This window comes from Carcharodon carcharias, chromosome 20 (assembly GCF_017639515.1).
Source record: "Carcharodon carcharias isolate sCarCar2 chromosome 20, sCarCar2.pri, whole genome shotgun sequence".
Lineage (NCBI taxonomy): Eukaryota > Metazoa > Chordata > Chondrichthyes > Lamniformes > Lamnidae > Carcharodon > Carcharodon carcharias.
The window spans coordinates 27719189-27791277 of record NC_054486.1 but is presented as its reverse complement, the minus strand read 5'-3'; the positions used below and the strand labels follow the sequence as shown (position 1 = coordinate 27791277).

The 72089-nt window shown below is 45.0% G+C and overlaps 1 protein-coding gene across 3 annotated transcripts; it reads right to left on the bottom strand.

The window, feature by feature from the left end:
• Positions 1–29992: 29992 nt before the first annotated feature.
• Positions 29993–37074, bottom strand: LOC121292678 (mRNA decay activator protein ZFP36L1-like). Of its 3 annotated transcripts, none has more exons than XM_041214952.1 (2): positions 36923–37074; positions 29993–33205 (listed from the first exon to the last, which is right to left on the bottom strand). In XM_041214952.1, the coding sequence occupies exon 2, from the start codon at positions 33197–33199 to the stop codon at positions 32225–32227; it is 975 nt and encodes a 324-aa protein (XP_041070886.1). In that variant the 5' UTR covers positions 33200–33205; positions 36923–37074; the 3' UTR covers positions 29993–32224. The 3 variants fall into 3 exon arrangements, with proteins under 3 accessions (XP_041070886.1, XP_041070887.1, XP_041070885.1); XM_041214953.1 differs by lacking the exon at positions 36923–37074 and adding an exon at positions 35041–35331; XM_041214951.1 differs by lacking the exon at positions 36923–37074 and adding an exon at positions 35036–35327.
• Between the last annotated feature and the right edge of the window lie 35015 nt (positions 37075–72089).

Sequence of the window (72089 nt, the reverse complement as noted above, 5' to 3'; positions counted from 1 at the left end):
GTGTCAATCAAGTGGGCTGTTTTGTCCTGGATGGTGTCGAGCTTCTTGAGTGTTGTTGGAGCTGCACTCATCCAGGCAAGTGGGGAGTATTCCATCACACTCCTGACTTGTGCCTTGTAGATGGTGGACAGGCTTTGGGGAGTCAGGAGGTGAGTTACTGAATGCCTGACCTGCTCTTATACTCACAGTATTTATGTGGCTGGTCATTGGTAACCCCAGCATGTTGATGGAGGGAGAATTCAGTGATGCTAATGCCATTGAACATCGAAGGGAGATGGTTAGATTCTCTGTTACTGGAGTGGTCATGGCCAAGCACTTGGTGTAGCACAAATATTACTTGCCACTTATCAGTCCAAGACTCAACTAATTCAGCTATGGTAGTTCAAGGCTAATAGTTCAGGTATTGTAGTTCAGATATTTCAGTACAGGTATTTGAATTCAGTTATTTCAGTGAAGCTGTCTTATTTTACAAGCAAAATATAGTGCATAACCAGTGAGAGAGAGAAGCCAGAGAAGGAGAAATCTAACATCACACTCACACCCACGTAAGAGGAAACTGTGCCCATCCTAGGGAGAGTGACCACAGAGAAAACTGGAATTGGACAAATAGGACGAAAGCCAGCTTAGAGTTCATGCTCACAACTTCCTCCTTCATTTTTCCTCTCATCCTCTTCTTCCATACAATTGCTGGTGACACATCACATACAGGACGTACCATTCCTGTTGGAAACTTGATTTGCAGGCTTCACATTGGGACACCATTATATCATCTCTTTCCCTTCCGAGGTACCAGAGGGAGCAGCACAAAAACACTTCCACTAGAAATGTCACATCACTCGAGCCTGCCCAATCATCACTGTAGAACTTAGGTACTGAAATAGAATGATGAAGTATTGCAAACAGGTAGAGGCCTGCTGATTCTAAGAGTTCTATCAGAGGCACCACATTTGCAAGTGTAGAAGTCTCTTGTCAGACAGGCTGGTGGCATCCAGCAATGGGTTTTGTTCTGAGTGCTGTCTCTCCCTGGTCTCCGGTCTCCACACTGAATCTGGAGAACATCAGCATCCTCCAGAGCTAGGGGAGTGGAGACTAACTCAGTGAAGGTAACAACAGAGAAACAGCCAGAACAAGGTTCACTTTGGCCTTTAAATGCTCTGAGCAATAATCAGACAGGGCTAAAGAAATCCACTCTCATATCCACCTGTGTGACCAGCAAACTGACATCCAGTTTTAACACGTGGGGACTTGGATCAAAGATTACTGGGGGCAATTTTAACTCTCAGGTGCTTCTAAAGCAGACTTGAATGCCCAGCCCAGACCAGCACTGAGAAGTAAAATTACCTCCTCTGAGTGGGAACATAATCAGCATTATGTACTTGGGAACAAGGATCAGTGTTATGTACACAGGAACTCAGAGCAATGGACTTTGGATGCACTGTTCACACATCGGTCCCTGTAGGTGGCAGCCAGACACCATCTTTGGTGCTTGATCAGCCTGGTCTCCGTGACTACTTACTCTGGATCCCCTGCTTCCACTTCAAAGCTGGGGAATTCCCAAGGGAAATCCCAACATTTCCTGAGGTCAAAATGCCATCATATAGAAACAAATTAAAAAGAGTGAAAAAAGTAAGGCTTGTAAGTAAGACTTTCATAACCTCTGGAGCTATTTACAGCCGTTGAATTACTTTTGAAGTATAGTCACTTGCAGGAAATATGGCAGCCAATTTCAGCACAGCAAGATCCCATAAACAGCATTGTGATAATAACCAGATAATCTTTTGTGATGCTGGTTGGGGAATAAATATTGACCAGAAGACCAGGGATAACTCCCCTCCTCTTCTTCAGTAGAGTGCCATGGGATCTTTTACATTCACCTGAGAGGGCAGACTGGGCCTCAACTTAGATGATTTGAAAGACGGCACATCCGACAATGCAGCACTTCTTCAGTGCTGCACTGGAGTGTCAGCCTTGATTTTTGTGCTCAAGTCCTGGGAAGTGAACACACAACTTTCTAACTTAGAGTCGAGAACACTACCTTTTAAACCACAGTCATGAGAGACACTGGACCCTTTAAGAATGATGAGACTGAAAGAAATAAATGAACCTTCATTGGGAGAACCTTCTGATTGCAGCCGTTTATTCCAGGGCCATTTGCAGGCAGAGGCCTGTTAACCCCAAGGGCCCCTTTTATAGGAGTGTTGATTAGAGATGTAGGCCTGGTGTGACATATTGGTGACCCACAATGTAGATTCAGTTTGCAGTGTTTTATGGCCATGGGGATGGGAGAAGACCATGCTGGGGTTCGGCACAAAGCTTACTGTTCCATCTTGGATCCCCAGGGCCCTGCAGGAGCAGTCTGAGCATCCGTTTGAGAAATGCAGGCTGTTTTATTCTGACAGAATGGCTTCCCTCCAGCTCATCAAAGAAGACCCATCCCTCTTCTGGTAAAACATCCAGCACTTCCTTGTGGGACTGGGTCCTGACCCTCACAGAGATTCCACCTTCCCTCCGGCAGTCAGGCAGAACAGTGAGCAAAGTCTTCAAAGGCTGTTTCCCTGACAACCACAGCTGCGGGCCCTAGATTAAACTAAAGTTCCCTGTACTTCCAGCACGGGAGCTGGGATTGTAGAATTGCGCTCTCTTATGTTTCGTATTGCTTGTCTCCAGCTGTAGATTTTTTCCTGTTTTAAATAGTTTCTTTGTTCCCACTTCTCGTTGCCCTTTCCCACCCCAGTCAAACAAACTATGAAACATCAGACTGCAACATGGAGGCATCATTCATACAGACAAACAACGTCTTGCCTTGTCCATTTTAAGTAATGTATGGATAATGAGGATGGGTGTGTGGAAGAACTCCTGATTAGGCCCCTCTGCCCTTCACAATTCATTATCTTTTAATTTGCTGTCAGCCTCTGGGCCCAGCTAAAGATTTGTAATTGATTCTTTCCACAGAGAGCCTATTGAAGCCTTGATTCAAAGACAGCCAGTAATAAACAGCTCTGCAGTGCACACAGAGCCAGCCAGAGACAGAAGCATGTGAGATACTGGCTGTTGGAATGAAGTGGTATTTTCCAGGCTTCCAGTTGAGAACTGTTTCCTGTCCCGATGCACTGGAATCCTGTGCATATCTCTGAGAAATAAAACAGGACGATAGGGCCCGATAAGAGCAGAGAAATGCTCAGTGTGTCAGAGGCCATTGTCTGATCATCTGTGGGCGCCAGCTGGGCACCCCAAGTCAGCGGACTGGTTGAAGTCAGTGTTGTGGTAGGGGGTGGTGTGTGTGTGCAAGGGTAGGCCACAAAAAAAGAGAACATTTCTTAAAGTTTTCGGGCCTTTTTGTTCCCCAACCTCCAGCGGTCCCTTGAAGATCAGTCAGTTAGGCTAGTCGGACATGACAACGGATGTGCCAGGCGGAGGTCGAGCAAGACCAGCATTGAATAACCCCACCAAGTTTAGAAATATGGCTCTCCATGAGGGTACTGAATTGAGGATTGCACTCATTTCAGGCAACCATAAAAGGCTTCCCACCATTTTATCTGTGACAGATCAGGGTGGAGGATGGGGACCTCCACCCTGCTAAGTTGGTTATCATTCTGCCTGTTTTATGACCATAAAACTGGTGCATGATGTACGCTTTATGCCCCAAAATCTCTGACCTAGAATCTTCTTCTGTACAGCCCATTGATATTACTGGGGTACAACTGAAAGGATGAGACCACCATTATATATATTACCAGAAGCCCAGCAGTGAATGACAGGCTGGAATCTAATTGAGGGGTTCAAATATTTTATAAATAGAATACTGGATACCCGAGAGTGAGTTACAGGCTGGAATCTATTCGAGGGGTTCAGATGGTTTATATATAGAATAATGGATACCCGGGAGTGAGTTACAGACTGGAATCTAATCGAGGGGTTCAGACGGTTTATATGTAGAATAGTGGATACTCTGGAGTGACTTACAGGCTGGAATCTAATCGAGGTGTTCAGATGGCTTATATATAGAATGATGGATACCTGGGAGTGAGTTAGAGGCTGGAATCTAATCGAGGGGTTCAGATGGTTTACATATAGAATAATGGATACCCGGAAGTGAGTTACAGACTGGAATCTAATCGAGGGGTTCAGGCTGTTTACATATACAATAATGGATACCTGGGTGTGAGTTACAGGCTACAATCTAATCGAGGGGTTCAGATGGTTTATATATAGAATAATGGATACCCAGGAGTGAGTTACAGGCGGGAATCTAATTGAGGGGTTCAGATGGTTTATATGTAGAATAATGGATACCCGGGAGTGAGTTACAGTCTGGAATCTTATCGAGTGGTTCCGGTGGTTTACATATAGAATAATGGATACCAGGGAATGAGTTACAGGCTGGAATCTAATCGAGGGGTTCAGATAGTTTATATATACAATAATGGATACCCGGGAGTGAGTTACAGGCTGGAATCTAATTGAAGGGTTCAGATTGTTTATATGTAGAATAATGGATACCCATGAGTGAGTTACAGGCGGGAATCTAATTGAGGGGTTCAGATGGTTTATATGTAGAATAATGGATACCCGGGAGTGAGTTACAGTCTGGAATCTTATCGAGTGGTTCCGGTGGTTTACATATAGAATAATGGATACCCGGGAATGAGTTACAGGCTGGAATCTAATCGAGGGGTTCAGATAGTTTATATATACAATAATGGATATCCGGGAGTGAGTTACAGGCTGGAATCTAATCGAGGGGTTCAGATAGTTTATATATACAATAATGGATACCTGGGAGTGAGTTACAGGCTGGAATCTAATCGAGGGGTTCAGATAGTTTATATATACAATAATGGATACCTGGGAATGAGTTACAGGCTGGAATCTAATCGAGGGGTTCAGATAGTTTATATATACAATAATGGATACCCGGGAGTGAGTTACAGGCTGGAATCTAATCGAGGGGTTCAGATAGTTTATATATAGAATAATGGATATCCGGGAGTGAGTTACAGGCTGGAATCTAATCGAGGGGTTCAGATAGTTTATATATACAATAATGGATACCTGGGAGTGAGTTACAGGCTGGAATCTAATCGAGGGGTTCAGATGGTTTATATATAGAATAATGGATATCCGGGAGTGAGTTACAGGCTGGAATCTAATTGAGGGGTTCAGATAGTTTATATATACAATAATGGATACCTGGGAGTGAGTTACAGGCTGGAATCTAATCGAGGGGTTCAGATGGTTTATATATAGAATAATGGATATCCGGGAGTGAGTTACAGGCTGGAATCTAATCGAGGGGTTCAGATAGTTTATATATAGAATAATGGATATCCGGGAGTGAGTTACAGGCTGGAATCTAATCGAGGGGTTCAGATAGTTTATATATACAATAATGGATACCTGGGAGTGAGTTACAGGCTGGAATCTAATCGAGGGGTTCAGATGGTTTATATATAGAATAATGGATATCCGGGAGTGAGTTACAGGCTGGAATCTAATCGAGGGGTTCAGATAGTTTATATATACAATAATGGATACCTGGGAGTGAGTTACAGGCTGGAATCTAATCGAGGGGTTCAGATGGTTTATATATAGAATAATGGATATCCGGGAGTGAGTTACAGGCTGGAATCTAATCGAGGGGTTCAGATAGTTTATATATACAATAATGGATACCTGGGAGTGAGTTACAGGCTGGAATCTAATCGAGGGGTTCAGATAGTTTATATATACAATAATGGATATCCAGGAGTGAGTTACAGGCTGGTATCTAATCGAGGGGTTCAGGTGGTTTACATATACAATAATGGATACCCAGGAGTGAGTTACAGACTGAAATCTAATCGAGGGGTTCCGGTGGTTTATATATAGAATAATGGATACCCATGGGTGAGTTATTGGCTGGAATCTAATCGAGGGGTTCCGGTGGTTTATATATAGAATAGTGGATACCCATGGGTGAGTTATTGGCTGGAATCTAATCGAGGGGTTCAGATGGTTTATATATAGAATAGTGGATACCCATGGGTGAGTTATTGGCTGGAAGCTTGAAGTATTTTAAAGTGTTGTCAGCTGGAACTTAGGGAACAAGGCAGTCAATTTGTGTATAACAATATCCCATAAACAGATAATGACCAGATAATCTGCTTTTCATGTTATTGGTTGAGGGTATAACAGGACACTGAGTAGAACTGTTAGTTGAATCAAATCTGATTGAATTACAGAACAAGCTTGATGGTCTGAATGGCCTCTTCCTGTTCCTATAAATGACAGCAGAGAACTGGAAGGAGCCTACAAGGCCAACGGTGCGCCACGCCCCAGAAATTGTTATCATGCAGAAATGCACAATGCATAAAGCTATTTAGGGAAAGGGAGTGGGGGCTAGAAGGGGATTTCCCAGTCTGGTGGTGGCCAGGCTATCACGTGGTGGTTTTGCACTCAGAAAGGGATTTGTTTTATGTGCTTGTAGATTGTGTTAGTTTGTTAGATTTTCTCAAAATGGGGACGAATGTTTCACAGGGACTGGATTAAGTAGATTGTTCATACTTAGATTAACATTCACCACACATAAACTGCATGATATCTTTTGCTGCTGTTTCGTTATATATTGCAGCGGCTTTGCCTTGTTTGCAGAGGGAGGGTAACAAACAACATTGATGAATATGATACAGCATGATGCATTGTAACACAAAGCTGACTTTTGAATTGCATAATCAAGCTTGTGTTTAGCTACAGAGACGTACATGGGTAGACACAGGCAATGTATCCTGTAAACTACACTGCAACACAAATGTCCCAATGCAGGCTGCACAAAAGTCAGCCCCTTTAAGTAACTGAGTGGGCATGACCACACAAAAAAGGTTTAAAAGGGCCGCGCACTTGAATCACCCGTGCACTCCAAAAAATATTAGGGGCTACAATGCTCACAAACAGACACAGATGCACACACACAGATTAATGCAGGTACCCATAGACAGATAAACACCGGTACATATACATGTATGTGTATATACACATACACATTGACAGGATAACACAGGACAGCACACTAACTCACATGTACACTGACACACACACAAGGATTGGCACGGGTAGGTACAGATTCACACAGACAGATTGACAGGCAAACACATACATACACAGACACAATCAAACAGAGACAAACCCTAATTAGATACAAGATAGACACAAACAACAATTTGCATTTACATAGTGCCTTTAACACAGTAGAATAGCCCAAGGCATTTCACAGGAGCATTTTTTGAACAAAATTTGACATTGAGCTGCATAAGGTGATATTTAGAGGGTGACAAAAGCTTGATGACAGGGGTAGGTTTTAATGAGCAACTTAAAGGAGCAGAGAGAAGCAGGTTCAGGGAGGGAATTCCAGAGCTTAGTGCTTGGATCGCTGAAGGCATGGTCACTACTGTGGGATGAAGTAAGTGGGCAAGAGGCTGGAAGTGAAGAAACACACACACACAGACGCACCATCATACACACAGACTGATAGAAACACAAAAGGGAATTTTATTTAACCTCTCTCTGACTGGCAGTAACTGGCCAGATCAGCAGTAATCTTCCAAGTGGGGACCTACTGCTCTTTTCCATTAGAATGTCATTGTTTCATTGATCAGTTGAGGCTTCCATGTGACTAAGGCCCATGAGCAGATCGAAATCAGGGCCCAATGATGTCATTAGGAGCTGGATGTAATTTTAACAGCCTGCGAAGTGCGACATCTGTAATGGTCACTCCCCTCAGTAAAACCTGGTGGAGGCCCTGACAGTCAAGTCTAAAAACCTATTTTTGAGGGGCAAGGGAAGCAAGTTTAGACCACTGTTTCCATACCCCTGGCCTTCCAGCTCACCAAAGCCAATCCCCCGCCCCCCCATCAGAGCCCTTTCTACCCACCCCCTACTCCTGCCCACAATTTGTCAGACTGTCGGCCAAGATTATTGCAGACTGGAAGGCCATTTAACCCTTCTTAGCTCCTTTGTCGTGGGATCCAAACTCCCCCCTCACTATAGCATCAATTGTTTATTGATTCCTGAGTTTCTGTTTCCTCCAGTACTCCATCTGGGCATTTATCCCTGATGTTGGTCACCTTTTTCACAAAGATGAATTTCCCAATATCATTCCCAAATTTACTATTTATCTGTTTGAAACTGTGCCCCCATATTTTTACTACCAAGATTTAACATTAAGTAATATTTTGGATTAACATTCACTGTACCCATAATCTATATGCCTTCCTTTCCGAACTGAAATGTCTAGGTTTCTTCAGTCTTCCCTCAGTACTCTCACTACGACTCAGGCTCAACCTTGTGACTTCTGTGAGACACTATCTCTTTCCTTTGTTTCTTGGTGATTGTTATGCTGCAGAAAACCTGCAGGAGAAGCTTAGAACTGGAGCCAATCTTTACACACTCTTAGAGGATTTATTTACAGAGATACACATTACAAACTTACAATTCCTAGCCACATATACCACTGTTTCAGTCTATTGCTATTTATAGGGGCACAAGGGAATCCCCAGTTAATGCTCACCACATGCTTATAGAATTATCAGATTCCTTTCTCTCTCTTCAAATATTAATTAGAGTTACTATGCACAACCAAAATTTCAAAACAAATTAAATTAAACGCCTTCATATTCTGCACAAAGCAATTCATTGCAAGATGTCCCTCCTCTAGGCCTCCCAACAATTTCTTTGTACAAGCATTTCATTTTTGAAAAACAATCCAATAGTTCATGATTTGCATTCAACCATTTAATTTTAGAGATTTCCTCTCTCTCCAGCATTTGTTTCAAGCCAGCAAGATCAATTCGTGACATTTTTTCACATATGCATTTCATAGAGAGTTCATTATTCCTATTGAATGATTATCAACATAACATTCAGTGGATATACTAACTTCAGTAAGCCCATTGTACAGAATCTCATGTAAAATATTTGACAAATAGAATCCAATGTCTGCTGCCTCCACAAGAGCTAGTGTTTCAGCACCCAAAGCACTTTTAACAGCTATTTTTATTTTCTTAGTTTGCTAAGCTAAGGACAACATCTCCTGCTTTCACCCCTCAGAAATATTATAAAACCAGTTGCACTACCCATCAGGAAGATTAGCATGTGAAGCATCACTAAAAATGACTAGCTTCATGTTCTTTGGGTCACTTAAGGAAAGGAACTTAAGTATGCATTTATCCAGGTTTTAATTTGCCCTTTAAACATTCTCCATAGTGTTTTATCATAGTATGTAGCTTCAACATATCAAAGCTAGCATCTGGTCTAATCCAAATTCATCATCAGTTCAACTGACCAATCAGGCTCTGCAATTTTTCTGTCTGTTCTATAGATATAACATCAACTTTCTGTGAAGACCTAGTATAATTAAACACAATGGGAATAATACTCTCTAAATAGGATTGTTGATTTAAAGTTATCACAGTCCTATTTTGCTTAATATTGATACCTAATATATTTAAAAGCCCCACAAGTCTGACTCCCAATTTTAAATTCTACTCTAATCTTATTAATAACACATTTCTCAACTTCTGCAGTACCACCCCATAAGAAATCATCAACATGCATCATGTAGATGCTTGAAAACATTCCTTTATGATATCAATAAAACATTGCAGGATCTGATTTTGGATGAACGCAACCTATTTTCAGCCAAACAGATCTCACCAAAAAAAAAACACCCTGGAGACATCATCCATGTCATAGAAGTATTTGTTTCCAGTTTTTCTTCTGTCTCTGCTGTCTCTTTGGGCAGTTTCAGAAATACTTTTCTCTGAAAAATATCACCCTGCAGAAGTGTAGTTTTTATGTTGAATGATCTACACTCACATGAATATGTGGCCGAAAGAGCTAAAAAGGGTTTTCAGGATTACTTTTCCAGCTGTGGAAGAGTCTACTCTAACATCTGTGTCATTCGGTTGTTCTTTAAAGCCCTTAGCAGCTAGCCTTGTTTTAGCCCTATAAGTCCCATCTATAAGGACTTTTTCAGTACAAATGCACCTGTGTGACAGAGCTGGTTGACCCTTATGTGATACTTCAGAATAAACTCCAACTATCTAACTCCTTTTGTTTTGCTTCTCTTATTAGTTTATCCTTACTGGCAGCCACAAAACTTAACGGTCATGAGGACTTCTGCTTCTAGTTTTGTTGTGACTGCTTTGTGGCCTTTATTTCATAGCTTAATCTATTCAAGTTATGGCCTCTACTTCCACTTTTATATCTGCTGAGATTACTACCGCAAGATCTCCCTTTTACACTATTGTAGGCTCTCTCTCTGGTACGCATCGTTTTATGATGCAAGAGTTAATTCTGGACTCACTATCAATGCTTGCACTGGGCTTTCTTACTCACTGCTCCTTCACTCCATTCTGCCAGTGCATGGGCCTAACTTCCTGGCCATTATCCTGAACATTCAACTAATATTTAAACTGGTCAGAATCTTTTCCTGCACATCCCACAATTGTGGAACTTCTTTCCTAGTCCTCCCTATGTCATTGGTACCCAGATGGACCACGACAACTGGATCCTTCCCCTCCCATTCCAAGCTCCTCTCCAATCCTGAGGAGATGTCCTTAACCCTGGCACCGGGCAGGCAACACAGCCTTCAGGACTCACGCTCTTGGCTACAGGGAACAGTGTCTATCCCCCTAACGCTACTATTCTCTACTACAATTACATTCCTCTTTTACTCCCTCCACTTGAATAGCCCCTTCACCAGGTGCTGCGGTCAGTTTGCTCATTCTCCCTGCAGTCCCTGTTCTTGTCCACACAAGCTGCAAGAGCATCGAACCTGTTGGATAATTGCAAGAGCTGAGGCTCCTTCATTGCTACCTTCAGGATCCACATTCCTGCATTTTTAGTCACATCCTCCTGCCCCTGACCACACAGAAAATTTGAACTACCTAGCCTAAGGGGTATGACAGCCTCCTAAAACAGTGTCCCAAGTTCAGTCCTTATCCATTTCTCCATAATGTTGTCTATAATAAGCCTTTGTGTCCTTATTATGTATTATTATAGAAAGTCTCAGGTCTACAAAATGTAGGATGAAAATATTTCTCTTTGTTCCATACATTTAATTCCATGGAAACTACCTTGTTAAATCATGTGCCAATAGAAGGATTAGAATAGGATGTAGCAGTATCCTCCAAGCTTTTTACAGATTTCACACTTCTCCTTAATGTCTTCTATTAGCCTCATATACTCCTAGTCAACTATACCTGCATCTTTTAACAGGGTTTTTAACCCTTAACGAGTAGGGTGAGCAAATTATCAGTGTAACTTTTAAGACAATTTCTGTCTTTTCCCTCTCTTGTTCTTATCAAATAATCTAATTAAGACTTGTCTAACACTGAGGTTTTATTAAGGGGATACAAGACTGTCCTGACTGGGTAAATTGCAGATCAACTGACTTTCCAAAAATATGTTTTTTATTCATCCATGTGATGTGGGTATCACTGGCTAGGCCAACATTTATTGCCCATCCTTAATAACTCTTGAGAAGAAAGAATAATTGCCTGATCATACTCCATACCAAGTTCATTTCTGTTTTTTTCATTAAAGGTTCGCTCAACAGCACAGGTATTTCATTAGAGTCTCTATCCATAGAAAATGGTTTGCTCCAGCTATTTTACATGAACTTACAACTTCCTTTAATGACCTCAATGCTTTGTCATCACCAAACCAAATCAAATAGTACTTTTATATTCCTTATCCTTCCATTGATCCTGCCTATTTAATGAATCAAAATAACATTTTAACTACGCTGTCCTACAAACTGTTGAAGTATAAGTACTGTCTAGTGCTGCACAATAAAAGGAGTCTGCAACTAATACAGGTGATACTGGCTCAGAATGCTCCCATTGACATTGAAGTTAAGAATTTGGAGGACCTAGAGATTGATTTAAAGACTTTGAGAAATCAGTGACCTTCAATTTATAGGTAAGCCAAGATGGTTACCACTGACATGGTCATTGACCCACTCCTGCCAGAAGCTCATCATAGGAAAAGAAAGAAATTTTTGTGATGAAAGCAAACCAGGCACTGAAGCTTCTGTTTCAGACAAATGGCAGAAACTGTAATCAAACAGGGAATATTTTACAAGGTTATAGATAAAGTGTGTGAAGGCATATAGCAGTGGTTTCAGACAACATTTCAGATAAACAATATGTCTGGATTTCTTTGGTTTTATCTTGATAAAACTGATGAGGAATTATAAATGACTGCAAGAAATTTGCTACAAAGTGCAAAGATCACAGGTCAGGACAAAAGTTACTAGGTGAAGTGTTGCAGCTAAAGGCAATTCACAGAGCAAGTCTGAGTAATGATTCACTGCCTCCACTTTGTCTTCTTAACAAAATCACAAAGCTGAAGTTGGAATATTTATTTGCTCGCGTATACATTGCTCTGCGTATTTTTTGAAAGTGCCCATGACTTGCTTCAGCAGAGAGGTCTTTCAGGAAGCTGAAGCTGAAGCTGATTAAGAGTCATCTGAGGAGAACCATGAGCCAAGAAATATTAGTTGATTTAACAATTTTAAGCATTGAAAGTGAATCAGCAAGAAATATTAATTTTGATGATGTTATTGATTCATTTGCTGTCGTGAAAGCTAGAAAAGGCTTTTTCGTTGAGATATACTTGATTCACTTTTATTTCAAAGCTTCATGTTTATCCTGGTGTCACTCCTTTATTCTCAAATGTGGAAAGCTAAACTTTGTTGAAATACAATTTTCGCAATTTCAATTTTTTCTCTTTATATTCTATGAATTTTCAGTCCAATTAGTTTCTTAGATGCACTTGTGAAAAAAAAGACTCTTACAGCCCCTCCACTTTTTGTCATAAAAACTGAGTCATACTAACATAACATCAGTAATGGATGAATAAAAATTGAAAACATTTGAAATACATGGAGGCTACACTGAACATGAAGAGTTTCAATTAAAGAAAATCAATTGGTGAATCTAGAAAGTGGAAAAAATAACATTTATGATTGCAGGGGAGGGGGTGAACCAAGTGATAAGGGACCCCAAAACAGGACAAGCACCAATGCTCATGATTTCTCTCCATGGCCCTAGTTAAAGTTCAAAGTATATTCTACCATGGAACACCCATCTGTTTTCCGAAATTCATCACGTTCCAACTATGCCTCATAGGCATTTAACAGATCATCTTTCTCATGGTTTTCATCCAGGAACTGCAAAGGAAGGTCCAAGCATTCATCGGTATCCAACTGAGAGGCATCCATCTCACAAAATACTTCACTTCTGATATTGTTTCTTGTAGGAAGCAACAATGCCAAAACCATACCTTGTTTCCTTTTGGTAGTGATGTAAACTATGCCCACATATCTACTTAATTCTTCCCCTGGTTTTTTGGTTCAGACTTTAGAAGCTGGGGGTCATCATACCCTGACAATTTACACTTGCGTTCTGGCATTTTCTGCTACGGCCACCAGGATTTCAGTTTTCTGCTTGAATTCTTTATCTTGGTTTCCAACCTTCACCTTAAGGCAAACCATTCTTTACTACCATGTTACATTTCAGAAATCCAGGTGGTGAAGGATCTGAAGAAGAGTCATAAGGACTCAAAATGTTAACTCTGTTTTTTTCCTCTCCACAGATGCTGTTAAGCCTGCTGAGTTTTTCCAGCGTTCTCTGTTTTTGTTGTGGTGAAGGATAGAACTGGAACCAAGCTTTGCACGCTTTTATAGGTTTTTATTTCCAGAGATACACATTACAAGCATGCACCTTCTAACTCAACAGTTCAGTATATTCCTATTTGTAGAAGTACAAGTGAATCCCCAGTTCTTGCTTACTGCCTGCTTAAAATTAATATACAATTAGCAGAGACCAGAACTGGACACAGTGTTCAAGGCAGGGACTGACGAATGCAATTTAGACAAGTACAAAAAATAATTGAAAAGGCTGTTGGAATGTTGACTTTTATCTCAGCTGTATAGCGCTCTGGAGTACTGCATTCAGTTCTGGGCACTATAACTCATAAAGGACAATTGGCCTCAACCAGGGAGCTGTGTAGATTCATCAGAATTATGCCTGGGTTAAAAGGATTAATTTATGAGGACACATGTTCCATGGGCTGAGCGTGCATTCCCTCGTGTGTAGAAGATTAAGGGTGAACTAATTGAGGTGTTTAGGATGATTAGAGGATTCATAGGGTAGACAAGAGAAAAACTACTTCCCCTGGTGAAGGAGTCCAGAGCTAACAGGGGCAACCTTAAAATTTGAGCTAGGAGTGATGTTAGAAGCACTTCCTCCACAAAGGGCAGTGGAACCCTGAAAGTCTGTTGAGGCTGGGATTCAATATATCAAAAGTGAGATTGATAAATATGTAGCCGGAAAATGAATTAAGGGTCACTGGACCAAGACAGATGAATGGAATTGAAAGAATCAGCTGATTGCATGTCAGAGCAGGCTCAAGGGGCTGAATGGCTTACACATGTACATATGTTCATATGTATACAGTTTGAAAATTACCTCTTACTTATTTTCTACTGTTTTGATCTTGTAGTTCAACAAAACATAGTCCTTCATTTATTGCTACTCTGCTTTAGGTAGACATGCTTAGCATCAAGTCTATTGTGTCAGATTCATTCTGGGCTGTTTCAACATCAGTAATGGCATTTGTGTGTGGTCTCTTTTTTCTTCCTATGCATTGCATTCTATAGTGGTCTGCATTAGGTTACATCTCTTGTCTACCCTCGCATATCTCATCCAGCTCATCCTTTAGATTCTGAACTGCTGCTTTCAAATTCCACTGACCCTCCTCATTTGGTGTCACCTTTGAATTTGACAACTTTGTTTGAGTTTCTGAATCCTGGTGTAAACTAGAAACAGTAATGTTCTCGACACTGAACTCTGAGACACTGGAGCTCGAGAAGTGATTTTTCTGGTCTCTGATGAATAAGGGCAGATCGACAACATCTATCCCAATTTGACAATTCCCTCAAATGATCCTTTATATATCACACTATATCATGTATCTTGACAGTGCAGAATGAGGCCATTTGGCCCATCAAGTCTGCCCTGGCTCTCTGAAAGAGCATTCCACCTAGTCCCATTCCCCTGCCGTATCCCCGTAACCTTGTACATTCTCCCTTTTCAGATAAAAATCCAAGTATCTTTTGAATACTTCAATCAAACCTGCCTCCACCAACCTTTCATGAAGTTTGTCCCAGACTCCAACCACCCTCTGTGAAAAGATTTTTCCTCACATCACATTTACTCCTTTTGCCAATTATTTTGAATCTGTGCCTCTGGTTCTTGATGTTCTTGATTGGGAAGTTTCTCACTATTTACCCTGTCTATACTCCTCAGGATCTTGAATGCCTCTATTAAATAAAACAACAAATAGTAGCACTTATTAAATATCAGCAATAAAGTTGAGCACAATCAGCGATTCCATTATAAATTGTGCCCAAAATTGCAGTCAATTGAAAATAATTTCTTTTCCATCACCCCCAACGATGTTTCTGCTCAGACTCGTTTGCATATTGTTGAGCCCAAAAGCTGCCATGGACTGCTGCAATCAGGCAGCGCTTTAAAATGTAATTTTAAAAAAGAAAATTGTGCTTCAAAAGAAACTCCTTAATATATGAATATATTTAAGAATGGTGCAATTTGATTAATACAGCTTAAAATGGATTTAATCACAAAAATAAACAATTTTAATCTGTTACTAGTTCATCAGCTGTGAGTGACCTGACTTTAAGTTGCTAAAAAAAATGACTTTAAAAAATATACAAAATTATTTTCTAGTTATATTGGGGTGTAGTAGTCAGCTCCTCAGTAATTTGAAAAAGTTACATTCAAAACTTTTTAAAACCTATTAGCGTCCATTCACCCAAAGGCTCCAACTGTGGTTTTAGAAACTCCTGCAGAGGTTGGAAATGTGCACAATTGCAGAAACTCCCAAGGATGATTAATCCACCCTGAAGGAACGGCCAGTTTTATTGCTGCGCTGTTTTAAAAACGAGCATAAAAGATCGCAGAAACTCTAAACTATGCTTAAAATTCTGTGATCTATTGCTTCAGTTATGTTGATTTCAGGCGAATAGCCCTGAAAAAAAAATTACACTGAGCAAAACTTCTAGGCCATAAGCGCCATGGAGGCAGGGAGACAATAGGATGGGATCTGTTTGAATCAGATGCAAGAAACAATTCCTGTGCTCCAACTTTTAACCTGATTCCAAAGATGGAAAAAACAGTTTGAATTTTTCAAATCCCACTAAAAATCAGTAATACTGGCACTAGTAATACTGGAGTTCCGTTTTAAGGTATACAAGACCAGTTCAGACAAGTTTTACTAATACCCTACATTTCCAAGTTTTACTGCTTTTTCCTTAAGATGCAAGGTCATTTTGAACACCAGTGTTTCCAATAAGGCTATAGCAGTCAACAGGCTACCATTTAACTCAGGGAGTTCCAACAGTTATAGGAAGGCATAGAAGTTCCAACATGGAAACAGGTCATACAGCCAACAGACCCATGCTAGCATTTATCCTCCCACATGAGCAAGTAGTTCTAATTCCAATCACCCACTCTCTTCCCATATTTCTTCAACATTTTTATTCATGTACCTATCCAATCTTCTGTCACATCTTGACCCTGTTTTCAAATTCCCCACCGCTTTTATCTGCTCTAAATCCAGTACTTAGCAGGATAGTATGGGTCAAGTTCTGCCTCCAGTTCATCAAGATATCAGCAGTCAAATGGCAAGACGGAGAATACCATCAGAATTAAAAAATCAATCCTAGAAAAAAAGCACTAGAGTGTAGGGTTGCCAATCCTCCAGGATTGGCAACCAGGGATTAAAGTTTAATTGCTAGAACACTGCTACGAGCGAACTATAGGGCCATTAAAAAATACTGTTTAAAAAAAAAAATAGCCTGAAGTTTTTAAAAATTTATTTTTTCATGGGATTTGGGCCAGCATTTGTTGCCCATTCCTAATCACCCTTGAACTCAGCAACCTGCTAGGCCATTTCAGAGGGCAGATAAAAGTCGACCACATTACTGTGGGTCTGGAGTCACATGTAGGCCAGACAGGTAAGGATGGCAGATTTCCTTCCTGAAAGGGCATTAGTGAACCAGTGGGGGTTTTACAACAATCAGTGATGGTTGTCATGCTCACCATTACTGAGACAAGCTTTATATTCCAGATTTTGTTAATTGAATTTAAATTACACCAGCTGCCATGGCGGGATTTGGACCCATGTACCCAGAGCATTAGCCTGGGCCTCTGGATTACTACCACTATGTCACCATCTCCCCTAAAGTGTGTTTATTAATTTCCCTTTTGTACCTCCATCCCCTGCTCCGTGTACCTTTCCTAGGTACTTTTTTAGCTGTGAGACTTTTTGCTACCTCCCTGCCGACGACCTTTATATATCATCCCTCTTTCTGAGCTGTAAAGAATGACTGAAGAGATCCGTTTGACCCTTCAGGGGCCGATTGCTGATATTGTGCTGCCATTAGGGAGCCTTGACCACCAGTACCGCTTGGTACAAATTTTGGCGTGAGCTGTGCGGCTTTTATGGAAAGCAGGAACACTCTACACCCAAATTTCCAGTATGTGCTCCCTGTGATGGGGAGATGGTTCTCACAATTGGGAGCACAGTGGGAAACTGCAAGCCTCCTGTTCCCATCCTCTTTAACCTCTCCATGACATGAGTCAGCAGGTCTAATACTGTACTTTCACAAGTCAGGGAGGGATGAGGAAGGCCATTCAGCCCATCTTAATTCATCCATTCAGAGAGGTTCCTTTTTCCCTCACTTGTATCAGGCAATTATATTTTAATTGGTTCTAGGGCTCTTCTCTCCACTGTTCCGTCCAAGGGTCTGTTCCGTATGATGATTTTTAAAAAAATTTGTTCATGGCTAGGCCAGCAGTTATTGCCCATCCCTAATTGCCCTTGGTCAGAGGGCATTTAAGAGAACCTCATTGCTGTGGGTCTTGAGTCACATGTAGGCCAGGCCAGATAAGTACAGTAGATTTCCTTCCGTAAAGGGTACTAGTGAACCAGATGGGTTTTTAACAACAATCACTTCACGGTTATCAATCAGGCTTTTAATTTCAGATTTTTATTGAATTCAAATTTCACCATGGTGGGATTTGAACCCAGGTCCCCAGATCTCTGGATTAATAGTCCACTGACAATGCCACCACCTCCTCCTAAATCAGTCAGTGTTCCAGGAACCTCCTGATATCAGTCCTTAAGTTCCCTTTTACTTGAACTTGTTCTATTCTCACAATGCCACGTAGAGCAGTATTCCAGATTTATCTTTCCCCACTGCCCTTTACTATCCTAGATATTTTGATAAGATACTCGTTCAGTCGCCTCTTCCCCAGGCTTCTGTCCAGTTTTTCCTCAAAGCTCAGACTGCTGAGTCTTTTGTCTCTCCCATTCCTCTCCCTTCTTTCATTTCTCCAGCCATATTAAAAGGATTCAGTTTCCAGTCTTGAGCAAGAATCTATACACTAAATATTAACCTGTCTTTTCTCCTTACAAAGCATTGATGGGCCTTCTCTGTATTTCCAGCAATTTCAGTTCTCACTTCAGATTTCCAGCTTTGCAGGTTCCCCTTTAAAAACTTCTGTTAATTTGCTTGGTTTCCATATTACCACTGACTTCAACAATCTTCCTATCTAAAGAACCGTCTCCCCCTGCCTCCACAATCACATTGCCGTAATCTTGAGGATGTGATATGTCCAGTGATGTGTTCTCCCTGCCAAGGAACGACATAAGTCTGCATAAATGTGACTTGTGTTCCCTTGAGTTAACATGGCTGAGGGCTGATCTGATCAAAGTGTCTAAAAGGAGTCAATGGAGTAGATAGTGAGTAACTATTTCCTCCGGTAGGGGAATCCAGAACACAGTCTTAAAATTAGAACTAGGCTGTTCAGGGGAAAAAAAAACTCAAGAAGCCCCCCTTTTCACTCAAGGGTTTATTGAAAGCTGGAACTCTCCACCCCCAAAAGCTTGTGGATCTTTCGAGACTGAGGCCGGTAGATGGTTGTCAGGTTAAGATCTCAAGGGATATAGAGCAAAGCAGGGTAGAGTTAATATGCATGATTGAATGGCAGGACAGGCTCAATGGGGCTGAATGGCCTTCTCCTGTTCTATATCTGTCAGCAATCAGTGCCATGCCATGTGAGAGTTCTGTAAAATCCTCACCCAACCTATTGCCCAATAAGTGCTGTTTTTTTACCTCTTGAAACATGGGCATGCAGTTGTGTAGCTTTCGGGCCAATGACTGGTTTCCACACTATGACATCTGTATTCTATAAGCCGCATATGGCATAGTGGCTCATTGTTGCCTGTTTAGACTCACCCAAGTCATCCACTGCTTAAGGCAATGGATAGATAAGCCACACCAATCAAGAAGGCTGCTCATTTCACTCCCAGTCTATATCAACTCAGCTGACCTCAGAGGGCTGACAATTGGCGCGTGATAATTGTCCTCAATACCCTCTGATGATGGAGGTGGAATACAGCCACTCCCGATTGCTATAACATGTTCCTCCAAAGTGTGCCTGTATAGAGAGCAGCACTTAGCAATGTTTGTGAGGTATGATTAGAGCTGTGTAAATGTCAGGCTTTATTCTAAAATGATATCCTCGAGTGCAGGAGTTCAGTGAATCTGCTGTTGCTGCTGGTCATACTAGACCAGACAGGCAGACGTGCAAGGAGAGATGTTTGTCCGCAGAAAGGTTTTTTTCCACGCCCAGAGCTCTGAGCTGATAGTGGCTGCTTTCTCTAATCTCTCAGTGCCAGGTTGTTAGAGAATCATCACAGATCTCAGAACACTGAAAGCAAACAAGCTATGGTTTTATGATGCTAAACTCCCCCTGAACTTTGCCTTCCCTCCCTGCAAGAAGGGGTCAATTCGCACTCAAAAGGTTCCCTTTCCGAACCCTCGAACATTGCACTGCGCTGTTTGTGTGTGACTGCGTGTCACAGCCATACATCATGACAGCATGTGAGAACTGTGTGTGTATCCTGACTGAGTGACATGACCATTAAATGAAAGGCTCACTCCCACAACCATAGTAACAGCCCTAAATGGGGCAATGTATTCTTCTGTCTGCACCACATGACAGTGCTGGAATGATAACATTACATATGTATTCTCTTTCGCTAGAGAAAAACCATTTATATTAAAACTAGGAGAGTGGGTGAGACGATGAGCTTCCAATTCCGGAACTTGAATTCAGATCCAGCCCAGGCTGAAGGGGATGGAAGTCTCATCACTTTGTTTGCAGAGAGGGGCCTTTGTGAATCCAGCTTCATGTAGGCCTGGACCAACAACAACAACTTTGCATTTATCTAGCACTTCAACATAGGGAAAGATATCCTATGGCGCTTCACAGGAGAGAAGTATTGCCCAAAATCTGACACTGCACCACATTAGGTGATATTAGGGCTGGTGAAAGAGGTGTATTTTAAGGAACCTCTTAAACAAGGTGAGAGAGGGAGGTAGAGAGGTTTAGGGAGGAAACTCCAACACAAACTTGTCTCTGATTTGGCACTAATTAGTAATGTCACTCGGAGACCACTGGCTAGTGTGGGAAATGGGAAACAAATATTATATTTGATGAGGGTCCTGATGGAAGGTCATCAATCTGAAACATGAACTCTTTCTCTTTCCACAGATGCTGCCTGACATCCAGTACTTTGTGTTTTTATTTCAAATTTCCTGCATCTGCGGTATTTTGCCTGTACATTTGATGGGGCCTGGTTGGGGTGAGAGAAAGCGCAAGCCCCTCAAGAGGAAGCTACCTTATTGTCCCCATCTGTGGCTGGACACACTAGTCAGTTATAGCATTCACCTCTGAGCCACAAGATCATGGGTTTAAGTTCCATTCCAGAGACAAGAGCTGCCTTCTTGAACTGCTGCAATCCATGTGGCATTGGTACACCCAGGTCGGTAGGAAGAGAGTTTCAAGATTTTGACCCAGTGTCAGTGGAGAAATGGCAATATAGTTCCAATTCAGGATGGTGTGTGACTTGGTGGGGGGAACTTGCAGGTGGTGGTTTTCCCTTGTGTCTACTTTTCTTGTCCTAGGTGGTAGAAGTCACAGGTTTGGTAGGTGCTGTTGAAGGAGCCTTGATGAGTTCCTGTGGTGTATCTTGTAGATGGTACATACTGCTGCCACTGTGCAGATAGTGGGAGTGAATGTTTAAGGTGTTGAATAGGGTGCCAATCAAGCGGGGCTGCTTTGTTCTGGATGGTGTTGAGCTTCTTGAGTGTTGTTGGAGCTACACGCATCCAGGCAAGCGGAGACTACTCCATCATGCTCCTGACTTGAGCTTTGTATGTAGTGGAAGAGCTTTGGGGGGTCAGGAGGTGAGTTTATCATAGAAAGTTTATGCATAAAAGAGGCCAATTGGCCCACTGTGTCTGCACAGGCCTAATCCCAGCTTAATCCCATTTTCAAGTATTTGGTCTGTGGCCCTGGAGAAAACTTGAGGTGCAAAACTAGACAACTTTTAAATGAGTTGAGGGTTTCTTTTTTTTAATTCATTCATGGGATGTGGGCTTTCCTGGCTAGGCCAACATTTATTTCCCATCCTTAGTTGCCATTGAGAAGGTGGTGGTCCAGTTAAGTTTCTGGTCAATGGTAACCCCCAGAATGTTGATGGGGGACTCAACGATGGTAATGCTGTTGAGTGAGAAGTTTTGTCTTGTTGGAGATGGTCATTGCCTGGCACTCGTGCAAATGCTAGCTCTCCTAATGTCTCCTTCCTTGACTTGGCATCAATATTTGGCTGGTTATGCTCCTCTGTAGTGCCTTGGGAGATTTTATTATCTTAAAGGTGCCATATAAATGCAAGCCGTTGTTGATACTCTATAAAAGGATGAGTTAGGTGGGCTGAACAGTCTTCAGTATCTGCATTTCCCTTTTTTAGTAGTTTGATTGTGCCCTCCTCTGTGCATAAACAGGGCAAAGTATCATGTGTTGCCATGACGACACCAACCTTTAAAGGTAAAACAAACAGTGCAAGATAAAGAATGGTGAAGGCAAAGAACAAAGTCTAGATATAGTATGTGACAAGATAGAGGTCGTGACTTTGATCCTCCACCTCCCAGCCCCAGTGAGATACCTCGGTTTACTCCACTGCTTAAAGTGCCAGAGGCCAAAAGCTCCTTTTACTCTATCGGTTACTGCCAGAGGAGCAGCTGATGAAAGAGGTGGTACCCCCCAGTTAACTCTCACTTCTGGCTGCGAGTAATCAGAAGGGAGCAGCGCAACAACTCCAAAGGAAAAAGCCGACGTGGCTACAGTGGCAGGATGAGAAGTTAAGTTAATGTTGTTAAATAAAAGAGAATGGGCTTGGTGCAGCTGCCACTCATGGGCGCTTCAAAGTAAAGCTGCTGGCTCAGGTGATTTGTGAGGCAGCGTACTGCGCTGACCACCTTCCATATTAGAAAAGTGTGTTTGATAGGTCCCTCTACTTGATATTTGTGCACCACCATGTTGCAATGTTGGTGCTATTGCATTAAGCTTCATGAATCTAGGTTCTTTCCCCAGAATCCTAAGAGGTCAGGGGAAGGATTGCAACACGTGTACAAAGATTTCCCCATTTAAATGCCACTAAACTATTTTTCTTTTGGATGAGGCGCTTGCCCCGGAGTCAGAGGGTTTACATAAACTGATTTTTAAAATATGTAAATAGTGAGAGTTGCACATTCTGTTCCCACTCTGTTTATCTAAACACAAAACTAGTAGGTTCATTCACCTTTCCACATGCTGCACTGCCAACCTTTCAGACACAGTGCTGCATGAAGTCTTAACATTACATGCTAAGCTGCAATAAGGTATCACAATGTCACATGGTGTGAGCCGGGTAAATAGTCACACCTTGCACTGATCATACCTAATTGCCACCAAGTGTGGCCAGAGAGTAAAGGAATGATACAGAGATGGACAAAAAAAAACAGAAGAAAAATGTAAGGGAGGAGATGGCTGAGAAGAGACAGATGGAGAGCAAGGGATGGGTAAGAAACATGTAAATGGAGAACAAAGATGAGAAAAACATAGAAGAAAGCAAGAGCTTTGGCTAGCTGCAGGATGTCACAGAGCAGTAATTCACAGTGCCAGTGCTAGACTTGACTATTCCAATGTGCTCCTGGTCAGCCTTGCACACTCTACTCTCTGCAAATTTGAGGTTATCCAATACTCTGCTGCCCATATATAAACTTGCACCAAGTCCCGTTCTCCTGTGCTCGCTGACCTACACCAGATCCCAGTCAAGCAACATCTGGATTTTGGAATTTTCATCCTTGCTTTCAAATCCCTCCACGGCTCTGCCTCTTCCCTATTTCTGTACTCTCCTCCAGCCCCGCAACCCTTCGAGATATCTGCATTTATCCAATCTTGGTCCCTGATTTTAATTGCAACTTAACTGGTGGCTGTGTCTTCAGCTGCCTAGGCCCTGAGCTTTGTTACAGCATCACCTTACAGTGCTTGGCATCAAATTTTGCTTTATTATGTTCCTGTCAAATACCTTGGGATGTTTTATAATATTAAAGGCACTATAGAAATGCAAGTTGTTTTTGTATTAAAGGCACTGTGTTAATGAGTTGTTGTTTTCGTTCTTCACCAATGAAAATCTACCATAATATTCATTAACTAGTGGGCCAAGGGAAAAATTAATACTGTGGAAACAGCAACTTATAACAGAGTTCTCTTAGTCATTAATGACCGTATGATTAGTGTTATAATGGTAGGTGCAAACTATGCAGCTCTGCTGCCTGCTTCATCTCCCTGCCATTGCCCAGTCAGAGCTAAATTGCAGTCAATTTCAGGTTAAGTGGCAAAGTCTTCATTAGCCAGAAGATTAACTAATGTATTAGAACTCCTTAATAATGAGTAAATGCGCTTGTGAGGTGCTGGGCTGGGTGCGGTGGGGAAAGAGTTGATTGGTTGGGGGTGGCAACCCAATTCCTCATTTGTCAATATCTTGCCGTCTGCAGCACTGCAGCAGCTACTGTTTTCACCTTTGGAACTGTACCTCAATAGCGAGTCAATGTCTGTTTTATATTATGAATGTGGCTTCATTGTCATTACCCTATTATGATGTTACAATTGTATATAAAAAAATGGTGAGGTGTTATTATTAACAGCTATAATCTTGAAAAACAGCCAAGCCTACAATGCCATATACCTAAAGTACAACTTAATATTGTGAAAGCCTTTCTCCTTTGCAAAATGTTTTTAAAACAAATAAAATATCTTCACAAAGGTTTTCAAACCCACTGCCCAACAATACAGCCAGTCAGCTCTGCCCACAGTCCCCACCAACACACAAGTGAGATTATTCAAAATCCATTCCTAGTCAGGCCAACCTTCACCCCCGTAGCACAAGTAACACAATCAACTGCTACCCCAGTGACAGAATCTTTGCTGCACTGTTATAAAGATGTGTAGTTCAATGTAAGGCCAGTTCTCCATCAAATAGTTTGTGTTCATTAATTAAATGTAACTTATAAAGCCTATTACCCTAATTACACATTGTAGAAATAGAACGCAGTATGAGTATGAATACAAAAAAATCAATTAGTCAAATGAGAAAACCTTTCTTAATCACTCATTGCTTGTGATATAAATTTAACGCCAGATTGTGAGTTGTGAGGGTTGGAGGGCCTTCACCGAGTGCTCAGTCTGAAACTGAGCCACCACCAACTTCCATCAACTCTAACCCCCAGCCTGATCTCAGACTGTAACTCCCCCCCCACTCAATCACTGGACCTCCATCGACTGTAACCCTGCACCACGATCATTGACTGTAACCCTCCTGCCTGACTGTAACCCCCCCACCCGACCCCCAAACCAACTGTAAGCCCCCTACCTGACTTCCACCGACTGTAACCCCCCCCACCCGACCTCCGACTGTAACCCCCCCACCCGATCTGACTGCAACCACCAAATTTCCACTGACTGTAACCCCCATGCTGATCTCCAACTAACACCCTCACCCCAATCTCCACAAACTAAAGACCACTATCCAATCTCCCCGACTGTAGCCCCTCCACCCCCATCTTCATAAATTGTAATCTGCCACCATGCTCTCCACTGACTGTAGCCCCTAAAAACCCCTCCCCGATCTCCACAAATTGTAAACCCCCCCACCCGATCTCCACTGACTGTTGCTGCCAACTGTCCCAACTGAAACCCTCCACACCCCAATCCTACTGTAACCTCCATCCTAGTCTTTGTAAACCCCCATCCTGATATCTGCAAAACCCCCCCACCACAATCTTCAGCGACTAACTCCCCCACCCCAATTTCCACAGCTGTAACACCCCACCCACAATTTCCAACGTAACCCCTCCACCCCAATCTCCAGGAACTGTAACGTCCACCTTGATCTCAACTGACTGTAAACATCCGATCTGACTGTAACATTTACCCCCATCCTGATATCTGACTGAAACTCCCGTACCCCCATTTCCACAAACTGTAATTAATCACCCCACTCTCCAAATGTAGCCCTCAACTCCGATCTCCACTTTCTGTAGCCCTGAGCCTTCACCCCAATCGCCACAAATTGTTGCCCCCCCCCACCCCTGATCTCTACTAAGTGTAATCCCCCTCAACCCCATCCAACTGTAACCTTCACAAATCTGACTGTAAACCCCTACCCTGTTGTCCTGAGTCTGTAACCCAACCTGATCTCCGTCAAGTTGTAGTCCCCAACCCAATCTCCACCTCTAGCCCCCGCCCCCCCACCGTGAACTCCACTGACTGTATACTCCCCATCCCGATCTCCGACCATTACACCACCAAGTCATTCATCACTGACTAAACCCACCACCTGGTCTCCACTAACTGTACGTCCGCCATGATCTCTGACTGCAAGACCCCCCACCCCTATCTCCACCAACAGTGCCCCACCATCCCCGTTCTAACAGTATCTCCGCCACTCTGGTCTCCACTGTCCCTAATCCCCACCCCCATTCTCTGACTGTAACCCCCACTCCATTCTCTGACTATATCCCCAACACCACCAACTGTAGCCCCCTCACTCCAATCTGACTGTAACCCTGCCCTCGACTGGAAATCCCCCACCAGGACTTCGACTGTAACCCACTATCCCAATCTCAGACTCTAATGCCCCAATCTGTTCTGACTGTATTGCTCCCCACTCCATCAGTAGCCCCCTCACCCCAATCTTTACTGTGACCACCGTCTAAACCTCTAACCTGACCTGATCTCCGACTGTAACACTACTCCACCCCCCCCCACCAAACTGTAAACCCCCCCATCAGAGCTGACTGTAATCCTCCACTTCAATCTCTGCCAGCTGTAACCCCCCCAACCGACCTCTGCTGACTTCACAGTCTTTCAAGATCTGTGAAGGGGATTAATGTGCCCAAACCGATCTCTAACTGTAACCTCCCTACCCATATCTATATCAACCGTTAGCCCCACCACAATCTCCCTCATTACCCTCTCAACCCGATCTCTGACTGTACCCTCCCCTGATCTTCACCATCTGTACCTCCCACCCGTCTACACTAATCGTTACCCCCTCACTGATTTACAACTGTAGCCCCCCAGTTTCCTGTATCCCCCGTCACCCGACCTCCTACAACTCTAAACATCCCACCCCAACTATAAGAGCCCCGCCTGACTGTACCCCCTACTCCCATCACTGAATGTATCCCCTCCACACACCAACCATAACCTCTAGCCTGAACTCTGACTGTAACCCTGCCCTCCACTAAGTTCCATCCCCATCTCAGACTGTAACCCCTGCACCCATTCTTGGGCTGTAACCACCCACCCTGACTGTAATCCCCACACCCATTCTCCATGGACTATGACCGCCCTGCCCCAATCTCCAGCTGTAAGCCCCCAACTCCATCTCCAGCCGTGAATCTCCCACCCTCCGATTGTACCCCCGCTGCCCCACCCTCTTGAGTGCATCCACTGCAACCAACCCTCTGGCTGTAAGGCCCATCCTGAACTCACTGCAAATCCCAACCCAATCTGCAACTATAGCCACCCCAACTCAATCACCAACTAAATCCACCTCACTCCAATTTCTGACTATAACCTCAACTCAATCTGACTGTAACCAACCCCCCCATCTTCTGACTAAAATTCCCAGCCTGATCTGCAGTTACCCCTCATCTTGATCTCCATCACCCAGCCTCACTCTGACGCAATTCTACTCCCAACCTCGATTTGCACCATCCCAATCTGACTGTAACCCCTGCACTTGTTCTCCATTTACAACCACCCACCCTGACCTCCAACTGTAACACCCACACCCATTCTACACTGACTATGACACTCTGACCCTGATCTCAGGCTGTAATTCCCCTGTCCTGATCTCCCCATCCCAATTTGCACTGACTGATAACCGTTTTTTCCCTTTAATGGCTCAGTGAGGACCACTGCTTCCATTGCCACCCTTTGATCTTTTGAGTCCCCTTATAGTAGTTACTTGCTGATGCCCACAAAGGCTCAATATGATAACGAAGGACAAGGGCCTACACCACATGTCCGGTTGACCCACACAGGCCTCCTGCACATTCCAATTTCTAAGCTGGTGCGCTGCTTAGGATTCTCTGGTCAAGCTTTGCAAGTCACATTTCAAGAGATAGTACCCATTAATTTACATTTCTCTGTCTAACGTTGCAAGCACTAACAGACCAGGGTGTTCCAGTTTAGGATTTATCCACCAATGAGGCAACATCCCCAATCCAATGCTCCTGACTCAAAAGTTCAAAGTGTACAAACTAAGAAACAGATAAGTCAGCACAAATGGGGTTGACTTTCCTGGTCCACGAGTCAGAGTGCAAGTTTGGATGACCTTGTTTCCTGTACATCACGCATGCATCGAAGATCAATCAGAGTACCTCCTTATATTTGAGAGTTGGCATGGAGTATAGGGAAGAGAAAGAAACAATTAAAAAAATCTTCCCTGCCACAAACTTTGTACTTTAGGACCCAGTCTTCCAATAGAGCATGTTTTAAATGTGTGAAGTCAATCTAGACAGGGCTCAACATTAAACAGTATGACATTCATCCACACATCTACCATTAACCTATATCAATACTTGTACTTTCTGTCAGGGTTTACTTGAATTATTGTGCAGTGTACAAGAGAGATTCAGTTAGAGAAAGACACTTGGCGAATCCACCAGATTATTGTATCGTGCAGAGAACAGGACACATTCGGTTTTAGAGAGACACAAACTGGTTCAATCTTGTTACTGTATTAGTTATATTGTTTAATATATGGGAAATACTCAGTTACCTGGTATAACCACCGAGGGGTGAAAGAAAATTGGCAGAAGTTTCACTTTTGAGACAGGGCACAGATTTCAGTGACCCTCACCCACTGATGAGAGGGCAAAATGAACCCAAGTTAGTAGCTTATAGAGACCAGGTGTTCTTCTTGGTGGTACAAGCATGTTAGCTGGAGCACTCCACAAGCAAAGAATTCCTTCCATACACCTTAGTTAAAAGAAAGTTCATCAATGCCACAAAACAAACAAGCTTCATTCTAAACCAGCACTCAACCACGTGAATTCAAATCACACAATTGATGGTTGCACGTGATTGAGGAGGAAAGAAAATGCTGCTTCAAAGTTGCTGCCATCTGCAATTTAAAATAAGTAGAAAGTTCTGAAGCCAAGTCAGCCAACACTCACAAGCTGGACTCACGCAAAATAAGCCTCTGTGGGAACGGACTGAAAAGCCTGCTGCTGTCAAACCCTGGCATGGTAACCTTGGTCATTTCTATGCTCCAGGTTAAGAATGAAACTCTTCCCATTTCAAACCCATAACACGTGTAACAGGTTTTTCCAAATCAGCCATAAGCCAGACGGAGTAAAGCTCCCTATCCTCTGCTTCTACCCCCAATCTAAATAAAGAGCTTGTGTGACATTTCCCTCCTCCAACCATCCTTGTGCTGATCGCCACCAGGTTTGGTGCTCTAGTACTTGGATCAAGACCACTCAATCTCGCTTCACATGGGATTCTTGTAGCCATTGGTTGTGACCCACCAATCCACTTTTGGGTTAGAGCTGGGTGGCAGGAGTCCTTTCAAACACAGCACAATTCAGTTTGCATTGCGAGCTTTATTTGGTACAGTAAAAGCAAAAGGTCTAAAACAGCCACTTGCTGAGTTTTCTTCCAAAACAGGGAAGCCTACTTTCTGAACTGGTGCCAAAACCCAAACCCAATGGCTCATCCCAACTCAGAAGCTTAGAGAATCCAGCAAACTGCTGAAGACACAGCCATCGCCATCTTAAGGGCAAACTCTGTTGTGTCATCTCTGATTCGAGGCATTTCCTGCTGTTTGCCTTTCAATTCACCTGTTGAAATCGTACAAATAATTCCCTCTTTCCTCAAACATCACGAGCATTCTGCTGGTGTGACCATCTCAGCATGCAGTGTACCCTGCTGTTAACTAGGCCAATGCATGCTTAACCCTGGCACACTGCCTGGGATTGTGTTGGGGTTCATCTCAGCCTACAGGTATCCATACGAATCCAACCCTGGATTTGATGCAAATCTCAACCATTGATGGGCATGGAGCCTGAGGAGAATGTCTGACACTGAACCAGTCAGAAATCCACAGCAGTTTCTACAGTTCCAGCACCATGTCAGATCTAAGATCGAGTCTAAACCCAGCCATTCGCCAATCTTCCCTCTGTCCCGACTCCTTTCATTTGCCGATCTGATTTAGTAGGAGCACTGTAGCACATTAGCAAGACCTTGGGGTTGAAATCACACCACTCTGAGTAACCATTGTCTTTGTATTAAATTTCTACCAGGGCTGCGTTAATTCACAGGCAGGTTAACACATGTCTCATTACACATTCCTCAGCGTCACAACAGCAACACGCCCTCACTCTACCTCCCCACCCCATCTAAAATTAGCACAGCACTAAGCAACAACCATTCTAGAAGGGACAAATCCAGAGTTATCACACTTTGGAAAAAAAACCATTGGGGTTTATTGGTTTACATTTGAACCAGTCATTACAAAAGCATTCTGTATACACAGACATAGAAAATAAACCATGTAGTGAACAATGAAGGAAAAATACATTCAACTTCCCTTTGTGCCAACTCCTGGTTGTCTCTCTCTGAACAAGAGGCCAGGACCTATCAATAATAAAAGTATTATTAGTTACACAGAAGGCATACATCAAATGCTTGGAATGTGTTCCGACAGGCACTTTTGTGTCACAGTACTGAGCCCGCATCTTAACAATCTCTTGTATAATGGAAGTTAACTCAAAAGCCTGAAATACTAGGCCACTGTTGGCAACAAGAGTTTAAAGGCAGTGAGCGCATGGCTGCCATAAAAATGAGAAAATCAATTTACTTATTTTTAAAAAGGAAGGGGGGGAAACTACAAAATAAATAAATTCAAATGTTTTTGTGTTTTTAAATTACATTTTTTTATTAAATAAAATAACTGAAGAGTAACGTTACAAAAACCCTCATCATTGTAGTATAATATATTAAACTGTGGAAACGAAAATAAGAAAAAAGAAAAACCTCACAATCTTCAGATTAATAAGATCATAATTTAAACATAAAAGAAAAATATATTTCTATGGTTCATCATTGTGATAAATACAAACAAAAATGCATATGTTTGGCAATAAATATGTTTTTGATAAGTTAAATAAGCAATTTTTTTGTGTATGTATGTATGTATGTACGTGTGTGTAATGTGTGTGCAGTGACAAGCAATATTTTTAAATCCTTTTAACATTCTGCTGAATTTAAAAAACAGGGGAGGGCGAAAACAAAAAGAAGTAAAATGAACTAAATTGGCAAAGTCCAAGGCTGAAGGCTAGCTGGTTAAACCATTTCTCTCAATCTCTGTCTCACTGAAGATAATGCTGTTCATCCAAAGCTATTCTTTTTTTCTGAAGAAACTTTCATGGTTCTCTCCCATCCCCTCACCCAAAAATGAGAGAATTGAATTTTATCCACTGGGTGCTGGAAAGTTTAAAAACAAGGCAGCCAGAATGATATTGCCAGCACCGCATTTAAATTAAAAAAATCACCAGCAATTGTCCCACCCACCCCCTCCCCCAGGCCAGTTAATCCCAACTCCACTCCCCACAAAAATTATTCTTCCCCCAACTCCTCCCCAAAGAAACTTTTCCCATGCCCCGCACAATGTCTTGCCACAATTTGTCTCTGTTCACAATTAATGGAAGCAACCAAAGTCTACGTTTGATAAATTCCAGTCCCTGGGATTGATGAATTGTCACTACATAAAGAGAAATTGAATGGAAGGATGGGATGAGGAAGGGGATGTAGGGAGAAGGGCGTGGAGGCAGTGGGGAGCAGAGGAAACTGGGGCAGAGAGAGGCAAGGTATCTCCTGATGCCAGGCCTACTGCCTCAAGACATGCCCACAAGAGCATCAGGAAGAAATTTTAGTCACCTTATATTGAGCTCAGCACCCCCACCCTATGCAAAGACACTCGCTTGGTGCTACCACTGCAGAGAAATGCAGCAATTGAAGGGATAGGGGAAAAGAGGGACAAGGTAAGGTACTACTAAAGGGACATCAAATGTAGATTTTTTTTTGCTACATTAAAGATCTGTTTCGGCAAATCATGCGTAATTACACCATTCAATTCTCTTTAAAAAAATATTCTCTTCAAAGATTCTTAAATCCACACTTAAGAACTTTAAGACCAGGCAGATAGGTAGCTGTTTGACAACAAATTCACTTCAGGTCCTGTCACAAAGTGCCTCGACTCAACTAGGCCCATCCAGTTAGACAATCCAAATCTACCACAGTTTATCCCAGGATGACTCTTCCCTCCAAATCCCAAATTGCTGGGCCCTCAAGTAGATATAGATGAGGAAAAAAATAAAAAAGTCATTCTGATTTGTCAAAAATTGAATGAATGATTAAAAATGAGAGATAAGTGTGCAGTCATTGCTGTCCCCCTTGCTACAAAGTGAAAACTCGAGGATAAACACATTGTAGGTCATCAGTGACACTGTACGTAGCTGGCAAGTTTGGGTTTAGCAAGTCAATTCTAAATTTTGTGTGTGTGTGTCAAAAGCTGGCTACCTGGGCCTTTAAGAAATCAAAGTTCATTTTAAATGCTTGCTCAGATTAGGGGTACATTTGTTTTTTTTTGACAGCTCTGCTTCTTCCAAGGTGGGGGAAGGAGGAAGGCCGCGTTAATCATCCGAGATGGAAAGTCTGCTGAAGATGGGAAGACGCTTGCTGAGATCAAGGGTAGGTGACTCAGACCCGCTCACACTTCCAGAGCTGCTCAGGTAGTCATCGGACATAGAGTCTGGAGGGCTCGGGGGAGGATCGAAGAGGTGGGGAGATTCAGCCAAAGGTCGGAGCAGGAACGAAGGAGAATGGGTGCCATTGTTGGTGGATGCCATGGGAACTTGGATCCCAATGCTGGGCGCGAAGAGACTGGCTAGTTCCTGGCTCGAGTAGGTGAAGGGATTGCTGGCACAATCTGGCAGGGTAGGGGAGGAGCTCAGGTCTTCTGCACTGAAGATGGGGGGAGGGGTGATCGAGGTGGGACTGTCCAGCAGCCCACTGGGGGAACTGGAGATGCCAGAGAAGCTGTAGCTGTGTTGCAGACGGGGCCTGTCAATCTTGTTGGATGAGGAGAGCGGGAGATGCTGTTGGTCATGCCCGGGGGACATACGTCTTTCCTCTGCATTGTGGATGAAGTGGCAACGGGGTCCATAGGGGCAAAATCCGATGGTGTGGAAGGTTCGGCAGAGCTCAGTCTTGTACTTGGGATGTCGGGCCAAGCTCCTCAACTCGTGGATGCCATGAGCAAATTGGCACTTGTCGCCATACTTGCATGACCCGTTCTCTTCGTAGGGACGGCAGAGCTCTGTCTTGTAGCGGCTGGAGTTGACTTGGCTCTGGGGCTTCTGAAGGCCTGTCTCGGAGAAGGAACGGTCCCGGAACTTGTTCTCCTTGTTGGCCATGGCAGCAGTGCTGGTCTGCTCCAGCTTGAGGCTGTTGAGGAGCTGGTTCTGGTTGAACTTGGAGTTAGCGTTGGCGAGGGTGACCGAATGTCTCCTCTGGTAGTCCACCAGTGTTGGGGTACCGACTGCCTTCCTGTCCAGCAGGGGCACATTGGAGCTGCCTGCATTGATGTTGTTATTGTAGCTAATCATCTTGTTCTGGATGGGGGAAGAAAACAAACTATCACTTTAGAGATTACAGTACCAGAACAGGCCTTTCTACCCAATTAGTTTGTATATAACTCATGACTCCTCCCACCTTTCTTCATCCCATCCTACAAACAAACTTCTATCCCAATGTACTTAGCCAGCTTCCCCTTAAACGTATCTACGTTATTCACCTCAACTACTGCATGTGGTAACGAGTTCCACTCTGAGAAAAAGAGATTCCCCCAAACTCCTTTACCAGTTTTATTAAAGACTATTAGATTTATGGCCCCTACCTTTGGATATCCCCTCACATGGAAACATTCACTCTACATCCCTATCGAACGCTTTCACAATTTTAAAGGCCTTAATTAGATTGCCCTTGTGGAATGAGCCCTTGGCTGTTCAACCTTTTCTGACAGGTATTAGAGGCCACAGGGGCGACCACCTTAGGGTACAGGTAACCTCCCCCTCTCCCCCACTGCGGGGCTGGGTGGCCTTGACGTCACAAACACAAGAAACATGACTCAAACTTGTTTACATGGAACAGACAAGACACGGACTGTGGTTAACTGGGCGGAAGTCAGCACCAATCAATCCCTGTGCACAGTGCCCCTTGGACAACTCAAGTGGTAAAAACAAAGTTACTGAGGGATCATATGTACTGCTGCAGACTTGAGATTTCACCCATAAGTGCTCCTCACCCCTGGAGTCCCTCAGCCAACCATCCCCTCTTCTTGTAACATACTGCAAACACGATATGGGGGAGTGGGGGCACCACAGAACCACCCACCCCCCCAACACAAAAAACCCCTCCACCAATGATACTTGTCTCAGAAAACGTCAGACTCAAATCATGCCATTTCCAACAACCGAGAGAGAGAGAGAGAGAGGAGGGGGGGTGCGGGGTGGGGGTTAAAGACAGAAAGCAAAGCAACCGAAAAGTTGGGCAAAGGTCTCCGATGAGACGCTTCAAGAGTTGCTTTGGGAAGATCATGCCCCCCACCTCTCCCCCTCTTTTTCTAAATGCATGTGGCCCGAGTGGGTGGTGCAGCTCCAGGTGCCCCGATGAGGGCAAAGGGCAGTGGGGTGGTGGGGCAGAGGGAGAGGGGCTGGGACCATCCAAGCGTCCCTGACACAAAAACTGGGGCAGAAATTGCAGAGGGGGGAGGGAATGAAACCCCAACATTCCAAATCAGAACCTTGGCGCGTTCCAACGTTCCAAGTCAGACTATCAATGTTCTAAATCAGAACACCCGAACATAATGGCAACATTCCTGATCTCGGATCAAGGAATTTCTTACTCCCCACAGCAAAAATCCCCCCAACCCCCAATTTTTTTTCCAACCTATACAAAATAAATTTTAAAATACTTTTTGAGAGGGATTACACAATGGGTTAAAACATAAAACCCATCAACAGGAAAGAAAGTTCTACAAAACCGCCTCAAACAGGACAGAGAAAAATATCAGCCAAAATAAAAACTCCCCGGAGAACAGCTCATTCCTTTTTAAAGCAAACAAAAAAAAGGGCAGAAAGCGAAGTTCCGAACACCCTGCTCCACCGAAAAATTTAAAAAGACACCATCGGATGCCAAGTAATTTTTAAAAATTGAATTAAAACGCTCCGATCAAAGGCAGTTTCTTTTTAACAGAGACAAAGTTTGGGTGATCAAATCGTACGCACAGGAGTTTTAAAGTTTCAGACTTAAATGGACAAAAAACCCGGACACGTAGATAGATCGGGAGTGTTTAAAAAGTTGCAACTGGTTTGGTTATAATAGTGCTGATTTTCCCTCTCTCTCTCGTCCTGGCTTTCAGAAGTATATGGGCTTTTTTTTACCTTACATAAAACTTCTCCAATATCGTAGAAACATGAGGCGAACTTTGTAGACATGTCGAAGTGTCCGGGTTAACACAAGAGTAGGGCGATGTGGCTTGCGAGAGGGGAGACTGGCGGCCGGGGGACGGGGCAGGATGGATCGGATCGACTCCCCAAGCAAAAAGCAAGTCTCAGTCTGCTATTATTTTCCTTCCCCTCTCTCGGCTACGAGCCTCCCACTCGCCCCGCAGACTTTCAGCAACTTGCAGTCCGACATCACCCATAAATAATTTCCCTTCCCCCCGGAGGCGGGTCCCTGGTATTTAAATCAGCCGAGCCTGTGGCTTCTTTTGAAAAGGAAAAAAAATCTCCTTGACTGACAGCAACTGCACCCACCATCCTCGCCACCAAAAACAAGTTAAAAGTTTTAGAACTAAAACAAACTTTCTTTTTTAAAAAAAAGTTTGTCAATTTTTAAAAAGTAAAGTAAAACTCTGCATCACGTATAACTTAAAGGTTTTATTTGCACACACAATGACATCACTGATGAGAAAACCTAAGTTACTAATTGATAAGATTTTTTTTTAACATCGTGTAGGGCTTTTTTTTGGGGCGGGATTTGGAGTGAGCTGCCTAGTTCAACAAAAAGGGTTGGATTGGGAAGGGTGAAGGAGCTATTGCGAAATGTTTGAGTAAGAGAAAGGGAGGGTTGTTTTAAAACCCTTTCTTGCTTTTGGACTCTACATGGGGGGGGGGTATTACTTCATGTGGAACCGGTTGTACAAGCCGAAAGCGGTTTGGTACAAGGCTGTGCGCTGTTCAAAATATTTTTAATGGACATTGAGATTTGATTGCCAATAGTTAGTGGAGTTATTTTTAAAAAGGTATGGGTTGGTGTGCCTTTTTTTCCCCCCCAAAACTGGCCGTGTTCTGGCACTCATTTCCGACTGAATTTGCATTGTGCACGGCTTATCATCTGTAACAGATGGTTGCAATTTCAGTCTGTTACAACGGATTTTGGCGGGAGAGAGCACATGGCGCTAAAAGGATCTTTTTTTGCTGGGTTGGGGGTTGGGTGGTGGGGGGAAAGGGTGTATTGAAATCAAAAGGTTGACTTTCATTTGGGAAGGCCGAGCGACTTTTTTTTAAAAAGTCCCCGCTGTTAATTCTAAACTACATATATCCCCAGACAGAAAAAATAGGCTTATAAAAGTTTGCTGATTTGGGGGGGGGGTGGATCTAGTATTGAATAGCTGTTTCTCCTGTCTTTTGGCGAAGGATTGAACCTTTTTTTAAACTCAAAAGAATTCCGATTCTTTTCAGTTTTTTTTTTAAAAAGCTTCTTTACGAATGGCTCCACATGATCCCAATTTCCTGCTAAATTTAATGCAAACGCCCACATCATGTGTTTTTTATCTCCCCCCACCCCCAAAAGAAGTAAAAGTAACACCGGGTGTTTAGTTTTTTTTACTCTCAAGATCCTTTTTTTTAATTTTTTAAAAAAATTTTGCTTTTTTGCCGAACTTCGTGTTGGTAAAAGTAATGCTGAAACAAATGAATAGAGAAAAAAAATCGTGGCCCAGCACACTGGGTGAGGAAGGAGTTTTTAAACGGTTGGTTCAGCACACACCGTGGGGGGAAAATAGGAACATTACACCTTCAAATCCCAAGGCCCAAACTCTTTAATCCAATTCGCACGTGTTTGATGGTCAGTTAACTGTATCTGTCCACGGATTAGAATTCTTCTGTAGCTTTGCTATTTCTTTTAATATAGTTTTATATCGATCTAGAAACGATTCAGCGACCTCCCCCGCCCTTCAAGTTGTTTTCCCCCGCAAAAAAAATCGAAATAGCCACATATGTCACGACAGTGGTTCACTTTGAAAGTTTTTTTCTGAAGTTATTTACCTTTTCGGCCACTGGGATATATTTTGAAGGAGCTCCGACCCCAAGACAATCTTTTCAGATTCATCTGAGGGAGTCAGACTGCGCCTTATGCTGGCGTCCCTCTCCATGTGCTATGTGTGTGTGTGCGTCTGGAGCTTTTAGTGTTCTCTCTCTCTCTCTCTCTCCTTGGCTGCAGGGAGGGGAGGTCCCTGGGAATGGTGTTGTTGCACCACTTCCTGCACATACTGTAAACAAACCCAGCACTTTCCCACCAGGCCTCGTTTTGTCCTTCTTGCAATGGAGGAATTCTCTGTAGGAATACTTTTTAAAAATAAACTGCACATCCCCGCACTGCACGCACGCCCCACCACACACCCACTTCACACTCCCCCACCCCGCTTCAAACACCCCCCTCCACACAATTCTCTACACACCCCTCTCCATACACACCCCTCTACACACCCTCCTCCACACAATCCTCCACACACATCCCTCCACTCACACCCCCTCCACACACACCCCCTCCACACAATCCTCCACACACATCCCTCCACTCACACCCCCTCCACACACAACCCCTCCACACAATCCTCCACACACACTCCCCTCCACACAATCCTCCACACACACCCCCTCCACACACACTCCCCTCCACACAATCCTCCACACACACCCCCTCCACACACACTCCCCTCCACACAATCCTCCACACACACCCCCTCCACACACACTCCCCTCCACACAATCCTCCTCACACACTCCCTCCACACACACCCCCTCCACACACACTCCCCTCCACACAATCCTCCTCACACACCCCCTCCACACACACCCCCTCCACACAATCCTCCTCACACACTCCCTCCACACACACCCCCTCCACACACTCCCCTCCACACAATCCTCCTCACACACCCCCTCCACACACACCCCCTCCACACAATCCTCCACACACATCCCTCCACTCACACCCCCTCCACTCACACCCCCTCCACACACACCCCCTCCACACACACTCCCCTCCACACACACCCCCTCCACACAATCCTCCACACACACCCCCTCCACACACACCCCCTCCACACAATCCTCCACACACACCCCCTCCACACACACCCCCTCCACACACACCCCCTCCACACAATCCTCCACACACATCCCTCCACTCACACCCCCTCCACTCACACCCCCTCCACACACACCCCCTCCACACAATCCTCCACACACACTCCCTCCACTCACACCCCCTCCACACACACTCCCCTCCACACAATCCTCCTCACACACCCCCTCCACACACACCCCCTCCACACAATCCTCCACACACATCCCTCCACTCACACCCCCTCCACTCACACCCCCTCCACACAATCCTCCACACACACCCCCTCCACACACACCCCCTCCACACAATCCTCCACACACACCCCCTCCACACAATCCTCCACACACACCCCCTCCACACAATCCTCCACACACATCCCTCCACTCACACCCCCTCCACATACACCCCCTCCACATAATCCTCCACAGACACCCCCTCCACACAATCCTCCACACAATCCTCCACACACACCCCTCCACACACACCCCCTCCACACACACCCCCTCCACACAATCCTCCACACACACTCCCCTCCACACAATCCTCCACACACACTCCCTCCACACACACCCCCTCCACACACACTCCCCTCCACACAATCCTCCTCACACACTCCCTCCACACACACACCCCTCCACACACACCCCCTCCACACACACCCCCTCCACACACACCCCTCCACACAATCCTCCACACACACCCCCTCCACACACACTCCCCTCCACACAATCCTCCTCACACACTCCCTCCACACACACACCCCTCCACACACACCCCCTCCACACACACCCCCTCCACACACACCCCTCCACACAATCCTCCACACACACCCCCTCCACACACACCCCCTCCACACAATCCTCCACACACACCCCCTCCACACAATCCTCCACACAATCCTCCACACACACCCCCTCCACACACACCCCTCCACACAATCCTCCACACAATCCTCCACACACACCCCTCCACACAATCCTCCACACAATCCTCCACACACACCCCTCCACACAATCCTCCACACACATCCCTCCACTCACACCCCCTCCACACACACCCCCTCCACACAATCCTCCACACAATCCTCCACACACACCCCCTCCACACACACCCCTCCACACAATCCTCCACACAATCCTCCACACACACCCCTCCACACAATCCTCCACACAATCCTCCACACACACACCCTCCACACACACCCCCTCCACACAATCCTCCACACACATCCCTCCACTCACACCCCCTCCACACACACCCCCTCCACACAATCCTCCACACAATCCTCCACACACACCCCCTCCACACAATCCTCCACACACACCCCTCCACACAATCCTCCACACACACCCCCTCCACACACACCCCCTCCACACACACCCCTCCACACAATCCTCCACACACACCCCCTCCACACACACCCCTCCACACACACCCCCTCCACACAATCCTCCACACACACCCCTCCACACAATCCTCCACACACACCCCCTCCACACACACCCCCTCCACACGCCCCCCCTCCACACAATCCTCCACACACACTCCCCTCCACACAATCCTCCTCACACACCCCCTCCACTCACACCCCCTCCACACAATCCTCCACACACATCCCTCCACTCACACCCCCTCCACACACACCCCCTCCACACAATCCTCCACACACACTCCCCTCCACACAATCCTCCTCACACCCCCTCCACACACACCCCCTCCACACACACCCCCTCCACACAATCCTCCACACACACCCCCTCCACACACACCCCCTCCACACACACCCCTCCACACAATCCTCCACACACACCCCCTCCACACAATCCTCCACACACACCCCTCCACACACACCCCCTCCACACAATCCTCCACACACACCCCCTCCACACACACCCCCTCCACACACACCGCCTCCACACAATCCTCCACACACACCCCCTCCACACACACCCCCTCCACACACACCCCCTCCACACAATCCTCCACACAAACCCCCTCCACACACACCACCTCCACACAATCCTCCACACACACCCCCTCCACACACACCCCCTCCACACACACCCCCTCCACACAATCCTCCACACACACCCCCTCCACACACACCGCCTCCACACAATCCTCCACACACTCCCCCTCCACACACTCCCCCTCCACACACACCCCCTCCCCACACTCCCCCTCCACACACACCCCGTCCACACACACCCCCTCCACACACACCCCCTCCACACACACCCCCTCCACACACACCCCCTCCCCACACTCCCCCTCCACACACACCCCCTCCACACACTCCCCCTCCACACACACCCCCTCCCCACACTCCCCCTCCACACACACCCCCTCCACACACACCCCCTCCACACACACCCCCTCCACACACACCCCCTCCCCACACTCCCCCTCCACACACACCCCCTCCACACACACCCCCTCCACACACTCCCCCTCCACACACACCCCCTCCCCACACTCCCCCTCCACACACACCCCCTCCACACACACCCCCTCCACACAATCCACCACACACACCCCGTCCACACACACCCCCTCCACACACACCCCCTCCACACAATCCACCACACACACCCCCTCCACACACACCCCCTCCACACACACCCCCTCCTCACACTCCCCTCCACACACACCCCCTCCACACACACCCCCTCCACACACACCCTTTCCACACAATCCTCCACACACACCCCCTCCACACACACCCCCTCCACACACACCCCCTCCACACACACCCCCTCCACACAATCCTCCACACACACCCCCTCCACACACACCCCCTCCACACACACCCCCTCCACACAATCCTCCACACACACCCCCTCCACACACACCCCCTCCACACACACCCCCTCCACACACCTCCACACACCCCCCCCACACACACCCCCTCCACACACACCCCCTCCACACACCACCACACACACCCCTCCACACACACCCCCTCCACACACACCCCCTCCACACACCACCACACACCCCCTCCACACACACCCCCTCCACACAATCCTCCACACACACCCCCTCCACACACACCCCCTCCACACACACCCCCTCCACACACACCCCCTCCACACACACCCCCTCCACACACACCCCCTCCACACACACCCCCTCCACACAATCCTCCACACACACCCCCTCCACACACCTCCACACACACCCCCACACACACCCCCTCCACACAATCCTCCACACACACCCCCTCCACACACACCCCCTCCACACACACCCCTCCACACAATCCTCCACACACACCCCCTCCACATACACCCCCTCCACACACACCCCCTCCACACACACCCCCTCCACACAATCCTCCACACACACTCCCCTCCACACACACCCCCTCCACACAATCCACCACACACACCCCCTCCACACACACCCCCTCCACACAATCCTCCACACACAATCCTCCACACACACCCCCTCCACACACTCCCCCTCCTCACACTCCCCTCCACACACACCCCCTCCACACACACCCCCTCCACACACTCCCCCTCCACACACACCCCCTCCACACACACCCCCTCCACACAATCCACCACACACACTCCCCTCCACACAATCCTCCACACACACCCGTCCACACACACCCCCTCCACACAATCCTCCACACACAATCCTCCACACACACCCCCTCCACACACTCCTCCTCCTCACACTCCCCTCCACACACACCCCCTCCACACACACCCCCTCCACACACACCCTTTCCACACAATCCTCCACACACACCCCCTCCACACACACCCCCTCCACACACACCCCCTCCACACACACCCCCTCCACACACAGCCCTCCACACACACCCCCTCCACACAATCCTCCACACACACCCCCTCCACACACACCCCCTCCCCACACACCCCCCTCCACACAATCCTCCCACACACCCCCTCCCCACATCCCACCCCTCCACACCACCCCTCCACACCATCCTCCACACACACCCCCTCCACACACACCCCCTCCACACACACCCCCTCCAACAATCCTCCACACACACCCCCTCCACATACACCCCCTCCACACACACCCCCTCACACACCCCCTCCACACAATCCTCCACACACACTCCCCTCCACACACACCCCCTCCACACAATCCACCACACACCCCCCTCCACACACACCCCCTCCACACAATCCTCCACACACAATCCTCCACACACACCCCCTCCACACACTCCCCCTCCTCACACTCCCCTCCACACACACCCCCTCCACACACACCCCTCCACACACTCCCCCTCCACACACACCCCCTCCACACACACCCCCTCCACACAATCCACCACACACACTCCCCTCCACACAATCCTCCACACACACCCCCTCCACACACACCCCCTCCACACAATCCTCCACACACAATCCTCCACACACACCCCCTCCACACACTCCTCCTCCTCACACTCCCCTCCACACACACCCCCTCCACACACACCCCCTCCACACACACCCTTTCCACACAATCCTCCACACACACCCCCTCCACACACACCCCCTCCACACACACCCCCTCCACACACACCCCCTCCACACACAGCCCTCCACACACACCCCCTCCACACAATCCTCCACACAATCCACCACACACACCCCCTCCCCACACACCCCCTCCACACAATCCTCCACACACACCCTCTCCACACACAGCCCTCCACACACACCCCCTCCACACAATCCTCCACACACACCCCCTCCACACACACCCCCTCCCCACACACCCCCTCCACACAATCCTCCACACACACCCCCTCCACACACACCCCCTCCACACTCACCCCCTCCACACAATCCTCCACACACACCCCCTCCACACACACCCCCTCCACACACACCTCCTCGACACAATCCTCCACACACACCCCCTCCACACACACCCCCTCCACACACACTCCCTCCACACACACCCTCTCCATGCACCCCCCTCCACACAATCTTCCACACACCCCCCTTCACATACTCCGCTCCATACACCCCTCCACACACCCCCCTCCTCAACCCCCGACCCCACCTCCGCATACATCCCCTCCACATACATCTCCTCCATACACCCACCTCCACAAATCCACCTCCACACACCCCCAATCACACCCACCCACCCCCCGCCCCCCCCCACCACCACCGCTTCCACACATCCCACCACACATCCCAACCCATTCCGATATTCCGCTCAGCAGAAACTAGCATCACAACTAATTCAGCACAGGTCAAGTGTTGATTTAAGATATTTCTGGTTCGTATGATTTATTTCCACACCAGGCACTGCACAGTTCCCAGCGAACAGGTGGGCTGCCTTCTGCCTGTTTCCTGCTTCTGGATACCTTGAGTTTTGTGGTTGTTAAAATGATTCAGATTATAAGGCTCCCTAAAAATGGGAATGTGGCCGAAAATGGTAATTACTTTCTTTCGCTCAGCCGATCTTTTCTCAGCCCGGAGAGGTGGAACAGGCCCCTATATAGGATCTCCGGCCTGTAATTGAGACTGTCGTCATAATATCCTGGGTCTGTGTGCAGGCGAGTTCCTTCAACTTCATCATTGGTGGCCGTGCCTACAGCTGTCGGGGCCCTAAGGCTCTGGAATTCCCTCCCTAAACCCCTCAGCCTTTCTCTCCACCCAAAGGATGCTCCTTACAACCTCTTTGTCCAGGTTTCTGGTCTCTTTATTTGGCTGGCTATCAAATTTTGTTTGGTAATGCTCCCTTGAAGCACCTTGATTTTTTAATTAGGTTTTGATCAACAATACAAAATGGGGGGAAAACATTGGCACAAATTTTTTTTTAATATCCTTATGATTTTTCTCCAGGGTTTTCCTTGCATTGGAGTCCTAGATATTAATTTTCACTTTCTGGAGACTCCAGGCTAACCTTGGAGGGCTGCCAACCACACTCCTTTTTAGCAGTTGAGAAAGGGGAAGGTTTTTGCTGCTGCTGAGAGGTAGGCATTGGGAAAAGTACCCCCTGTTGGCCCACTGGAATTTTTCTTTATCAATTCTAGCATTTTAGTGTTGAAATGATGTGAAAATTCTTCCAAACTGTGAAATTTTCACCTTCTGCCCAAAGTGGAAGAAAGAGGCAGTGGTACAAACAATGGTTCAGAATTTCCAAAGGGTGTCCTAGGACTGGAGGGAACCCTCTGAGGTACAGAGTGCGGCTGGTTACAGGCCAATCACTGCAAGTCATCTGAGGCGAGGAACTAAGAATGCCTGACAAAGACAGTGCTTGAGTGTGAAAATACCGAGGAGAAGAAAGCAGCACTCCTTTGCAGACGATGTTTGCGAGTGGCTGGCAAGCGAGCCTTCCCATCTCGACCCATTTACAACAAGCACCCCGGAGACGCAGATGGCCCTGAGGCTGCTACTGCCTGGGGAGCTGGTCAGGCATAGCATGTCAGAAGGGACAAAGGCAGTGATCAGGTACACCAGCTTCAAGTAAAATTCCACAACGGACTGAAAGCACAACAGCAAGTGTGAGGTGTGATTTCACCTTGTAGCACATTGGCAGCAAAGACCAGTAACAACACTGGAGACCAACAGATTCTTGTGCTGATTGCAAACTTGCAAATGGGTTTCCTGTCTAGTGGAGATCAGTGACTGACCTACCCCAAAAACAGCTTGGGTTACTCCTTCTCAACCACTACCTAGCTGAGCTGGCCACTAAACCTTCTCTCTCACTTCCTGCTGCTGTTACCATGACACGATTATTTCCCCAACTCTTGGCTACTCAATATGTTTCCACAGTCCATATAAGGCCCCACAAGTTACTGTACGGTGAGGTAGCTGAGCACTTAATTCCGATTTGAGCTACAGAGTTAATTCAACCCCCGGTGCCCCTTGCTGTGCCATGACACAACCCAGTGGAAGATGGTCACTGCCTAAGAGTGAGGGATGTTTAGGAGTGATGATGTAATGGGTGAATGAATCTGACCGCTGATTGCCCTAAATAACAGCATCCTGCCAAGTGTTGGAGATAGTGTGGAGAGAGCGAAACTATTTCCTTCTGGTGGGGCAGTCCACAATAGGGGGACACCATCTTAACATTGGAGCTTATTGGCCGTTCAAGAGTGAAATCAGGAAACTCTTTTTGACCAGAAATGCTAGTGGAAATCTAGAACTCTGTCTTCCAATAGATTCGATGGCTCACCAGACTAATCCCGGGAATGGCAGGATTGTGCTATGAAGAAAGATTGAGAAGACTAAGCCTATATTCTCTAGTGTTTAGAAGAATGAGAGTGTACAAATTCTTACAAGGCTCGACAGGGTAGATGCAGGAAGGATGTTTCCTCCAGCTGGGGGTGTCTAGAACCAGGGGACACTGTCTCAGAATGAGAGGTAGTCCGAGATAAGGAGGAATTTCTTCACTCAGAGGGGGGAGAATCTTTGGAACTCTCTAGCCCAGAGGGCTGTGGAGGCTTAATCGTTGAGTATGTTCAAAGCAGAGATCGTTAGATTTCTAGATACCAATGACATCAAAGGATCTGGGGAGTGGGAAAATAGCATTGAGGTAGAAAATCAGCCATGATCCAGTTCAATGGAGGAGCAGGCTCAAGGGGCCAAATGGCCTATTCCTGCTTCTATGTTCCAATAGGCTGTAGGTGGGTTAAGTGGAACTGCCAGGACTGTGATGGATAGATATTAGGTGAGGATATTGAGGGAATTGGAGCAAAGCTAGGTAAATGAATGGTGCGGCAGGCTTGAGGGGCTGAATGGCCTCCACCTCTTTCTGTGTAGACCTGGGTCATTGGCTCTGAAGTGTTTATTTGGTGCTTTCTTCGGCATGGTAATGAAGTGGGGCTTGGACTTGGCCTGGAAATGTGGAGATGTTGGGAATGCTGGTGAATTATCTTAGGTTTTTAAAAAAAATTCTTTCATGGGATATGGGCCTCGTTGGCTAGACCAGCATTTTTACTGCCCATCCCTAATTGCCCTTGAGAAGGTGGTGGTGAGCTGCCTTCTTGAGCCACTGCAGTGTATGTGGTATAGGTACACCCACAGTGCTGTTATGGAGGCAGTTCCATGATTTTGACCTAGCGACAGTGAAGGAATAGTGATATAGTTCCAAGTCAGGATGGTGAGGGGCTTGGAGGGGAACTTGTGTTCCCAAACATCTGCTGCCCTTGTCTTTCTAGGTGGTAGATGTTGTAGATTTGTAAGTTTGTTCATACAACGCTACACAGAAAAACACAGGACCCTAGTTTGATTCCAATCTATCTGCTGAGTGAAGCTCATCCGTGTCAGGGCAACAATTAGGGAAAGACAATTGGCCTCAGTGCCCCAGTGTTCCTGCACTTGATCACTCTCTGGTGACCCCTGCTGGAGAGTAAGTGCCTGTGATCAGGCTAAACGGTCAATTCGCCTGCCAACACTCCTCCACTTTGGTCACTGGGCAAGATCATAGGGCAGAATCTTGTGGATGCCAGACCCACCGCATTGCTTTTTTTCAGGAAGGCCCCGCTGCAACTTGTGCCACTCAGGCACTTGGCAGGCCAGTGGCGACCGTTCCTCCGGGATCAAGGACCCTAGTGGTGGCAGTCCCACCCGGTCAGAGGGCCATCAGCTCTTTTGTACTCAGCAACGTCAGCATGGAGGCAGTGGCTCTGCCAATATGACACCACTCGAGGCCTCGGTTTGAGAAGGGACCCGGGCACACAAGCGAATGATGGCAGGAAGAGGGTCATGGAAAGGGGGTCACGGTGGAAGGGGCTCAGCAGCAAGGGTAGAGGGGCAACTCTCAATGGGTGCCCCCTTCATTTGATCAGGCATTGAGTGCCTTGGGGTTTGCTTGTCATTCTCCCCGTATGGCATGCCTGTCTCTGGGTTAATACCTGTGGTGGCGGGGTGAAGCTTTTAAGTGGGCATTAACTGCCCACTTATGTGTCTCACCTGGTGACTGGGCAGGAAGGCCATCCATGGGCCTTCCCATCCTGGACTTAATCAGAGTGAACACAGGAAGGTGGTGGGGTCCCTATCCGATTATTCTCTCACCCAATTAAATGCCCCCTGCACTAAACTCACCACGGGGGAGGGCATAGGATTCCGAAAATAGAATGCGCAAGATCATAGAGTGGGCAAGGTCATAGAGTTGGTAAGATCATATAGTAAGCAAGAATTTAGAGTGGGTAAGGTCATAGTGGATAAGATAATAGAGGGGGAAAGATATCAGACCATTGAGTTTAGGGCAAGAGCTGAAATATCACCAATACTGGAACCCGTCCAAGTCCTGTTCAATAATGGACAATCCTGGTGGTGCACCACCTTCTCCCACCGATTATACAGCAAACAGACTCTTTACCCAATTATCCCTGACAAGACAGAATCTGACCACTGCCTGCAAGTTCCCCTCCAAGCCACACACCATCCTGATCTGGAAATATATCACTGTTCCTTCATTGTCGCTGGGTTAAAACCCTGGAACTCCCCCCACTAAAAGCACTGTGGGTGTACCTACACCACATGGACTGCAGCGGTTCAAGAAGGTGGCTCACCACCACCTTCTCAAGGGCAATTAAGTATGGGCAACGAATGCTGGCCTGGTCATCAATGACCCCATCCTATTACCAATAAAAAAATTGGATGATTATTGACTTAGTGAAATAGTCTTTCTTCCTACCTCCAATATGTTTATAACCAATAAGCAAAAATGTTCAATGTAAATGAAAAATATACAAATATTTTTTGAGGTCCCAATGATTTTGCTATTGGCTTCCTTGCTACAGATCAACAGCAATTCCTGGAGAGTCCTGTAAGGAGGGTTGTTAACCTTAGACTTTGGAAAGGGAATCAACCCTGGGTGAGGGGTTGCTCTCTCACAATCCTGAGCCCCCACCCCCACCATGTGTCTGGATTGAGCTGTACAGGCTTGGAAGGAGCTACTGCCTGCTCTGATATGGCTCATGGAAAGTTGGAAAAAAGAAAGAGGAAGAAGGCAAGAGAAATAATCAAATGGTTTAAATAATGTCAGAGTTGGAAGCAAGCAGATTGCACTTCTTCATTTTGTGACCTGAGTGCGGGAATCAGGACCTGAGGAAAGCATCTGTGAACAATCACATTGGCTGCTGTCCTTGAAATTGGAGCCCTGCCTTCAACCAGAGGTATTGGGCCACGCTCACCGGCAAAGTCCCAGGCTCTGTTCTCGGCCCATGTTGACTAGCTGGATTTCAGCTAGTTCAGCTCTGGTGAGGATTAGAGTTATCTTTAGTACCTCTAGGTTAGGGCCAGCACCCCAGGACTGTTAGGGCTAGAAGGGGTGCTGGTGTCTGTCAGGTGAGAGAGTCAGCTTGCCTGTAACCCCAAGGTTGAACAGTCAGTGGAGAGTCTGTGGAGTTCACATGTGAACAGAGCAGGGTGACAGTGGGGCCATCATTGTCCGGGGATGGCGGGGAGCTCATTTTCCCCCATTTAGGAGTTGGCTCCTTAAGTGAAAGGAAGGACAGACATCGAATTTTAAATCCAAATCAAAAATTTTCTAGGAAGGCTATATTGCACAAGAAAGGGGTGATTGTTGGATTAAATGGGCTTAAAAGTCTCGTTCAAATAGGTCAGCCATAGAGCAGCAGTCTGGCAGCTCAATCACTTGTTATTTGAACTTGGGCCTTGTTCTAAGTGAAACCATGTGACAGGGCAGAAAGGAACAGAACTGAAATAATCCATGCCTTTCCCAAGTCTCCAAACCCCTGACTCTCCCACAGCGGCTGAAAGTGAGGGGAGCCGGCATTGGATAATATGAATTAAAAACATTGCGAGGTTTCCAATCTTATCGTGGAGTCTGTCACAGTCTTGTTGAGAATGTAATTGTTTTGGCAGCTCAGGGTGCTGGTGAGAGGGGAGGGGAGGGTACCAGGGGTTGTGGGGGTTGGGAGTGGAGAATATGTTTAGAAACCAGCTCACAGCAGATATCCAGCTGCTCTCACTCACTCACAGGGGAGAACAGAAAAAATACAACTTTCTTTCCTGTCTCTGATTGTTAGGGTGGAACTGCAGCAAGTCACAGCCAATGTCCTGCTTATCCGCCCTGAACAGTGTGGGCTGCCAACCAACCCTTCCTCACTCCCCTCACCAATGTTCAGATCTCCAGGCTCAGTCCAGCCATCCTATATTTAATCAGGCCAGGCTTAATGGGCGAGATTTTAACTCATTCAAAACCCACCCACTTGCCCAGAGTTAAAATCGGCCCCAATGTACAGCCCAGGCTGTGCCTGGAGACTTAGAGCCTTGAGGGGGAACAATCACAGCTAAGCCTTGAGCCTGGCTTTTTTAGTTTACCCCAGCCACACAAACCCGACTGTATCTGGACTAGTAACCCTGATGCCCAGCTAGTGCTCCGTATACATGGGTTCAAATCCCACCACCGAAGCTGATGAAATTTAAATTCAATTAATAAATCTGGAATAAATTCAATTAATAAATTTGGAAACTCTGTAACGATGACCTTGATGATTGTTGTAAAAAAAAACCCATCTGGTTCACTAATGCTCTTAGAACCATATAACTGTTATGGCACAGAAAGAGGCCATTGTGTTTTCCCTTGAGGGAAGGAAATCAGTCATCCTTACCTGGTCTGGCCTACATGTGAGTCCAGACCCACAGCAATGTGGTTGACTCTGACATAGCCTAAAAAAGGCATAGTCATTGGGCTTTAATGGTACAATTGCAGCCCACATACAGTGTGAGGATGTGAGATATTACACTTCCCTAATTGCCCTTGTTTAGAGGGCATTTAAGAGTCAACCACTTGCTGTGAGTCTGGAGTTACATGTAGGCCAGACCAGCCAATTTCCTTTCTTAAAGGACATTAGTGAACCAGATGGGTTTTCCCCTGATAGTTGGCAGTGGTTTCATGGTCATCATCAGACTTTCAATTCCAGATTTTTACTGAATTCAAATTTTGCTATCCACCATGGTGGGATTTGAACCCAGGTTCCTAGAGCATTACGCTAGCTCTCTAGAATACCAGTCCAGTGACAATACCACTACACCACTTCCTCCCCTTATGCTGGCCACCAGAAAGTCCTTGACAGTAAATGTTACAATTAGGATACTTTTTAAAGGGGCCATCTGTCATCCAAACCCCTTGTGAAGAGGGAAGCTATCCATCAGGAATCCTCACAAAGGAGGGTCTCACCATCAGAACTCCTTTTGTGGGTTTATCATTAGAGTCACTTTGAACAGGGGGAATCTCACCATCAGGACTGCTTTTAAACAAGTGGTCTGACCATCAGAGAGCCCATTTACAGAGGATATCTCACTAAGCATCAGGGTTCCTTTTGCTTGAGGGGGAGCTGCTCATTATCCAGTTCTCTACTGAAAGGAAATCACATCACGAGAAACCCACACTTCCCTGCCCCCACCACCGCCCTCCCCACCCCAAGAAATGCCTCCTATTAGATGCTGTAAAGCATGTGCTGGTGAGCTCCTGATGGAAGCTTTCCAGGAGCTTCAGCAGAATATCTGGAATGTTGTTCAATGTGGAGATAGAATGGGAGAGTGCAGTGAGTTAGGACATTGTCCTTTTGCCTCTGGGATGTAGACTCAGATGCAGAGCAGGCAGATGTGATCAAGGGCTGATCCATGCAGCGGGGACTGGGTGGTGTGGTGAGTTAAAGCAGATTCCCGAACCCAGCCAATTTATTTCTTGACATGAAGCACTTTACTTGGCACAAACTACTTACGTATATATTTTTAAATCCAGTTTTTTCCATCAACCCTTCCCCTTTCTTTCTCCTGAAGGTACCGACTCCTTTCTGGTACACAATTCTATGGCTGCTGTTTGGCACATTCTCTGTGATTCTGAGCCACCTATTTGACTGTAGGACGCTTCACACAATCTGAGCCCAATCCTGCCCTCATCTCATCCACACTTTTTACGGGGCCAGTCACAGGATAGCAGTCGGGAAGGAGGTTCCTAGGCTGGCCCAGAGGCAGTGAGAGCAATTGCCCCCATACCCCACATGGCTGAAATTGCAGGGGGCTGCAAAAAACATTCAGAACATATTCCAAGCCCTGGGTAGCTTATCTTGGCTCAGTCCGCTCTGCCTTTCATTCCATTACTCCAGTGTAACCAGAAGTTGTCTCTCATGTCGAATATAGAAATTGGTAGAGTCTTTGCCTCCTATAGTCCACCAGCCAGCCAGCCTTGTTAATCAACTCGCTGACAGCCATGGAACAACTGTCAACACACAGAGCTACGTGTCTCAGGCCCACTTGTTGGCTAATCCTGCTGCCAAGGCAATTCCCCTGAGGATAATATAATTCATTTGAAAGAAACTTTTGCAAACAAATTTAAATAAACTGGTAATACACATAAGTGAGTGACATAAACAATACATGCACTGGAGTTCAGATTTTGCAGACAAAATGAACTCTCAGCAGTTGCAGCCCTGCATTCCAAGCCAATTGGAGCCAGCTTAGACAACTGATGGTGTTGGTTAGCTAATTCTGCTTCAGTAAATCAATGAATTTCATTGTGGATTTCCATCTCCATACACCTCTGAACCCTGATTTGTAATATTCAACTCATGATTCAGTGGCTCAGAATTTTACTCTTTCAGGGACAATTATGAAAATATGCGACTGAAAGCAGGCAAACTGAATCATGCCAGAGAAAAAAACAAATAATAGTTACACAGTGAGTAACCCTTACCCTGCTGAAGAAAGAAAGACTCTGTACAGTTATACAGTAAGTAACCCCTTACCCTGCTGAATAAACAGACTCTATACAGTTACACAGTGAGTAACCCTTACCCTGCTGAATAAAGAGAGACTCTACAGTTAGACAGTAAGTAACCCCTTACCCTGCTGAATAAACAGACTCTATACAGTTACACATTGAGTAACCCTTACCCTGCTGACTAAAGAGAGACTCTGTACAGTTAGACAGTAAAAACCCCTTATCCTGCTGAATAAACAGACTCTATACAGTTACACAGTGAGTAACCCTTACTCTGCTGAATAGAGACTCTGTACAGTTAGACAGTAAAAACCCCTTACTGCTGAATAAAGAGAGATCCTGTACAGCTAGACAGGGAGTAATCCTTACCCTGTTGAATAAACAGAGACTCTGTACAGTTAGACAGGGAGTAATCCTTACCCTGCTGAATAAACAGAGACTCTGTACAGTTAAACAGGGAGTAATCCTTACCCTGCTGAATAAACAGAGACTCTGTACAGTTAAACATGGAGTAATCCTTACCCTGCTGAATAAACAGAGACTCTGTACGGTTAAACAGGGAGTAATCCTTGCTATGACGAATCAGTAGGAATTCTGCTCCATTGTACTGTGGATAATCCTTACCCTGCTGAATAAACAGGGACTGTCTCACCCTAAATAACCAATAAATTGAATAGTTGCTCAAGAGATAAATTGAAAAGTGATGAGCTGTGACATTGAGGGTAAAATTAATGAAGTGCGAATGACATTTTATTCATGTACTTGATGCTGGTAACTGTGGCCTTTACTGCTGTTGCCTGTACCATTGCACGGTAGCCAATGTTCTCAGTCCACATAACATCTGGACTCTTTGTTCCCCGAATGTTGTGGTCCCTAGTCTCCTAGTGGCGCTGGTTGTCACAAGAGTACATTGCCACAGATAGAGCTGCCTATCTTATCTCTCCAAGGTGGCTGACTGTTGAAGGCTCTTTGAGTCTTGGTGCAGGCAGGGTGGGGCACTAGAGCTGAGATCCATCTGCACTTGTCTGCTAAGCAAACTCAGGCATCTTCCCCTGGATAACGATCCAAAAGAGGGACATTGGGCAAACTATCTTTTACCTCTGCCCTAGCTCCATTTCCCTTTCTCCCAGCTGTCCTGACCCATTTGGGGAGGGTGGGTGGGTTGTTGGGGCTGACCAGTATTAGAACCTGGGACCCGTACATCTAAAACACTTGCTGGCTCCTCTGTGCTCCATTACACTGTAAATATTAGGCCAGGAATTGAGTGTAGCAATACAAGGGAATGACAGGGCAACCTCTGGAGGGTTCAGGCTCTCCCAATCCTCTGTCAGTTGTAACCCCTCTGAAAATCCCATTTACACTGCTTTTGTAGGATCTCCCTGAATTCTCCCTGGATGTTCCAGCAAGTGAGTAGGAGAATTCCTGTGGAAATTGCTGTTCTAATTTGCGCCGAGGCTCCCTGATGCATTCAAAAACCTATTGTAAGCCGGTCCAGTCCATGGGGTCTCGATGATCCCAGCTCAGATCCTATTTTATGTGAGCGTATCTCCACTCCTTTCAAACTGAAAGGGGAACACTACTTTCCCAGTGGTTTGGAGCAATGCCCAGTGTGGGACTAAGCCAAACAAAGCATAATGTCCCACTCCAGGACTGTGTTCAGCTGCTCCCAGTCAGATAGCAGTTAGAGCACTACAGTTAACATCAACGCTTCTGAGCTAGGGAAGGTTGGGGTCTGGGTGGGGTGTTGGAGCTGGGGTTTCCTTTTATTAATCTGAGTCTTCAAACCCCTCTCTCGCAATTCCCTCCCATCCTGAACCCTCCTACCCCACGCCTGCCCCAGCACCAACTGACGCTTTCTGGGAGTGCCACACATGTGGAAGATTAAGCATTGGCCATGATGCCCACACAGTTGAATAGCCTGATTGCCTGCACTCACTCACACACACACTCACAGACACAGAGACACACATATGGACACACACATACACAGACACAGGTAAAATGGACATTGCCAGTACCATGGGAAAATGCATCACAGCCTTCAGTGGGGTAAAGGGAAATGTGAAGGTACTTTTCTCAATTAACAATTCACAGGTGATTGAAGGTGATGGTGCGTCACAGAACTTTACTGAGATTACAGTGTGAGGTTCAGTCGATATAGAGGCCGCAGGAGAGACAAGCTCTAATTTTAGACGTAGGTTGCATCACACTGATATTTACAGAAAGTTAAAAAGTACCTCGCGTTTTGTTTGCAGTTTCCTTTTTTTTGTTCTGGGTCATTCGTGGTTTGCGCCTCTGAGGCTGTTAAGGGACAGCATAGCCCCTTAGACTCCTTGTCAATGCTTCACTCATTGTGACATGGTAACCCGCTCCCGCCTGTCACTTCTCTGCACTCTGCTGAACCCTCGAGGGAATCACTATACTCTGAAATTAAATGAGAGTGACTGCAGAAATGAGGTGCACAGTCTGAAGAGGCAGAAGCGCATTTAGCCCCTAGGGCCTACTGTTTCAGAGTTGATCATTTAAAGCTTTGAGTAATATTGCTCATTGCAGTGCTTCACTCCCTCCTTTGGTGGTGCTGTGACACAAGGACTGAGCCCACACATTAGCTCCCTGTATTGTGTCTGTTGCCACAGAAGCTGTGTTCCAAACATGTGCTCCCCTTAGCTGCTTAGAGGATCATTGAGCACACAGGACTGAGGGGGTGCCAAGTTGAGTTTCAAGGCCCATAACAGCCCAGGAACTCTGCCCTGCAGTTGACTCTCAACTGAATATGTAAGCTCAACTAATACCTCAGAAGGAGGCAGCAGTGGAACTTGGGTGAGGCGGGAGTTTGTTGCGTACATCCTGAACCCCAGGTAGCTCCAAGGAGTTTGGTAATAGACTGACGCATACTCGAGTCACATACTCAGCCATAAGCGAGTATCAGGGACTTGAGTACAAAGACCAGTCTGACTGAGGTACAACTGAGGGAGTGCTGCAGAGTAGGAGATGTTGGCTTTTGAGTGAGACTTTAAACCAAGCTCCCATCTGTCATCTTGGATGGATGTAAAAGATCTCATGGCAATATTTGGAAGAAGAGCAGGGGAGTTCTCCCAGCTGTCCTCACCAACATCAATATCATTAAGAAGCAGATGATCTGGTCATTATGTCATTGCTGTTAGTGTGACCTTGCTGTGTGCCAATCAGCTGCCGCATGTCCCACGTTATAACTGTCACCACAAGTCAAGTTGATGAAAGGTGCTATGGAAATGCAAGATCTTTCTTTTGTTGTAATACAAACCAACAATGGGAAACAATAACCAACCTTGTGTTAGCAAGTGGATCTTAACCTGTTTAGCAGCTCCACTCTAACTGCTATGACACACTTACCATTGAGAGAACAATTACCACCTAAGGCACCATTCATTATTATTTCTCTCACTAGAGACATTTTAATGAATGAAAGGCATGCTCATTCCAGGCTGAGATACAGGCAGGGTATACATAAAAATAAGTCAGGATACAGAAGGGTAAATTCACAAAAGCTATGTTTGAACTGGGTAGTGGGTCATAGAGTCAGCATCTCTCCCTCAGACCACTGCTCCTTTTCAGGGTAGCCCCCTATTTAGGAATTTACTGTACAAAGTTTCAGGAATAAGAGGAATTTGTTGAGTATCAATTGGTCCTTTTTTCATAGATCAATTTCACTAACCCAGATTCTCACTGTATTCCCTGAACAATACCTAATTACCTCAGCCCTATTTACACAGTTTTGTTCTAAGGCCATCCTTGGTCATTTATTCCACAACCCTAAACCTTTGGGTGGAAGAATTCCTCCTGATAGTTAATTCTTCAGATTTGATTTTTTTAACTTGTGCCTCCAGATGTTTGAACTGTTATCCATCATGCTGAACAATTGGCTCACATCAATTTTTTTATCCTTATCAACCCCGTCTCTCCCCTTGCCACCTAAGGATCTCAGTGACCTCCTACACTACAGATTTCAGTGATCTCCTACACTATGGATCTCAGTGATCTCTTACACTGTGGGTCTATCTCAGTGATCTCCTAAACTATGGATCTTACTGATCTCCCACACTGTGGATCTCAGTGATTGCCTATACTTTGGATCTCAGTAATCTCATACACTATGGATCTATCGCTATAATCTCCCACACTCTGGATCTCAGTGATGTCATTCACAAAGGGTCCCAGATCAACCGAATTGGTAAGTGGGACTGTTTACAGATACTTGTCTCAGAGATGCATGGTGAACATTTCTCCTGAAAATCAGACAGCTTTGGCCATTGACAGCAAACAGATTAAGTGGCCATCAGATGCCACCAAATTACTCCACCAAACTTACCCACCCAACATCACCATCCAACTAAACCACCCAACATCACCATCCAACAAAACCACCCATCATCACCATCCAACAAAACCACTCAACATCACCATCCAACTAAACCAGCCAACATCACCATCCAAATAAACAACCCAACATCACCATCCAACTAAACCACCCAACATCACCATCCAACTAAACCACCCAACATCACCATCCAACAAAACCACCCATCATCACCATCCAACAAAACCACTCAACATCACCATCCAACTAAACCAGCCAACATCACCATCCAAATAAACAACCCAACATCACCATCCAACTAAACCACCCAACATCACCATCCAACTAAACCACCCAACATCACCATCCAACTAAACCACTCAACATCACCATCCAACTAAACCACCCAACATCACCATCCAACTAAACCACTCAACATCAACATCCAACTAAACCACCCAACATCACCATCCAACTAAACCACCCAACATCACCACTCAACTAAACCACCCAACATCACCATCCAACTAAACCACTCAACATCACCATCCAACTAAACCACCCAACATCACCATCTAACTAAACCACTCAACATCACCATCCAACTAAACCACTCAACATCACCATACAACTAAACCACCCAACATCACCATTCAACTAAACCACCCAACATCACCATCTAACTAAACCACTCAACATCACCATCCAACTAAACCAGCCAACATCACCATCCAACTAAACCACTCAACATCATCATCCAAAAAAACCATCCAACATCACCATCTAACTAAACCACCCAACATCACCATCCAACTAAACCACACAACATCACCATCCAACTAAACCACTCAACATCACCATTCAACTAAACCACCCAATAACATCATCCAACTAAACCACCCAATATCACCAGCCAACTAAACCACCCAATATCACCATCCAACCAAACCACCCAGTATCACCATCCAACTAAACGACTCAATATCACCATCTAACTAAACCACCCAACATCACCATCTAACTAAACCACCCAACATCACCATCCAACTAAACCACACAACATCACCATCCAACTAAACCACTCAACATCACCATTCAACTAAACCACCCAATAACATCATCCAACTAAACCACCCAATATCACCAGCCAACTAAACCACCCAGTATCACCATCCAACTAAACCACCCAACATCACCATCCAACTAAACTACCCAACATGACCATCCAACTAAACCACCCAACATCACCATCCAACTAAACAACCCAATACCACCATCCACTAAACCACCCAACATCACCATCCAACTAAAGCACCAATCACCATCCAACTAAACCACCCAAAATCACCATCCAACTAAACCACCCGACATCACCATCCAACTAAACCAACCAACATCACCATCCAACTAAACCACTCAACATCACCATCCAACTAAACCATCCAACATCACCATCCAACTAAACGACCCAACATCACCATCCAACTAAACCACCCAACATCACCATCCAACTAAACCACCCAACATCACCATCCAACTAAACCACCCAACATCACCATCCAACTAAACCACCTAACATCACCATTCAACTAAACCACCCAACATCACCATTCAACTAAACCACCCAATATCATCATCCAACTAAACCACCCAATATCACCAGCCAACTAAACCACCCAATATCACCATCCAATTAAACCACACAGTATCACCATCCAACTAAACCACCCAACATCACCATCCAACTAAGCGACCCAATATCACCATCCAACTAAACCACCCAACATCACCATCCAACTAAACCACCCAACATCACCATCCAACTAAAAGATGCAACATCATCATCCAACTAAACCACCCAACATCAATATCCACTAAACCACTCAACATCACCATCCAACTGAACTATGCAACATGACCATCCAACTAAACCACCCAACATCACCATCCAACTAAACCACCCAACATCACAATCCAACTAAACCACCCAACATCACCATCCAACTAAACCACCCAACATCACCATCTAACTAAACCACTCAACATCACCATCCATTAAACCACCCAACATCACCATCCAACTAAACCACCCAACATCACTATCCATCTAAACCACCCAACATCACCATCCAACTAAACCACCCAAAATCACCATCCAACTAAACCACTCAACATCACCATTCAACTAAACCACCCAATATCATCATCCAACTAAACCACCCAATATCACCAGCCAATTAAAGCACCCAGTATCACCATCCAACTAAACCACCCAACATCAAAATCCAACTAAACTACCCAACATGACCATCCAACTAAAAGATGCAACATCACCATCCAACTAAACAACCCAATACCACCATCCACTAAACCACCCAACATCACCATCCAACTAAAGCACCCATCACCATCCAACTAAACCACCCAAAATCACCATCCAACTAAACCACCCGACATCACCATCCAACTAAACCAACCAACAGCACCATCCAACAAAACCACTCAACATCACCATCCAACTAAACCATCCAACATCACCATCCAACTAAACGACCCAACATCACCATCCAACTAAACCACCCATTATCATCATCCAACTAAACCACCCAATATCACCATCCAACTAAACCACCCAGTATCACCATCCAACTAAACCACCCAACATCACCATCCAACTAAACCACCCAACATCACCATCCAACTAAACCACCCAACATCACCATTCAACTAAACCACCCAATATCATCATCCAACTAAACCACCCATCATCACCATCCAACTAAACCACCCAAAATCACCACCAACTAAACCACCCAACATCACTATCCACTAAACCACCAAACATCACCATCTAACAAAACTATGCAACATCACCATCCAACTAAACCACCCAACATCACCATTGAACTAAACCACCCAACATCACCATCCAGCAAAACTACCCAACATCACCATCCAACTAAACCACCCAACATCACCATCCAACTAAACCACCCAACATCACCATCCAAGTAAACCACCCAACATCACCATCCAACTAAACCACCCAGTATCACCATCCAACTAAACCACCCAACATCAACATCCAACTAAACCTCCCAACATCAGCATTCAACTAAACCACCCAACATCACCATCCAACTAAACCACCCAACATCACCATTCTACTAAACCACCCAACATCCCCATCCAACTAAACCACTCAACATCACCATCCAACTAAACCACACAACATCACCATGTAACTAACCCACTCAACATCACCATCCAACTAAACCACTCAACATCACCATCCATCTAAACCACCCAACAACACCATCCAACTAAACGAACCAATATCACCATCCAACTAAACCACCCAACATCACCATCCAACTAAACCACCCAACATCACCATCCAGCAAAACCACCCAACATCACCATCCAACTAAACCAACCAACATCACCATCCAACTAAACCACTCAACATCACCATCCAACTAAACCACCCAATATCACCATCCAACTAAACCACCCAACATCACCATCCAACTAAACCACCCAACATCAACATCCAAGTAAACCACCCAACATCACCATCTAACTAAGCCACTCAACATCACCATCCAACTAAACCACCCAACATCATCATCTAACTAAACCACTCAAAATCATCATCCAACTAAACCACCCAACATCACCGTCCAACTAAACCACTCAACATCACCATTCAACTAAACCACCCAATATCATCATCCAACTAAACCATCCAACATCACCGTCCAACTAAACCACACAACAACACCATTCAACTAAACCACCCAATATCATTATCCAACTAAACCACCCAATATCACCAGCCAACTAAACCACCCAATATCACCATCCAATTAAACCACACAGTATCACCATCCAACTAAACCACCCAACATCACCATCCAACTAAACGACCCAATATCACCATCCAACTAAACCACCCAACATCACCATCCACCTAAACCACCCAAAATCAACATCTAAATAAAACACCCAACATCACCATCCAACTAAACCACCCAACATCACCATCCAACTAAAAGATGCAACATCATCATCCAACTAAACCACCCAACATCAATATCCACTAAACCACTCAACATCACCATCCAACTGAACTATGCAACATCACCATCCAAGTAAACCACCCAACATCACCATCCAACTAAACCACCCAACATCACAATCCAACTAAACCACCCAACATCACCATCCAACTAAACCACCCAACATCACCATCTAACTAAACCACTCAACATCAGCATCCATTAAACCACCCAACTTCACCATCCAACTAAACCACCCAACATCACTATCCATCTAAATCACCCAACATCACCATCCAACTAAACCACTCAACATCACCATTCAACTAAACCACCCAATATCATCATCCAACTAAACTACCCAATATCACCAGCAAACTAAACCACCCAATATCACCATGCAATTAAACCACCCAGTATCACCATCCAACTAAACCACCCAAAATCACCATCCCACTGAACGACCCAATATCACCATCCAACTAAACCACCCAACATCACCATCCAACTAAACCATCCAAAATCAACATCCAAATAAAACACCCAACATCACCATCCAACTAAACCACCCAAAATCACCATACAACTAAACCACCCAACATCACTATTCAACTAAACCACCCAACATCACCATCCATTAAACCACCCAACATCACTATCCAACTAAACCACCCATCACCATCCAACTGAACCACCCAACATCACCTTCCAACTAAACCATCCAACATCACCATCCAACTAAAACACCCAACATCACTATCCAACTAAACCACCCAACATCACCATCCAACTAAACCACCCAGCATCACCATCCAACTAAACCACCCAACAACACCATCCAACTAAACCATCCAACATCACCATCCAACTAAACAACCCAACATCACCATCCAACTAAACCACCCAACATCACTATACAACTAAACCACCCAACATCACTATCCAAATAAACCACCCAAAATCACTATCCAACTAAACCACCCAACATCACCATCCATTAAACAACCCAACATCACTATCCAACTAAACAACCCAACATCACCATCCAACTGAACCACGCAACATCACCTTCCAACTAAACCATCCAACATCACCATCCAACTAAACCACCCAACATCACTATCCAACTAAACCACCCAACATCACTATCCATCTAAACCACCCAACATCATCATCCAACTAAACCACCCAACATCACCATCTAACTAAACCACCCAACATCACCATCCAACTAAACCACTCAACATCACCATTCAACTAAACCACCCAATATCATCATCCAACTAAACCACCCAACATCACCATCCAACTAAACCAACCAACATCACCATCCAACTAAACCACCCAACATCACCATCCAAGTAAAGCAGCCAACATAACCCTCCAACTAAACCACCCAACATCATCATCCAAATAAACCATCCAACATCACCATCTAACTAAACCAACCAACATCACCATCCAACTAAACCACACAACATCACCAACCAAATAAACCACTCAACATCACCATTCAACTAAACCACCCAATACCATCATCCAACTAAACCACCCAATATCACCATCCAACTAAATCACCCAATATCACCATCCAACCAAACCACCCAGTATCACCATCCAACTAAACCACTCAATATCAACATCCAACTAAACCAACCAACATCACCATCTAACTAAACCACTCAACATCACCATCCAACTAAACCACCCAATATCACCATTCAACTAAACCACCCAACATCACCATCTAACTAAACCAATCAACATCACCATCCAACTAAACCACCCAACATCACCATCCAACTAAACGACCCAACATCACCATCCAACTAAACCACCCAACATCACCATCCAAGTAAACCAGCTAACATCACCATCCAACTAAACCACCCAACATCATCATCCAAATAAACCATCCAACATCACCATCTAACTAAACCAACCAACATCACCATCCAACTAAACCACACAACATCACCATCCAACTAAAACACTCAACATCACCATTCAACTAAACCACCCAATACCATCATCCAACTAAACCACCCAATATCACCATCCAACTAAATCACCCAATATCACCATCTAACTAAACCACTCAACATCACCATCCAAATAAACCACCCAACATCACCATCCAACTAAACCACATAACATCACGATCCAACTAAACCACCCAACATCATCATCAAACTAAACCACCCAACATCACCATCCAACTAAACCACTCAACATCACCATTCAACTAAACCACCCAATATCATCATCCAACTAAACCAACCAATATCACCAGCCAACTAAACCACCCAATATCACCATCCAATTAAACCACCCAGTATCACCATCCAACTAAACCACCCAACATCACCATCCATCTAAACCACCCAATATCACCATCCAACTAAACCACCCAACATCACCATCCAACTAAACCACCCAACATCACTATCCAACTAAACCACCCAACATCACCATCCAACTAAACCACCCAAAATCACCATTCAACTGAACCACCCAACATCACCATTCAACTAAATCACCGATTATCATCATCCAACCTAACCACCCAACATCACCTTCCAACTAAACCTTCCAACTTCACCATCCAACTAAACCACCCAACATCACTATCCAATTGAACCAACCAACATCACTATCCATCTAAACCACCCAACATCATCATCCAACTAAACCACCCAACATCACCATCTAACTAAACCACTAAACATCACCATCCAACTAAACCACTCAACATCACCATTCAACTAAACCACCCAATATCATCATCCAACTAAACCACCCAACATCAAAATCCAACTAAACCAAAAAACATCACCATCCAACTAAACCACCCAACATCACCATCCAACTAAACCACCCAACATCACTATCCACTAAACCACCTAACATCACCATCTAACTAAACTATGCAACATCACAATCCAACTAAACCACCCAACATCACCATCCAACTAAACCACCCAACATCACCATCCAGCAAAACCACCCAACATCACCATCCAACTAAACGACCCAACATCACCATCCAACTAAACCACCCAACATCACCATCCAAGTAAACCAGCCAACATAACCCTCCAACTAAACCACCCAACATCATCATCCAAATAAACCATCCAACATCACCATCTAACTAAACCAACCAACATCACCATCCAACTAAACCACACAACATCACCATCCAACTAAACCACTCAACATCACCATTCAACTAAACCACCCAATACCATCATCCAACTAAACCACCCAATATCACCATCCAACTAAATCACCCAATATCACCATCCAACCAAACCACCCAGTATCACCATCCAACTAAACCACTCAATATCAACATCCAACTAAACCACCCAACATCACCATGTAACTAAACCACTCAACATCACCATCTAACTAAACCACCCAACATCACTATCCAACTAAACCACCCAAAATCACCATCCAACTAAAAGATGCAACATCGCCATGCAACTAAACCACCCAACATCACCATCCACTAAACCACCCAACATCACCATCCAACTAAACCAACCAACATCACCATCCAACTAAACCACCAGTATCACCATCCAACTAAACCACTCAACATCACCATGCAACTAAACCATCCAACATCACCATCCAACTAAACCACCCAACATCACCATCTAACTAAACCACCCAACATTACCATCCAACTAAACCACCCAACATCACTATCCAACTAAACCACCCAACATCACCATCCAACTAAACCACCCAAAATCACCATTCAACTGAACCACCCAACATCACCATTCAACTAAATCACCGATTATCATCATCCAACCTAACCACCCAACATCACCTTCCAACTAAACAATCCAACATCACCATCCAACTAAACCACCCAACATCACTATCCAACTAAACCAACCAACATCACTATCCATCTAAACCACCCAACATCATCATCCAACTAAACCACCCAACATCACCATCTAACTAAACCACCCAACATCACCATCCAACTAAACCACTCAACATCACCATTCAACTAAACCACCCAATATCATCATCCAACTAAACCACCCAACATCACCATCCAACTAAACCAACAAACATCACCATCCAACTAAACCACCCAACATCACCATCCAACTAAACCACCCAACATCACTATCCACTAAACCACCTAACATCACCATCTAACTAAACTATGCAACATCACCATCCAACTAAACCACCCAACATCACCATCCAACTAAACCACCCAACATCACCATCCAAGTAAACCAGCCAACATAACGCTCCAACTAAACCACCCAACAACATCATCCAAATAAACCATCCAACATCACCATCTAACTAAACCAACCAACATGACCATCCAACTAAACCACACAACATAACCATCCAACTAAACCACTCAACATCACCATTCAACTAAACCACCCAATACCATCTTCCAACTAAACCACTCAATATCACCATCCAACTAAATCACCCAATATCACCATCCAACCAAACCACCCAGTATCACCATCCAACTAAACCACTCAATATCAACATCCAACCAAACCACCCAACATCACCATCTAACTAAACCACTCAACATCACCATCCAACTAAACCACCCTACATCACCATCCAACTAAACCACCCAACATCACCATCTAACTAAACCAATCAACATCACCATCCAACTAAACCACATAACATCACGATCCAACTAAACCACCCAACATCATCATCAAACTGAACCACACAACATCACCATCCAACTAAACCACTCAACATCACCATTCAACTAAACCACCCAATATCATCATCCAACTAAACCAACCAATATCACCAGCCAACTAAACCACCCAATATCACCATCCAATTAAACCACCCAGTATCACCATCCAACTAAACCACCCAACATCACCATCCAACTAAACCACCCAACATCACCATCCAACTAAACCACCCAACATCACCATCCAACTAAACCACCCAACATCACTATCCAACTAAACCACCCAAAATCACCATCCAACTAAAAGATGCAACATCGCCATGCAACTAAACCACCCAACATCACCATCCAACTAAACCAACCAATATCACCATCCAACTAAACCACCCAGTATCACCATCCAACTAAACCAGTCAACATCACCATCCAACTAAACCATCCAACATCACCATCCAACTAAAGCACAAAACATCACCATCTAACTAAACCACCCAACATCACCATCCAACTAAACCACCCATCATCACCATCCAACTAAACGATCCAATATCACCATCCAACTAAACCACCCAACATCACCATTCAACTAAACCAACCAACATCACCATCCAACTAAACCACCCATCATCACCATCCAACTAAACGATCCAATATCACCATCCAACTAAACCACCCAACATCACCATCCAACTAAACCAGCCAAAATCAACATCTAAATAAAACACCCAACATCACCATGCAACTAAACCACCCAACATCACCATCCAACTAAAAGATGCAACATCACCATCCAACTAAACCACCCAACATCACTATCCACTAAACCACTCAACATCACTATCCAACGGAACTATGCGACATCACCATCCAACTAAGTCACCCAACATCACCATCCAACTAAACGACCCAACATTACAATCCAACTAAACCACCCAACATCACCATCCAACTAAACCACCCAACATCACCATCTAACTAAACCACTCAACATCTCCATCCATTAAACCACCCAACATCACCATCCAACTAAACCAGCCAACATCACCATCCAACTGAACCACCGAACATCACCTTCCAACTAAACCATCCCACATCAACATCCAACTAAACCACCCAACATCACTATCCATCTAAACCACCCAACATCACCATCCAACTAAACCACTAAACATCACCATTCAACTAAACCACCCAATATCATCATCCAACTAAACTACCCAATATCACCAGCAAACTAAACCACCCAATATCACCATGCAATTAAACCACCCAGTATCACCATCCAACTAAACCACCCAACATCACCATCCAACTAAACGACCCAATATCACCATCCAAATAAACCACCCAACATCACCATCCAACTAAACCACCCAAAATCAACATCCAAATAAAACACCCAACATCACCATCCAACTAAACCACCCAAAATCACCATCCAACTAAACCACCCAACATCAGTATCCAACTAAACCACCCAACATCACCATCCATTAAACCACCCAACATCACTATCCAACTAAACAACCCATCACCATCCAACTGAACCACCCAACATCACCTTCCAACTAAACCATCCAACATCACCATACAACTAAACCACCCAACATCAATATCCAACTAAACCACCCAACAACACCATCCAACTAAACCACCCAGCATCACCATCCAACTAAACCACCCAACAACACCATCCAACTAAACCATCCAACATCACCATCCAACTAAACCACCGAACATCACCATCCAACTAAACCACCCATCATCACCATCTAACTAAACCACCCAACATCACCATCCAACTAAACCACCCAACATCACTATCCACTAAACTACCTAACATCACCATCTAACTAAACTATGCAACATCACCATCCAACTAAACCACCCAACATCACCATCCAACTAAACCACCCAACATCACCATCCAGCAAAACCACCCAACATCACCATCCAACTAAACGACCCAACATCACCATCCAACTAAACCACCCAACATCACCATCCATGTAAACCAGCCAACATCACCATCCAACTAAACAACACAACATCATCATCCAAATAAACCATCCAACATCACCATCTAACTAAACCAACCAACATCACCATCCAACTAAACCACACAACATCACCATCCAACTAAACCACTCAACATCACCATTCAACTAAACCACCCAATACCATCATCCAACTAAACCACCCAATATCACCATCCCACTAAATCACCCAATATCACGAGCCAACAAAACCACCCAGTATCACCATCCAACTAAACCACTCAATATCACCATCCAACTAAACCACCCAATACCATCATCCAACTAAACCACCCAATATCACCATCCCACTAAATCACCCAATATCACGAGCCAACAAAACCACCCAGTATCACCATCCAACTAAACCACCCAACATCACCATGTAACTAAACCACTCAACATCACCATCCAACTACACCACCCAACATCACCAACCCACTAAACCACCCAACATCACGATCTAACTAAACCAATCAACATCACCATCCAACTAAACCACATAACATCACGATCCAACTAAACCACCCAACATCATCATCAAACTAAACCACCCAACATCACCATCCAACTAAACCACTCAACATCACCATTCAACTAAACCACCCAACATCACCATCCGACTAAACCACCCAACATCACCACCCAACTAAACCACCCAACATCACTATCCAACTAAACCACCCAAAATCACCATCCAACTAAAAGATGCAACATCGCCATGCAACTAAACCACCCAACATCACCATCCAACTAAACCAACCAACATCACCATCCAACTAAACCACCCAGTATCACCATTCAACTAAACCACTCAATATCACCATCCAACTAAACCATCCAACATCACCATCCAACTAAACCACAAAACATCACCATCAAACTAAACCACCCAACATCACCATCCAACTAAACCACCCAACATCACCTTCCAACTAAACCACCCAACATCACCATCCAACTAAACCACACAAAATCACCATTCAACTGAACCACCCAACATCACCATTCAACTAAATCAGCGATTATCATCATCCAACCTAACCACCCAACATCACCATCCAACTAAACCACCCAACATCACCATTCAACTAAACCAACCAACATCACCATCCAACTAAACCACCCATCATCACCATCCAACTAAACGATCCAATATCACCATCCAACTAAACCACCCAACATCACCATCCAACTAAACCAGACAAAATCAACATCTAAATAAAACACCCAATATCACCATCCAACTAAGCCACCCAACATCACCATCCAACTAAAAGATGCAACATCACCATCCAACTAAACCACCCAACATCACTATCCACTAAACCACTCAACATCACCATCCAACGGAACTATGCCACATCACCATCCAACTAAATCACCCAACATCACCATCCAACTAAACGACCCAACATCACAATCCAACCATACCACCCAACATCACTATCCAACTAAACCACCCAACATCACCATCTAACTAAACCACTCAACATCACCATCCATTAAACCACCCAACATCACCATCCAACTAAACCACCCAACATCACCATCCAACTGAACCACCGAACATCACCTTCCAACTAAACCATCCCACATCAACATCCAACTAAACAACCCAACATCACTATCCATCTAAACCACCCAACATCACCATCCAACTAAACCACTCAACATCACCATTCAACTAAACCACCCAATATCATCATCCAACAAAACTACCCAATATCACCAGCAAACTAAACCACCCAATATCACCATGCAATTAAACCACCCAGTATCACCATCCAACTAAACCACCCAACATCACCATCCAACTAAACGACCCAATATCACCATCCAAATAAACCACCCAAAATCACCATCCAACTAAACCACCCAACATCACTATCCAACTAAACCACCCAACATCACCATCCATTAAACCACCCAACATCACTATCCAACTAAACAACCCATCACCATCCAACTGAACCACCCAACATCACCTTCCAACTAAACCATCCAACATCACCATACAACTAAACCACCCAACATCACTATCCAACTAAACCACCCAACATCACCATCCAAGTAAACCACCCAGCATCACCATCCAACTAAACCACCCAACAACACCATCCAACTAAACCATCCAACATCACCATCCAACTAAACCACCGAACATCACCATCCAACTAAACCACCCAACATCACCATCCAACTAAACCACCCAACATCACCATCCAACTAAACCACCCAACATCACTATCCACTAAACTACCTAACATCACCATCTAACTAAACTATGCAACATCACCATCCAACTAAAAGATGCAACATCACCATCCAACTAAACCACCCAACATCACCATCTAACTAAACCAATCAACATCACCATCCAACTAAACCACATAACATCACGATCCAACTAAACCACCCAACATCATCATCAAACTGAACCACCCAACATCACCATCCAACTAAACCACTCAACATCACCATTCAACTAAACCACCCAATACCATCATCCAGCTAAACCACCCAATATCACCATCCACCTAAATCACCCAATATCACCATCCAACCAAACCACCCAGTATCACCATCCAACTAAACCACTCAATATCAACATCCAACTAAACCACCCAACATCACCATCCAACTAAACCACCCAACATCACCATCTGGCTAAACCAATCAACATCACCATCCAACTAAACCACATAACATCACGATCCAACTAAACCACCCAACATCATCATCAAACTAAACCACCCAACATCACCATCCAACTAAACCACTCAACATCACCATTCAACTAAACCACCCAATATCATCATCCAACTAAACCAACCAACAACACCAGCCAACTAAACCACCCAATATCACCATCCAATTAAACCACCCAGTATCACCATCCAACGGAACTATGCCACATCACCATCCAACTAAATCACCCAACATCACCATCCAACTAAACGACCCAGCATCACAATCCAACTAAACCACCCAACATCACCATCCAACTAAACCACCCAACATCACCATCTAACTAAACCACTCAACATCACCATCCATTAAACCACCCAACATCACCATACAACTAAACCACCCAACATCACCATCCAACTGAACCACCGAACATCACCTTCCAACTAAACCATCCCACATCAACATCCAACTAAACCACCCAACATCACTATCCATCTAAACCACCCAACATCACCATCCAACTAAACCACTCAACATCACCATTCAACTAAACCACCCAATATCATCATCCAACTAAACTACCCAATATCACCAGCAAACTAAACCACCCAATATCACCATGCAATTAAACCACCCAGTATCACCATCCAACTAAACCACCCAACATCACCATCCAACTAAACGACCCAATATCACCATCCAAATAAACCACCCAACATCACCATCCAACTAAACCACCCAAAATCAACATCCAAATAAAACACCCAACATCACCATCCAACTAAACCACCCAAAATCACCATTCAACTAAACCACAAAAAACATCACTATCCAACTAAACCACCCAACATCACCATCCATTAAACCACCCAACATCACTATTCAACTAAACAACCCATCACCATCCAACTGAACCACCCAACATCACCTTCCAACTAAACCATCCAACATCACCATACAACTAAACCACCCAACATCACTATCCAACTAAACCACCCAACATCACCATCCAACTAAACCACCCAGCATCACCATCCAACTAAACCACCCAACAACACCATCCAACTAAACCAACCAACATCACCATCCAACTAAACCACCCAGTATCACCATTCAACTAAACCACTCAACATCACCATCCAACTAAACCATCCAACATCACCATCCAACTAAACCACAAAACATCACCATCTAACTAAACCACCCAACATCACCATCCAACTAAACCACCCAACATCACCTTCCAACTAAACCACCCAACATCACCATCCAACTAAACCACACAAAATCACCATTCAACTGAACCACCCAACATCACCATTCAACTAAATCAGCGATTATCATCCTCCAACCTAACCACCCAACATCACCATCCAACTAAACCACCCAACATCACCATTCAACTAAACCAACCAGCATCACCATCCAACTAAACCACCCATCATCACCATCCAACTAAACGATCCAATATCACCATCCAACTAAACCACCCAACATCACCATCCAACTAAACCAGCCAAAATCAACATCTAAATAAAACACCCAACATCACCATCCAACTAAGCCACCCAACATCACCATCCAACTAAAAGATGCAACATCACCATCCAACTAAACCACCCAACATCACTATCCACTAAACCACTCAACATCACCATCCAACGGAACTATGCCACATCACCATCCAACTAAATCACCCAACATCACCATCCAACTAAACGACCCAACATCACAATCCAACTAAACCACCCAACATCACTATCCAACTAAACCACCCAACATCACCATCTAACTAACCCACTCAACATCACCATCCATTAAACCACCCAACATCACCATCCAACTAAACCACCCAACATCACCATCCAACTGAACCACCGAACATCACCTTCCAACTAAACCATCCCACATCAACATCCAACTAAACCACCCAACATCACTATCCATCTAAACCACCCAACATCACCATCCAACTAAACCACTCAACATCACCATTCAACTAAACCACCCAATATCATCATCCAACAAAACTACCCAATATCACCAGCAAACTAAACCACCCAATATCACCATGCAATTAAACCACCCAGTATCACCATCCAACTAAACCACCCAACATCACCATCCAACTAAACGACCCAATATCACCATCCAAATAAACCACCCAAAATCACCATCCAACTAAACCACCCAACATCACTATCCAACTAAACCACCCAACATCACCATCCATTAAACCACCCAACATCACTATCCAACTAAACAACCCATCACCATCCAACTGGACCACCCAACATCACCTTCCAACTAAACCATCCAACATCACCATACAACTAAACCACCCAACATCACTATCCAACTAAACCACCCAACATCACCATCCAACTAAACCACCCAGCATCACCATCCAACTAAACCACCCAACAACACCATCCAACTAAACCATCCAACATCACCATCCAACTAAACCACCGAACATCACCATCCAACTAAACCACCCAACATCACCATCCAACTAAACCACCCAACATCACCATC

What these genes read in the sequence shown, in the direction of transcription:
- LOC121292678 (XM_041214951.1), bottom strand. Translation starts at nt 35,089, where the DNA reads ATGTCTACAAAGTTCGCCTCATGTTTCTACGATATTGGAGAAGTTTTA. An exon ending in TTGGAGAAGTTTTATGTAAG is followed by an intron (nt 33,206 to 35,035) that starts GTAAAAAAAAGC and finishes TCCCCCATCCAG; the next exon opens with AACAAGATGATTAGCTACAA.